The sequence below is a fragment of the Pleurodeles waltl genome, chromosome 5, assembly GCF_031143425.1.
Source record: "Pleurodeles waltl isolate 20211129_DDA chromosome 5, aPleWal1.hap1.20221129, whole genome shotgun sequence".
Taxonomy (NCBI): domain Eukaryota; kingdom Metazoa; phylum Chordata; class Amphibia; order Caudata; family Salamandridae; genus Pleurodeles; species Pleurodeles waltl.
In genome coordinates this window covers 13,619,999-13,692,087 of record NC_090444.1, presented here as the reverse complement: position 1 = coordinate 13,692,087, position 72,089 = coordinate 13,619,999, and the positions used below count along the sequence as shown (strand labels likewise).

At 46.9% G+C, this 72,089-nt stretch overlaps 1 protein-coding gene across 1 annotated transcript; it reads left to right on the top strand.

Moving 5' to 3' along the window:
* The first annotated feature begins 26,713 nt into the window (after nt 1-26,713).
* Nucleotides 26,714-69,969, top strand: LOC138295270 (zinc finger protein 850-like). The gene is made up of 2 exons (XM_069233460.1): nt 26,714-26,893; nt 64,607-69,969. The coding sequence occupies exon 2, from the start codon at nt 64,987-64,989 to the stop codon at nt 67,141-67,143; it is 2,157 nt and encodes a 718-aa protein (XP_069089561.1). The 5' UTR covers nt 26,714-26,893; nt 64,607-64,986; the 3' UTR covers nt 67,144-69,969.
* Nucleotides 69,970-72,089: the final 2,120 nt, after the last annotated feature.

Here is a 72,089-nt window from a genome sequence, read left to right as displayed (position 1 = left end):
GGGATCATGGAATTGTCCCCACAATACCAGAATGGTATTGGGGTGATGATTCCATGATCTTAGACATGTTACATGGCCATGTTCGGAGTTACCATTGTGACGCTATACATAGGTATTGACCTATGTATAGTGCATGCGTGTAATGGTGTCCCCGCACTCACAAAGTCCGGGGAATTTGCCCTGAACGATGTGGGGGCACCTTGGCTAGTGCCAGGGTGCCCACACACTAAGTAACTTGGCACAACCTTCACCAGGTGAAGGTTAGACATATAGGTGACTTATAAGTTACTTATGTGCATTGAAAAATGGCTGTGAAATAACGTAGACATTATTTCACTCATGCTGCAGTGGCAGGACTGTGTAAGAATTGGCAGAGCTCTCTATGGGTGGCAAAAGAAATGCTGCAGCCCATAGGGATCTCCTGGAACCCCAATACCCTGGGTACCTGAGAACCATATACAAGGGAATTATATGGGTGTACCAGTATGCCAATGTGAATTTTTAAATTCAGTCACTAGTCTGCAGTGACAAATTTGGAAAGCAGAGAGAGCATAACCACTGAGGTTCTGGTTAGCAGAGCCTCAGTGAGACAGTTAGGCACCACACAGGGAACACATACAGGGCACATACTATGAGCACTGGGGTCCTGCCTAGTAGGATCCCAGTGACACAAGGGCTAAAACATACATACATACATTGAAAATGGGGGTAACATGCCAGGCAAGATGGTTCTTTCCTACAACTACTTTTAAACGTGTGCTTCCAACCTACTAATCTCGTCTCTCAGGAACCTCGTGGTGAAGTAATAATAATAAATGTCTTCTTTAAATTAAGAAGTGCATTCCAGAGACGTTTTGTCAGCTCAGTCATAAGATAAGGAAAGCAAAACATTTTGGCGTGCGTCGTCAGTCTGGGAGTCGAATTAGAGATTGGAGGTGCACGATTTAAAAGTGTAATTGTTTTTGTTGTTTCGAGAATTAAAGAAGCACGGCAGGCCATGTTTGAAAATGCATGTGAAGTTAAACTGCCTTATGGTGCTGTGAGAAACATGTTTTCTTGTTTATCAGGACTTTGTGAGTCTTGGGATGAGTGCTTGGATAAAGCAAAAGTGTTTTCATATTTAGAAAATGTGCTTTTTTAAAGAAATGATGTCCTTTTTGTTCTTGACAGAAGGGTTTGGAGACTTTTGTCAGAAAAATGCATGAGAGATGTAAGCAGTTAGAACATGAAAATAAGAATTTACGTGAGCAAATTAGCCAGAACAAATTGTTGCAAGATAAAACTGAAATGTATAAAGCTGTTGCAGGAGAATCTGGCTGTTCCCATTCCAGTAATGAGGAGGTCAAAAAAGGTGGGGGCCTTTGTGAGTCTCATGAGCAGAGCGGAAATCTCAGTGCGCAGAGCAGCCCACAGTTTTTGGCAGGAATTCAAGTGCATTCCCTAAAAGATTACACTGAGCACGAAGTTCAGAATGTTATATTCAGACCACTTTTGCAAAGTACAATGTGTAAAATTAATTCAGACAAGGCAGAGGTACTGTAGCAAAATGTGCAGTTTCTGGGAATTCAGTGGAATCCAGAAAATAGACAGATGTTGTCACAGGTAAAACAAAAGATTTTAGAATTTCTTACTATTTGCACTAAGCAAGAGACACCGAGTTTCATGAGCTTGTTTGATTTTTGGAAACAGTATAGCCCTCATCTGAGTAAAATCTTAACATTTTGGTACAAGGTAACTAGGAAAAAACATGAGTTTGAAGGGAGTGAGAAGCAGCTGCGTGCTTTTGATTTGGCAAATGAAATAATTCAACAGACTTTAGATTTGTGCGCAGTGCAAGAGGGAAACACGGATTTACATGTAAATCAGGAACAGGGGAGGACAAGGGTGCCCCTGGAACTTTGGATTAGAAAACTATCTGACTTTGTGGAGCGCTGTACTCCATTTGAAAAACAGCTTTTGACTTGTTATTGGGCTCTAGTGAATACTGAGCAAATTACATTAAATGATAATGTAATTCTGAAACCTGAAATATCAATCATGCAGTGGGTGATGAGTTCACCTAAATCTCACAGTATAGGACAGGCACAAGAGGCTAGTATCATACACTGGATCTGGTACATGCAAGACAGGGCTCGAGTCAGTGCAGCCCTAAATGAACAGGCGTCACAAGCCCCTGTACAGGATGAGGAGAGGGTGCAGGAGGTACTGCAGGTAAAAGAGTCACCAGTAAAATTGAGTGCACCATTTGAATTCTTGTCCCGGAGGATAGAAAGCATGTTTGTTTGACTAATGATTCATTGAAATGTATGAGTACTAAAAGACAATGGAAAGCAGTGTTATACAATCCAGTTACTGAAAAGTTGTTGTCTACCACAGGAGAAGGAAAAAGTAACCAATATGCAGAGTTGTACAATGTGTGTCAGACTTTAAAGCAAGAGCTGCTCGAGATGTGTCATTTTTACACTGATTCTTGGTTCACTGCCAATGGATTAGCCGTTTGGTTTTCTACATAGCTTGTACATAACTGGTTCAATTCCCTTGCAGATGTTAAAGAGAAAAGTGCAGAGACAGAAGTGTCAACCCAGAATTCTGACTTGGTGGGGATGGCTAAGTAGGTGCACCAGAAATGTGGACATCTGGGAAAAAAAGCCACTTACAGGTGGGCAGAGATTAGAGAGGTGCACATTCCCCTAGATTTGATAAAAACTGTGATTTTGCAATGTCCTATTTGTCAGCACACACAACAGAGATCTGTCCCACAAACAGTCAAAAATCAGTTGGGGAGAGGAAAGTTACCAGGACAGATATGGCAAATTGATCGTGTTTTAGGGGGAGTGATTGCTGCAGATTACCAAGTCGAAATCAAAGTTATTCTGATAACTAGAAGAGAATCTGATTCATTCATACAGATTGGAGACAGAATTGCCCAACTTGTCATAAGTGCAGTGAATGGAGGTCTGGTAAGCAAGGTGTCTGCCCCAGCCCTTCTGACAGTGCAAGGAAAGGGAAGCTGTGGCGCAGCAGATAAAAACCTCAGTGCTGAGGTGTGGGTTGAATCCCCAAATGACCCTCCAGAACCTGCAGAAATCATAACAAAGGGCCCAAATAACATCCTGCTGATTATAAAACAAGGAAAAAAGGAAGAAGGAGGGCACATTTCAGGTGACAAATGTTATTTGCAAGAAAAGTCAGACTTTTTTCTTTTGCAGATCCTACTACGACTCGCCACTGACTGTGAGTGTGCTGTGTGGTCTCCCTTCGGGTGTTTGTGTGTGGGGTCGGGGGAGGGACCGCAACCCCAACCTGAACCTGACTGATTAAAGTAAAAACCCCATGGATCCATTTTGCGCAACTGGCGCCTTCAGTTCAAGTTCTACATGGGATCAATATAAAGTTTGTCAACTTGTTTGATTACATTCTTCCACTGGAACTAAGCAACATTGACAGTTAACTGTCTGTATTTGTTCGTGTGGAACTCTGACTTTCACTTACATTCCAGCAAACCTTTCTGGTGGACCATGTACCTTCACGTGAGTAGAACTCACGCTACATCAACTTTCTGTTTTAGAGACACTATTCAATCAGTTATTATCCCAGTCAGAGTATATAAGCTTCAGTCTTTTCATTGTAGGTATATCTGATTTGAAAGGTTATGAGATCAGTATGTTAATCCACTTCCATTGCTTTACAGTTATTGCTTTTATCATTCAAATCTGATTTGCTTATAATGTTTTTTTGTATTTTGTTTGTTTTTATGTTTTTGTTTGAAATAAGAGGAATGTAAACAAAAGTCATTGGTCATTGGGTGGATATGTTATGCAATTAATTGTGTTTGACCACTGACTTTGTGTTTCGCCACTGCGCATATTAGTTGTTCAATGTTCACCAGTAGCACATTACATGTTGTATTCAGTTTAGCTGCCTATTGGCTTTAACATGGTATTGGGCATTACATTTGGTATTTAGGTTAGCTGCCTATTGGCTTCAACGTGGCATTAGACATTACATTCTGTATTCAGTTTAGCTGCCTATTGGCTTTAACATGGCATTAGACATTACATTTGGTAATTTGGTTAGCTGCCTATTGGCTTTAACGTGGCATTAGACATTACATTTTGTATTTAGGTTAGCTGCCTATTGGCTTTATCGTGGAGTTAGACATTGCAGTTGAGACATTGCAGATGAGCTGTGTTTTTCCACATGTTAGACCAAGCTGTGTTTTTCGTATTGCATTCACACCGAACCCTAGCGTGATAAGAGAACGTATATTTTGTGTTTTCCTCTCTACTCAGCCCTGGGAACAAGCGAGGTTTGGAGACTTGGCCACTCTCCAACTCTTGTTCTGTTCCCACTCCAGCATGTTTTGACTAAGGGGCCTGTTAGCAGGCTTTTTCATTATAAGACGGTGTCACTGGGCAGCAGCAAGGGGGAATTTTCCAGGACTTCAGCCAGGAGCAAATGTCAGCTGCCTGACCTCCCGTTTGGGTGAAAAATCTCTTTCTCGCAATTGAACAGGAGTCATCAACTTGCATGCATGAGAAAGATGACGAGCAGTAATAGGCCCTACGGTGATTAATTTAGACTTTTATTCTTTGCTTTGAAGTTATGCTTTAATAGAATCACATGTATTTGCTGTGTACATTGCAATCGAGAAGTACTTTGATATATTTTGCTTTCATTGCTGTGACTACTTTTAAACGTGTGCTTCCAACCTACTAATCTCGTCTCTCAGGAACCTCGTGGTGAAGTAATAATAATAAATGTCTTCTTTATACTAAGAAGTGCATTCCAGATCAGTTTTTCCACTCGGTCATAAGATAAGGAAAGCAAAACAAAGATATTGGAGGATGTAATTTGATTCTGAATCTTCCATGTAATAATACTGTAACCACTACTACAGATATGTGGAGGTATTGGAGGATGTAATTTGATTATGAATCTTCCATGTAATAATACTGTAACCACTACTAGAGGTTTATGTTTTAAAACACATGGAGCAATATTGAGGCAGATAACAAATGTTATAAAGTAGTTTAAAAGAGTCAACGTAGACAAAGATGCCCCCATCTCACTGCCACATACGCACCATCATATGATTAAACCACCACCATATTACTGCACGACTGCTGTACAAAGTAACGTCTTCAATATTGTACTGAACACACCATACGGGATTTAGACAATCCCCCATTTAATAAACATCCAGATGTGTTGAACATTCACTGATAAATAAACGCAAAGAAAAGGGAGTTACACTATGTGAAAAATGCTTAGTGCCGGGATGCCCTGTTGAGTAGCTGTGAACTTTATAAATCTATCATTCATTCATTACCTGTCCTGGTACTATCTCAGGTTCTCTGATATTATCCAGGACTCTCTTGTAACAAATGCTCATGTTTCTCTCTTTCACTGTGATGCTCGGTATTGCATGGCCCATTCTCTAGAAAATGCTCCTTCCTCTGAGTATTTGTTAGGCCGTTTGGTAATAGGAAGGATTCACAGAATATGGCGTCCTTTATAAGGGATGGGTGATAAACTCCGCTCCTTCAGTGGAGTTTGCTGAGTTCTGCCCACTCAATGTTATCCTTGTAACGTGGAGTTCTGGCAAAAGTCCACCAAATGCTGAATAGCAGAGTTTTTTCTTGTGCACGGCTCCCCAACTGTATGAGGAGTGAGAATTTGCATCCCCTAGCATGATTTTTGGGGTCAGAATGCCAGCCAGTGAGATTTTTTCAATCTGGGGGTGGGAGTCGCAGTAGGCCACAACCATTTGCATTGACAAAGCTGCCACTCGAGTAGAAAATCTACTTGAGCGGCAGAAACAATCTGCGCACTTTGGCACAACATGTGATTTTACAGCACTGGACAAGCTCCAGGTGCTAAAAATATTCACAACATGCTGAATTCCACCCGCTCATGAAACTCCGTGGACTCTTTGAAGTTTTTATGTAATTCCGCGGAATGAAATTCTTTGAGTTCCATCCACCCCTAGTCTTTTGTCCTCTTCTGGTTTAATTGTTATAATTTGTAGCAGGAAGAACAGAGGCATCTTATCGCTTTGGATTTAACATCATAGTGTGTCTTGTTAAGAGGGTCTTGCTCACTGCACAAGGAACCTTTTCTGGTATCTTGGTTACTCATTCTCCTGGATAGAGGGAGATCGCAGAAGGGTTGTACCTCCTTACTATGCCTCTGTCCTCTTTATATTGCAGGTGTTATCCAGAATTTCTTTAGCTCCTGAGTAGGTGTGGAAAATTAAATGTCTTGTGATTCAATAGATTGTTTTTGGATTCTGTGTTTTTGCATATTCCAGGTTTATTTGTCTTAATCCTACAGGTGAAAAAAAGCAGTAGTAAAGGGAAAAATGTAAAGGGATTAAACATCACGTGTAGTAAGTGATGTAAAAACAGTATACCTCAGTCTCTACACTTGAGGGCTAATGCCTTCGCTAAAGTCTTCCATTGAGGTCCGTACTTGGCTCTTAGGCATCAGATGTTAGAAAAGAAAGACATAACACATTGACATACTGGAGCATACAGCGAAGGAACCATATAAGGTACTGAATTTGACAAAGCCTTGTTTGTAAAGACCACCCTAGTGAAATATCATATGGTATTCACACAAGCTACATGAAAAAACAAACTTAACAAGCAAAAAATCACCTTTGTGACTCTAGTCCATTCACAGCCCTTGTAAATGTGCTAATTGTGACACCACTTTTATTTGAGTGGACTCTCCATTGGCACAATGCCACCAATGAAAAGAGAGCATGGACGTTTATTTAATGTGGCCATGAATTTATCAGAAGGAGACTTATGTGAACAAAAAGTCCACATAAGCCCCCACACTGGGGAGACTATGAATGTACTAAGTATCTGATGATTTGTTCTTTACCAAGGAAGAGCTAACGGGGCATGAGGATGACCTTACAGGAGAAAAGCAATATCAATGTATAGAATGTGGCAGGGAATTTATTAGAGAGGGAGCACATGGGACATCATAAACTTTATACTGGAGAAAAAACATATCAATTGACTGACTCTGGCAAAGCATTATTTGCAAAGAAAGACCTAATGCAACATCAGAGGGTCCACATAGTGGAGAAACCCTATGAATGTACAGAATGTAATAAAACAGTCCTAAAGAAGAAGACCCTAAAGCTGCATCCATTCTTGTAAGAAACCCTATGAATGTGCAGAATGTGACAGAGCATTTATTACAAATGGGGAGCTAAAGTGACACCAGAAAGTCCACACTGTGGAGAAACCATTCACCTGCACTGAATGTGAAAAGACTATAATTGCAAAGAGCAATCTAGTGCAACATCAAAGAATCCATCCTGGGGAGAAACCATATAAATAAATTTACTGAATGTGAATATAGATTTATTACAAAGCAAAAATAAACTGACAGTTTAAAAAACAACTTTACCAACAGATGTATTTTTAAATTGTGAGTCCAAAGACCACAAGTTCCACATCTCAGTCTGCTCCCAAAGGGAAACTGCACTTAAAGGTTATTTAAAGGCAGCCCTCGTGTTAACCTATGAAAGAGATGGGCCTTGCAACAGTGACAAATGAATTTGGCAGTATTTCACTGTTAGGACATGTAAAAACACACCAGTGGATGTCCTACCTTTTACAAACACTGCATCCTGCCAATGGGGCTACCTAGGGCCTACCTTAAGGGTGCCTTACATGTATAAAAAGGGAAGGTTTGGGCCTGGCAAGTGGGTACATGTAGGAAGCTGGCCTGGTGTGTGGTGGGTACCTAAGGTACTTACACCTTATACCAGGTCCAGGTATCCCCTATTAGTGTACAGTAGGCAGTGTTTAGAAGCCAGGGTCTCTAGAGGTAGATGTGGATGAGCAGCCAAGGCTTATCTAGGAGACATGCAAAGCTCATGCAATACCACTGTAGTCACACAACACTTACACACATGAAAGAATAGACTCAGTGTTACAAAAATATAGGTACTTTATTATGGTAACACAACACCAAAATACTATAGCGGCAATACTCCCTTAGGAGGTAAGTAATACACAAGTTATATACACTAGTTGTCAGAAATAGGCATAAGAATAGTTAGAAAACAGTCCAAATAGTGTAAAACACAATAGAGAACAGTGGACCCAGAGGGAGCACAAACCATACACTAAAAAAATGGAATACAAGAGTGTGATCACCACCCAGATAAGTGGAGTGTGTAGAGGGTCACGGGGGGTACCAGGAAAGCACAAAGGTAAGTACCACAACACCCCCCAGCAACCAGGAAAGCAGGAGTAAATTGCTAGAATTTACCCAGAACACTGACTTAGAAGAAAAGAAGAGAATTGCAAAACCCGGAGAAGACTGCAAGAAACCAACTGTGGATTCCTGGAGAGGAAGACCTGTGGAGAGAGGGTACAAAGTCCAGAAGACACAGCAGAGTCCAGTAGGGGCAGGAGCCCCTACCCACCAAACTGAGGATTGCAGGAGTTGGTCGACGGTGAGGAAGAAGAGTCAGCACTGCAGTTCTGGAGTCGGAGTCGAGTTCCTGGAGGAGGATGCATGTGATGTCCAATGCCAGAAGGAAGATTGCAGTTGTGTTTGCGTGTCCGGATTCCACCAACAAGCCTCGGCACAGGCAAAACTCGCAGTTGGCGGAAAGTGGTGCTGCCGTGGACCAGCAAAGCCCAGGAGGACTCAACCCAGGTGGGGGAATCAGGGAGGCCCTCAGCGTTGCAGAAAGCCCATGGAAGCACAGGCAGCACTCACAGGAGTCCCACAGGATGGGGACACAGAAGTTGCAAAAGGAGCCCACGCAGCATTACAAAAATGGATCCCACACCGCAGGAGAGTCACTCAGGGAGATGTGCATCGCAGGAAGGAGTGCGGGGGATGGAGATACACAAAGACCGAAGACCCCTTGGAAGAAATGCCAACAAGCCTCAGCAGCTGCAAAGGACGCAGTGCACGGGGGTGCTGTCCTGCGTGGGCAGGTAAGGCCTTACCTCCACCCACATTGGACAGCTGGTAGAGAGGACCATCTGGATCACTTCCGACCACCACCTGTGTTGCAGGATCCGCACAGCTCAGCAGGAGAGGGGACCCACGCAGCTCGTTGTCGATGCTGTTCGTGCCTGCAGATGCAGGAGAGTAACTCCTTCACTCCAAGGGAGATTCCTTCTTCTTTCCTGTGCAGACTGAAGACGGGCTGTCCTCAGAGGATGCACGACTGGGGCAATGTTGCAGAAGCTGGAAGGAGTCGGAGAAACAATGTTGCAGGTGAAGTCTTCATCTTTGTTGCAGATTGTCGGGTCCTGGAGAGTCCAGATGCAGTTTCTGTGGTCAGAAGTCGAAGTAAGGGATGCAGAGAATCCTGCTGGAATCTTGCAAGCTGAATCTGAGGAACCACCCAAAGGAAAGACCCTAAATAGCCCTGAAAGGGGGATGGGTGACCTATCTGGGTGAGCACCTATCAGGAGGGGGGTCTGACGTCACCTGCCTGGCCTGGCCACTCAGATGCTTCCAGAGTACCCTGCCAACCTTGGATTCAAGATGGCAGAACCCAGAGACCCTAAGGAGGAGCTCTGGCTATCACCCCTGGGGTGGTGATGGACATGGGAGTGGGCAATCCCCTTTCCATTGTCCAGTTTCATGCCAGAGCAGGGACTGGAGGTTCCTGAACCGGTGTAGACTGATTTATGCATGAGGGCACCAAATGTGCCCTTTAAAGCATGCACCCGTTTTCACTATAGGTCACTGCGCCACGTAACCCCTTTGGTAGGCCCTCTCAGCCCAGAGGGCAGGGTGCAGGTACCTGTGTGTGAGCGTGCCCCTGAGCTAGCTTGGTGCCCCCACAAACTCCAGACCCACTTTACTGGACTTTGTGAGTGCAGGGACGCAATTTTAAGTGTGTATTGGACATAGGTCACTACCTATGTCCATCTACCTAATGGTAACTCCGAACCTAGGCATGTTTGGTATCAAACATGTTGGAATAATACCCCAATACCCCAATACTTTTCCAAGTATTGGTTGTATGATTCCATGCACTCTGGGGGCTCCTTTGAGGACCCTCAGCATTGCTCCTACAGCCGTCTGAGGTTTTCCAGGCAGCCCCAGCTGCTGCCACGCCACAGACAGGTTTCTGCCCTCCTGTTGCTCAAGCAGCTCGAGCCCAGGAAGGCAGAAAAAAAATTTTTCTCTGGGAGAGGGGTGTTACACCCTCTCTCTTTGGAAATAGGTGTTACATGCTTGGGAGGGGTTGCCTCCCAGAGCCTCTGGAAATGCTTTGAAGGGCACAGATGGTGCCTTCCTTGCATAATCCAGCCTACACCGGTTCAGGGACCCCCTCTACCGACGAAACTGCATCTGGACCCTCCAGGAACTTTACAAACTGCAACAAAGAAGCAAAGACGACTTCTGCAAAATTGTATCTTCAGCTCCTGCCAGCAACTGCAACTGTTTCAGGTTGTGCATCCTCTGAGGACTGCCTGTCTTCAGCCTGCACCAGAAGAATGACGTAATCTCCCTTGAAGTGAAGGAGTCACTTCCCTGCTTCAGCAGGCACCCCTTTGCAGTGAAGACTAGTGGTGTGGGTCCCCTCTCCTGAAGAAGTGCGTGGATCCAGCAACACGGGTGGTAGACTGAAGTGGTCCTGACGGTCCTGAGGTCCAGCTGTTCCATTTTGGTGGTGGTAAGGGCTTCCCTCCCCGCGCAAGACAGTACCCCCATGCACCACGTGTTCTACCATTGCCAAGGCTTGTTGCCATCCTTCCACAAAGTTCCTCGTGCACCATGCAGCTCCGGCCCCCAGCACTCCATCCTGCAATGCACAGCTTCCTGAGTGGTTCTCCGGCAGCATGGGATCCCTTTGTGCAGTGCTGCATGGGCCTCCTGTTGCACCTTCTTTGTCCCTGTGGTGTGGGATACCTGTGCATGCTACCAGTCTTCTGAGGGTTCTCTGAGATGCTGAGAGCCCCCTCTGCCTCCCCCTCCTGGGTATAGGCCACCAGGACCCTTCTGGTCCCAGGTAGTGCCATTTTCCGCTAACCGCGAGCTTTGCGTGTGCCAAGACTTGTTGGCGGAATCCAGCGACGCAAGCCAGACTGCAATCATCCATCTGGCGTGGAACATCATCTGCACCAACCAGGGACCTGCATCCTTCTTCTTGGGTGCAGTACTGACTGTTCTTCTTCACCAGTGGTTCTTCTTTTGCACCTTCATCCGGATTAGCAGGGGCTCCTGTTCTCCCTGGACTCTTCAGTGCTTCTTGGACTTGGTCCCCTTCTTCCACAGGTCTTCAGGTCCAGGAACCCATCTTGGTGTCTTGCAGTCTCTTCTGGTTGTTGCAGAATCTTCTATCACATGTTCTTGTGTGTTCTAGGAAACTTACTGTGATTTACTCCTGCTTTCCTGGGCTCTGGGGTGGGTTCTATTAATTACCTTTGGTGTTTTCTTACACTCCCAGCACCCCTCTACACATTACACTTGACAAGGTGAGAAACCAACTTTCACATTCCACTATTTTAGTATATGGTTTGTGTTCCCCCTAGACTAATTTCTAACTATTATGATTTTTCACTATTTGCACTGTTTTCTAACTGTTTTTACAGCTAATTCTGCATTCTAGTGTATATACTGTGTATATTACTTACCTCCTAAGGGAGTATAGTCTCTAAGGTATTTTTGGCATTTGTGTCACCAAAATAAATTACCTTTATTTTTGTAACACTGAGTATTTTCTTTCACGTGTGTGAGTATTGTGTGACTAGAGTGGTATTGCATGAGTTTTGCATGTCTCCTAGATAAGCCTTGGCTGCTCGCCCACACTGCCCCTAGAGAGCCTGGCTTCTAGGCACTGACTACATTTCACTAATAAGGTATAACTGGACCTGTTATAAAGTGTAAGTACCTTTGGTACCCACTACAAACCAGGCCTGCCTCCTACAAGGAGGGGCTATGGTGTGCATAGAGGAGCTATGCTGCATTTACAGGAGCTATACTATGCAGGGAGGCTCTATGCTGTGCATAGAGGAGCTATGCTGCACTTGTAGGACTTATACTATGAAGGCAGGAGCTATGCAGCGCAATAGAGGAGCTATGCTGCACTTGCAGGAGCTATACTATGCAAGGAGGAGCAATGCTGTTCATTGAGAAAATATGCTGCATTTACAGAAGCTATACTGTGCAAAGAGGAGCTATGCTGTGCATAGAGGAGCTATGGTGCTTTTACATGAGCTATACTATGCAGGGAGGTGCTATGCTGTCTATTGAGAAACTATGCTGCACTTGCAGGAGCTATTCTATGCTGTGCTTTCGAGGTGCAGTGCTATGTATAGTGGAGCTATGCTGTGTATGGAGAAGCTCTTTCTCTATAGACCATAAGTTACACAATATTTGAGGTAGGGAGATGGGAAGTCACCAGGCAGGTGCCATGAAGTGGAGAGACAGCTCTCAGTATTTTTCTCTATTGCTTACTTGTAATCTTATTTACTCTTTGCCCTACTCATCCTCACCAAAGTAATTACTTATGATCTGAAGCCTACATCAGACAAGAAATATTGAGGAATAAATGTTGGAAATAGAATCCTCATCCATCCCCAACAAGGTGCTATGAAAGGCCCTGACATTCCAGCATTCCCTGAAATACTTTTGGGGGAAGAATGTCCCCTGCATAGTAAATGGACGCATTCCCCTGCCCCGAAGGCCAGACTGCAAGTACCTGGTATTTTTTATTTTGGCCCTAGAAGCACACTAATCTATTATGTGTGCAGAAGCTCAGGCCTGTCCTTTGATGAGAGAACCTTCTCGATTCTGCCCTGTGAGCTGGTGGGGCACCACACGTGCCCTCAGTACACGGATAGTTGCCTTCTGTCCGTGCCGCGGGTTTAACACATAGAGCAGTGGAGCAGCGACCATGTTTTCGAGGAAGCCATAGTGTGTAAAGACCCTTTTTATCTTGACCACAGGGGTGGAGGTCTACGGGCCCACCCATGGAAAGTTCCTCTTCTGTGTGTAGTCCTTCACACTAACATATAGGTTGTGTGTTAAGCATGTTTGTGTGTGTACCCGTGTAGCACATACTTGGTCCCAGATTTAGGAGGGCCTGGCACCATTCCAATGCCACATTAGCTTTATATTTTTTTACGCTAATGTGGCGTTGGAAGGCCAAAAATGCTGCACCATATCTACAAAGTAGCACAAAGCTTGCATTGCACCACTTTGTAACCCCTTGTGCCACAGACAACACTGCAGGTGTCTGACGTAGATATGTACGCATATCAGAACCCTGTGGAAAGCACTGCAGGTGTCTGATGTAGATATTACGTATATCAGAACCCTGTGGAAAGCACTGCAGGTGTCTGACGTAGATATGTACGTATATCAGAACCCTATGGAAAGCACTGCAGGTGTCGGACGTAGATATGTAAGTATCTCAGAACCCTATGGAAAGCACTGCAGGTGTCTGACATAGACATGTACATATATCAGAACCCTATGGAAAGCACTGCAGATGCCTGATGTACATATGCCAGTATATCATAACCCAATGGAAAGCACTGCAGGTTTCTGACGTAGATAATTCAGTATATCACAACCCAATGGAAAGCACTGCAGATGCCTGACGTACATATGTCAATATATCAGAACCCTATGGAAAGCACTGCAAGTGTCTCACGTAGATATGTCAGTATATCAGGACACTATGGAAAGCACTGCAGGTGTCTGACGTAGATATGTAAGTATATCAGAACCCCATGGAAAGCACTGCAGGTGTCTGACAAGGATATCTAAGTATATCAGAACTCCGTGGAAACCACTGCGGGTGAATGACGTAGATATGCAAGTATCTCAGAACCCTGTGGAAACAGTGCTGGTGTCTGACATAGATATGTACGTATATCAGAACCCTATGGAAAGCACTGCAGGTGTCTGATGTAGATATGCCAGTATATCAGAACCCTCTCGAAAGCACTGCAGGTGTCTGATGTAGATATGTCAGTATATCAGAACCCTATGGAAAGCACTGCTGGTGTCTGACATATGTAGGAAAGTCCTCCTTTTTGCCCTGGTCACCCCCAAACTTTTTGGACAGGTACTGGTGGTTACTGACTCTTGGCTGTGCCCTGGATACTGCTTACCAGTCCCAGGGCCAGTGCTCTGTGTAAAGTGGATATGCAAATTAGGCTAATTATAATTGGAAAAGTTAACATACCTATATGTCCCTAGTATATGGTAGGGCATGGAGGTTTAGGGACCCCAGCATAGGTAGTGCCCCCATAGGTGCACTGCTGAGGTGCCCAGTGTCATTTTAAAGGCAGGCCTGCCTTGCTGGCTGCTTTTAGATTATAGTTACATGCTAATTCGACTTTGGAATTAAAAGTAGTTCCAAAGTCTTAAACTACCTTATTTTTACATATACGTCACCCCTAAGGTGTTCCCTATGTGCCCCTAGGGCTGGGTGCCATTTAACTATAAACATGGACCTTATAAACATAGTTTTATAAGCCCTGGTGAGGTAAAACAGCCAAATTTGTTTTTCCCTCATTGTAGTGAATGGCCTCCATAGGCTAGAAAGGGGAGACTTTATTTTAATTTTAAAAGTTTCCTTAAGTAACTAGATACCAGAGTTTTGGTATCAAATTAATTGTTATAATAAATCCCACAACTTCCAGTTGTGGGATTTAATATGACTTGTTCAGGTAAAGAGTTTTAAACTTTCCTGAAAAGTTGCTAACTTCAGCCCTGCAGTGGTTTTGCTGTTGTGCTCTGATTGGCCAGCCTCTGGCAGCCTGGCCAGGCTGCCTTGATGAGGTGTGAAGTGGCCTGGCTCCACACAAAGAGATGTGCCTGTGGGAGGAGATCTCCGCTCAGCAGATGGTGAAACAGAAAGGGGGAGGGCTGCCAAACTGGTCTTCAAAGGCAGAGAAGGACATTTGGAGCAACCCAGCAACACCCTCACATCCTGCAAACCCAGACAATTAGGTACCCCCTTGATTAGATTAGGAGAGGGCAGGAGAGGGGTGTGTTTGGGATTTTTAGCCACACCAGTGGGTGGACTCAGCCAGATGTAACCTCCAAAAATCACTTTCAGCCATGATGGATTTTTGAGAAATGTTGCTCCCTGGGATTGATTTTTGCCACGCTTCCCAGGAAGTGGTCATCACAGGGGGAAGGACCCTGCATCTGATTGGAGAACCAGGACCCCTCCCTGTTTTTCACCCAGGAGCAGGGATAAAACTGGCAGACCTGCACCCACACCTCAGATCCCCATCAGATTCCAAAAAGGAAGAACTACAGGAGAAGAAGGACTACCCTGCTGGACCACTGGCCTGCACCTGGATCCTGCACTCTGAAGGACTGCACCAGCTGCACACTTGGGCTTCACCACAAGAAGGACTTTGCCTGGCTTCGACTGGTTTAAGGAGGGACTCCCTGTTTGCTACAGGTGAAAACTTGCTAACCAGAGTCCCTTGCACCAACTCCTGAAGAAACCAACCAGCTGACCACTGTCCAGTGGCCAAAAAGGAGTTTGCGGCAGGTGCATTCTGGGAGTTGTAGTCCACACCCCAAAGCAGCATCTCAGAGTTTCTGGAACCTTGGGGTGAGCTGCGGACCCCAGAAGAACCTTAAAAGAACATCTGGAAGAAGATACAGAAGTCTGGAGAACTTTTGGAAAAAAGCTCCATAGAGAGACCAACCCGCCGCGGCAACTCTAGCCGGCTTGCCTCAACCGTGACCCGGCCTGACTTGCAGGTTCGTCCTGGTGAAGAAAATCTCCATAAAAGAGACTAAGGGGGTCATTACAACCCTGGCGGACGGGGTTAAAGCTGCGGTAATACCGCAAACAGGCCGGCGGAGAAAAAAAGGGAATTATGACCGTGGCGGAAACCGCCAACATAGACAGCCACTTTAACACTCCGACCGCCATGGCGGTACAGACAAGCAGCGCGGCGGTCACCGCCAACAGACAGGCAGAACACAATGTACCGCCCACAGTATCACAACCCACCAATCCGCCACCTTTTCCGGGGCGGATTCACCGTGGATAAAAACACGGCGGAAACAGCTTTTGCAATGGGAAAACACTCACCTTAACACACTCCACGAGGAAGGAGGACACCATGGAGCCGGAATTACAAATCCTACCTGCCCTTGTCTTCCTGCTCATTTATGAACACCATCAACGGAGGCGGCGAAGACAACAGTGAGTACTGCACCTACGACATAGGGGAGGGGGGAGGCAAAAGTCAGGAACACACACACGCAACACCTCCACCCCCACCCTCGCACATTATAACACACACAGCTATGCATGTCAAAACATCACAGTAACAACCCACAACCCCCCCGGAAGAATGCAAAGACCAATGGAAATCAGTCGAAAAATTGTAATGTATCAAAATACAGTTACCAAAAATATACAGATATATATATATATATATATATATACACATTCAAAAGTATATGCAGTACGAGAAGCAGTGCAGGTATGCACATATCAATGTCCGTGCACCACTGGTCCAAAAATGCATGGGCGAGGCCCACAATAGATACCTGTCCACAAACGGAGAGAACACTGCTGGGGCATCAGATAGAAATACAACAGCCACCTCAGGGGGAAGGGAAGGAGGGGCACCTCAGCCGGATTACAGCACCACGCCAGATCCACGACGGGGCTCCATGCCCATTGATGTATCCTGGGGAGTGCAAAGCCACAGTCTCTCAAGTCTTTACAGTGGGAGGGTTGCCCACTAAAACAATCCTGGGGAGTGCAAAGCCACAGTCTTTCAAGTCTCTACAGTGGGTGGGTTGCCCACTGAACAATCCTGGGGAGTGCAAAGCCATAGTTTTTCAAGTCTCTACAGTGGGTGGGTTGCCCTCTGAACAATCCTGGGGAGGGCAAAGCCACAGTCTTTCAAGTCTCTACAGTGGGTGGGTTGCCCACTGAACTATCCTGGGGAGTGCAAAGCCACAGTCTCTCAAGTCTCTACAGTGGGTGGGTTGCCCACTGAACAATCCTGGGGAGTGCAAAGCCACAGTCTTTCAAGTCTCTACAGTGGGTGGGTTGCCCACTGAACAATCCTGGGGAGTGCAATGCCACAGTCTCTCAAGTCTCTACAGTGGGTGGCTTGCCCACTGTTCAATCCTGGGGAGTGCAAAGCCACAGTCTCTCAAGTGGATAACAGTCTCCACTGGTTCTGGAGGGGGAATGGTGCCCACACTGCATTTAGCTCCCCGTGACGGTTCCTGTACCGTCACAGTCCCAGCTGTACATGGGATAACGATGCTTGATGTGGCGGTGTTTCCTTCTTCAGCGGTGCTTTGCCATGGCGGTCTCTGATCTGTTCAGCGGTTCTCTGCCCTGTTTAGCGGTGCTGTGCCCTGTTCAGCGGTCTTCACCATGGCGGTGATTCCCTTGTTCAGCGGTGCTTTGCCATGGCGGTCTCTGATCTGTTCAGCGGTTCTCTGCCCTGTTCAGCGGTTCTCTGCCCTGTTCATCGGTGCTGTGCCCTGTTCAGCGGTCTTCACCATGGCGGTGATTCCCTTGTTCAGCTGTTCTTTGCCATGGCGGTCTCTGGCCTGGGCACTGGTGTGTGGCATGATGGTCCCTCATTTTCCAGCGGGGCTGTGGCAGCCGGGGCCCTCCTGGGCACTGACTCCGGCGGTGGTCTCCTGACCAGTGACAATACTCGTGCCCTACTGGGCAATGACTCTGGCGGTGGTCTCCTGACCAGTGACGACGGTGCTGGCGGTGGCGTCCCGGCTGCCGGGGAGGATGGCGCCCTTCTCCGCCGTGCTGCTCTCACCAGACTGTGCAGACTTCCTCTGGCCCTTCACCACCTTTGGAGGAGTCACAGCTGACTCTGCAATCCCCCTGGGACCCTTGTGAGCAGTTTTGCTGCCCGGAGTCTTCACTCTGTCCCGTCGGCCACTTTCCAACTTTAGATGCTTTACAAGGGGTGGACTGGCAGTGCTTTGGCTCCGTGTCACACTGCCTGCCCTGGTGGCTGGTGCACTCCACACACCTTGAACACGCACCACTGGTACTGGAGTCTTTTTGGCTGAGGTGCTACTACGGGACTTATGAATTGGAGGGGTGGGGATGGGGCAAAGAGGTCAACGTTGCTGAGGGAGAGTTTCTGACGAACACTGGGATGGGTAGCTGGAGGGTGTCTGGGAGTGGAGGAAGAGGAGGTGGTTGTAGAAGGTGTCACTTTAGGTGTTTTGTGTGCAGGTACTGAAGGTCGTGAGGTGGACGGATGTTGGGTGTGTGGGTGCCCGCCTTTGTGTACTTTGGGAGGGGCGTCACAGACACACTGGGAGAGGACACAGGGGAGGTGTAAATGGGAGTGGGGGTGGTGAGTGCAGGTGAGCGGGGTGTGGTGCTGGGTGTTCTGGTGCGAGTCCTAGTGCCTGTAGATGAAGTGCATGCAGGTGAGAGTGTAGACGACACTGGGAGGGAGGAGGGAGGAGGGAGACGACAAGGAGGAGGACACAGTGGAGGCAGTGGATGTTGCTGTGTCTGTATGTGTCTGATGCTTGTGTGAGTGCCTGTGGGATGTGTGGTGCCTATGTTTGCCTGAGCTACTTTTGTGTGTTGAGGTGTGTGCATGCTTGTCTGTTGGTGTGCTTGGGATAGGCTGGGGTACAGGGGCTTGGGTCTGGGTGGAGGAAGTTGGAGGGGGGAGGCTAGACACAGCGGCAATGGCTGCCATCAGTGCTGAGGCCAAAGATTGCAGGGTTCGATGAAGGGCAGCCTGACCAGAATGAATGCCCTCCAGGAATGCATTACTGTGTTGCAACTGCCTTTCTACACCCTGGATGGCATTCACAATGGTAGACCGCCCAACAGTGAGTGACCTGAGTAGGTCAATGGCCTCCTCACTGAGGGCAGCAGGGGTGACTGGGGCAGGGGCTGAGGTGCCTGGGGCGAAGGTGATGCCCACCCTCCTGGGTGAGCGGGCACGGGGCAAACGCTTAGGGGCTGCTGGGAGGGCAGTGCTGGTAGGGGAGGTGGCGGCTGTACCTGTAGAAGTGTGGGGCACAGATGGTGCCGCCACCACAAGGGAACTCCCATCGGTGGACGAGTCCGTGTCGCTGTTTGGTGATCCGGTGCCCGACGTGAAGCTCCCCTCGCCCTCCATCCCACTGGTGCATTCTGAGTCCGTGGGGTGGCCCTCCATGGCCATGTGGGATGCAGCTCCCTCGTGCTCCGGTGCCACTGTACCTCCGCCTGATGATGCTGATGCACAAAAGAACAGGCAGAGCACAAAAAGGGGGGGGGGGAATGACAGAAGAAAGACAGGTTGAGTGCATGGCATACCGCTACCGCTGGCGGACAATACAGACACAGCAGCCCCCTGCACTACGCCGTGCACCTGGCCTCTACAGATGCAATTCCTGGGATATGGCCTACATCGCTATGGTGGACATCTTCACACATGGATGCCACAGGGGCATGTATACCTGTACATGGCACTCTGCTGCGGTGGGGTGGAGTGCCACATGGCCTGCATTAAGGAGGGGACTAGCCTATGGAAGTCGCCCTGGCCTAGGGAATCCCACAGCCCTCCTCCCATACCTAGACCCCTCAACTGCGCACAAGGTCCCCAGAATGATTGTGTACTCACCCGCTTGTGTCAGCTGTGATGCCCTCAAGCGCCCATCCAACTCAGGGTAGGCCACCGCCAGGATCCGGAACATCGGGGGGTCATGGGGCGACGGGCACCCCTCCCACGTTGGGAGGCCATCCCCAGCTGAGCCTCCGCCGTCTTCTTGGTCCAGCGGCGAATGTCCTCCCATCTTTTACGGCAGTGGGTGCCCCGTCTTTGGTGGACCCCCAGGATCTGGACGTCCTTGGCGATGGCACGCCAAATGTCCTTCTTCTGGTGGGCGATGACATGCACAGGGGAAGAAAAGAAGTCATTAGCAAGAGCACTGTCGAAGTGAGTGGCCCCCATCCCTGCCCTTGCCATGTGGCACATGCATTCACAGTCCTTCATTTTCACTGCACTCTGCCCCCTTCCCTCTTACAACCAGCCTTCTCCACCCAGGCATTGCCCATACAACGTACTCCCTGTGTACTTACCTGTTGGTCTGGAGGACCGTAGAGTAGCGTGTACTGGGGGAGGACCCCGTCCACGAGCTTCTCCAACTCCTGAGCAGTGAAGGCAGGGGCCCTCTCCCCAGACGCAGCAGCCATTGTCTCTTCCAGACCGAGGTCACAGCAGCACTTGCAGTGTAGGTCCTCTCCTGTCGAAGATCAGGTATCAAGTGATTAAACAGATAGAAAATGGCGGTGACGTCCGCGGCAGTGCGGCTCATCACCGCCGGCGCACTTCATCATTGGCTCCTGGGACCCATAGGGTCCAATGTTAACCAATGCAGTATTGCGCCGCGGTCTTCGACCGCCTACCGCAACGGTGTACAATGCCAGCGCAGTTACCTCACATCCCACTGTCCCAGTTTAGAGGTCAGCAGCCGCCATTTCAGGGGCCCACATGGCTTAATTTGCAACTGCGTCACACATACCTGGGCCTACACTCGACACACATACAGGAAGATTTTTGTCTTTGGTGTCGTGTTCTGTGTATCTGTGGGTACATACCTGTGATTTTGTTGACTCTGTGGTCGCTGTTGTCCTTCCTAGGCACCGTCAGCTTGGACATTTGAGAAGATGGCGGAATCCTCCGGTGTACCGACCGCTGGTGGACCTGTTGACAATGGAGGAGCGACATTTACTCATCACCTACAGGTTTGACCGTGCTACTATCCAGGAACTATGTACCCAGTTGGAGCCAGACCTGATGTCAGCAATCCGCCATCCCACAGGATTCCCCCCTCAAGTGCAGGTGCTGTCAGTGCTCCATTTCCCTGCAAGTGGATCGTTTCAGACAAGAGTGGCCATGGCATCGGAGATGTCTCAGCCTTTGTTTTCCAACGTGTTGTCCAGAGTGTTGTCTGCCCTGCTGAAACACCTAAGGAGCTACATTGTTTTCCCTCAGGTGGAGGATTTGCCAATAGTGAAAGGTGACTTCTATGCCCTTGGACGTATCCCCAACATCATAGGTGCTATTGATGGCACCCATGTAGCTCTGGTCCCCCCCCACAGGAGTGAACAGGTGTATAGGAACTGGAAGAGTTATCATTCTATGAATGTACAGATGGTATGTTTGGCAGACCAGTACATCTCGCAAGTAAATGCTATGTTCCCTGGATCAGTGCATGACGCCTACATCCTGCGCAATAGCAGCATCCCTTATATGATGGGTCAACTCCAGAGGCACCGGGTGTGGCTATTGGGGGACTCTGGTTACCCCAACCTGTCCTGGCTATTGACCCCAGTGAGGAATCCCAGGACCAGGGCAGAGGAACGCTACAATGAGGCCCATGGGCGGACTAGGAGGGTGATCGAACACACCTTCGGCCTCCTGAAGGCCAGGTTCAGGTGCCTCTATATGACAGGTGGTTCCCTATTCTACTCACCAAGGAAGGTGTGCCAGATCATCATCGCCTGTTCAATGCTTCACAATCTAGCTTTGCGACGCCAGGTGCCTTTTCTGCAGGAGGATGGTCCAGATGGCGGTGTTGTGGCAGCTGTGGAGCCTGTGGACAGTGATGAGGAGGACGCTGAGGAAGAAGACATAGACAACAGGGAGTCAGTCATACGGCAATATTTCCAGTGACACACAGGTGAGAACAGTTTTCTTTTTACCATTACATTCACTTTCACACTTCTACCTCTATCCTGTCTGTCAGTTCATAACAGTATTTGGTCACTGAGTTGTACCTTTGCATTACGGTTTCACAGGTGTGGTTAGCAACGTGTGTCATCTGCTTGCATCCTTCAAGGACTTGTGATGTGTGACATAGGTATATTGGCTATAAAATATGAAAGCATGTTGACACTGTCATTGATTATACATATTTACAAAATCACAGACTGACTCCAGATTGTTTTGTGGTTCAAGGGTGTTTATTTCAGTGCTCAAAAATGGAGGGGGGTAGTGATATGGTGATGGGGGACGGTGGAGGAATGTCCATGGCAGAGTCCAGTCCATTAGTCACACAGGTGCACTGCCCATATGGGCATAGGAAGTGGAGCTGGGGTAGTTCCAATCTGGACAGGGTAACAAAGTGAGACAGTGGGAGGACAATCAGGGTGGTCTCATTTCCTGGCGGGGGTCTTGCCATCTTGCTCTGTCCTGTTCCTGGATCTCAGGGACCGCTTGCGGGGTGGTTGTCCGTCTGCAGGGGGTGGGGTGCTGGTGTGGTGGTCCTGTGGCAGGGCATCCTGTCCACTAGCGCCGGCGGAGGTGGTGGGCAGTTCATCGTCCATGCTAGTGTCAGGGGCCCCTTGGGGTGCCCCGGTGTCCCTCATGGTCTTTTGTATGTCCTTCAGCACCCCTACGATGGTGCCCAGGGCAGAGCTGATGGTTCTGAGCTCCTCCCTGAACCCCAAATACAGTTCGTCCTGCAGGCGCTGGGTCTCCTGAAACTTGGCCAGTACCGTGGCCATCGTCTCCTGGGAGTGGTGGTATGCTCCCATGATGGAGGAGAGGGCCTCATGGAGAGTGGGTTCCCTAGGCCTGTCCGCCCCCTGTCGCACAGCAGCCCTCCCAGTTCCCCTGTGTTCCTGTGCCTCCGTCCTCTGGACCGTGTGCCCACTACCACTGCCCCCAGGTCCCTGTTGTTGTTGGGGTGGTGGGTTATCCTGAGTTCCCTGTAGTGGTGGACACACCGCTGATTGACGTGTCCTGGGTAGGGAGGTATGGGCCCGCTGGGTGGGTGCTGTGCTGGTGTTACCAGAGGGTGGAAGGTCAGTGTTGGGCTGTGCCTGTGCAAGGGGAACCAACTGTCCCGAGGCCCACGATGGTCCGGGCTGGTCATCAGGATCCAGTAGGGCAGAGCTGCTGTCGTCACTGTGGGCCTCTTCTGTGGGTGGAGTGGAGTTGTCTGGACCCTCCGGTGTGGTGACGTTCCGTAGTGGTCCTGCAGGGATATAAGAGCATGATTAGTGCATGTGTGTGAGTAATGGTGTGCAATGGGTGGGTGTTTGTGTACCCCAGTGCAAGCATTCCTGTGTGTGGGTTTGTGTGATGATGGTTAGGGGGTTGTTATGGGTATGTGCAGTGAGCATGCTTTGGTGAGGGGTGACCATGCTTTGTTTTTGCATGCGGGGCTTGGTGTTGGGATGGGTGGTTTGTGTTATGAGTACATTAGTGAGGAGTAGGAGCGATAGGGGAGGGGGTGAGGGTGGGGGTGTGTGATGGCATGCAGGTAGGGTGGGGGATATAATAGTTGAGATTTAACTTACCAGTGTCCATTCCTCCACCGACTCCTCCGAGGCCCTCTGGATGCATGATGGTCAAGACTTGCTCCTCCTATGTTGTTAGTTGTGGGGGAGGAGGTGGGGGTCCGCCGCCAGTCCGCTGTACCGCGATGTTGTGCCTGGATACCACTGAACGCACCTTCCCCCGTAGGTCGTTCCACCTCTTCCTGATGTCCTCCCGATTTCTTGGATGCTGTCCCACAGCGTTGACCCTTCCGACGATTCTTTGCCATAGCTCCATCTTCCTGGCAATGGATGTGTGCTGCACCTGTGAGCTAAATAGCTGTGGCTCTACCCGTAGGATTTCCTCCACCATGACCCTCAGCTCCTCCTCGGAAAACCTGGGGTGTCTTTGGGGTGACATGAGGTGGTGTGGGTGATGTGTGGGGTGGTGTAAGTGTTGATGTGTGTGTTGATGGGTAGTGGTGTGTGGTGTATTGTGCGTGTGATGTTGTATGGATGATGGTGTTGTGTGCCTCTGTGTGGTGGGGTTCTCAGTTGCTGTGCTCTCTGTCTATCTGGCCTTCGTCTCTGATTTTTTGTCGTAGGGGTTTGTGGGTGATGTGGGTGTGTGTTTTATATTGTGTTGGGTGTGTGGGAGTGGTGTGTGTATGTGTATCAGGTGTGTGTAATTCGAATTGTCCAATGTGGCGGTGTTTGGAGATGTGTGTTTATTTTGAGCGCGGCGGTGTGTACCGCCAATGGAATACCGCGATTGAAAGACCGCCGCGTGGATTCGTGTGTCGCGATAGCATGGGCGTGTTTCTGTTGCCGTGACGGTGGAGGTTTTGTTTTCGCCAGTTTATCACTGACCTTTGGTGTGGCGGTCTTGTGTGGGTGTCTGAATTTCAGCGGATTCCGAGATGTGGGTCATAATAGCTGTGGCGGAATTCTGCGGCGGTGTTTTAGCGGTCTTCTGCGCGGTGGTAAGCGCCTTTTACCGCCAATGTTGTAATGAGGGCCTAAGTCTGAACGTAGGAAGTTGACCGGGACCTCCCAGCCAGCGTATCTGAGGAGGGCCCCAAGGACGTCGGATCAAGATCCAGGTTTGCCCCGGTCGAAGGATTTTCACCTTGACAAAATGACTAAGTCTGAAGGTAAAAATCTCCACCGAGGGCTCCCGCAACGCGTATCCGAGGAAGAGTTCCAGGAGGTCGGATTGGACCAGCAGGTTTGTCCCGTTGAACAAAATCTTCAGAAAAACGACTAAGTCCAAAGGTAAACTTTTGACCGAGGCCTCCCGCGGGCTGTAGCCGAGCCGGGCTCCATCGTGGTCGGCCTTAAACTTTGACTTTGCCCCAGTCGAGGTGCGACCAGATGACCAGATTGGCGCTTTTTGTTTCTATGCGCTAGAAAGCAATAATTCTTTAAAAATTCATATCTCTGGTTCCATTTTATCCGATTTTATTTGTTTTGGTGTCATTTTAAAGCTAATAATATTTTCTATTTTTATAAATTGACTTTGGATTTTTAAACTGTTTCCTGTGTTTTATTTAATTATTGTTTTGTGATATTTGAATGCTTTACACTCTGTCTCCTAAGTTAAGCCTTGTCACTCGTTGCCAAGCTACCAAGGGTTGAGCTGGGTTTAATTTACTGAGACCTAACTGGACCTAAGTGGAGGTTAGTGGCCTATTGCTAAGTGTAGGTACGTACCTGCCCTTACCAATAACCCATTTTCCAACAACATAGATATGTACGTATATCAGAACCCTATGGAAAGCACTGCAGGTGTCGGACGTAGATATGTCAGTATATCAGAGCCCTATGGAAAGCACTGCAGGTGTCTGACGTAGACATGTACATATATCAGAACCCTATGGAAAGCACTGCAAGTGTCTGACATACATATGTCGGTACATCAGAACCCTAAAGAAAGCAGTGCAAGTGTCTGACGTAGATATGGAAGTATATCAGAACACTATGGAAAGCACTGCAGGTGTCTGACGTAGATATGTAAGTATATCAGAACCCTATGGAAAGTACTGCAGGTGTCCGACATAGATATGTAAGTATATCAGACTCCTATGGACAGCACTGTAGGTGTCGGACAAGGATATGTAAGTTTATCAGAACCCTGTGGAAAGCACTGCAGGAGTCTGACGTGGATGTGTCAGTATATCAGATCCCTACAGAAAGCACTGTAGGTGTCTGATGTAGATCTTTGAGTATATCGGAATGGTATGGAAAGCACTGCAGGTGTCTGACGTAGATATGTAAGTATATCAGAACCCTATGGAATGCACTGCAAGTGTCTGACATACATATGTCGGTACATCAGAACCCTAAAGAAAGCAGTGCAAGTGTCTGACGTAGATATGTAAGTATATCAGAACCCTATGGAATGCACTGCAAGTGTCTGACATACATATGTCGGTACATCAGAACCCTAAAGAAAGCAGTGCAAGTGTCTGACGTAGATATGTAAGTATATCAGAGCCCTATGGAAAGCACTGCAGGTGTCTGACGTAGACATGTACATATATCAGAACCCTATGGAAAGCACTGCAAGTGTCTGACATACATATGTCGGTACATCAGAACCCTAAAGAAAGCAGTGCAAGTGTCTGACGTAGATATGTAAGTATATCAGAACCCTATGGAATGCACTGCAGGTGCTTGACGTGGATATATCAGTATATCAGACTCCTATTTAAAGCACTACAGGTGTCTGATGTAGATATGTCAGTTACTGTAAACACAGAACCTCCTGCTTGTTCAGACTCTGCATTAATTGTGGGTGATCCACCCCTTCAGACTCCAGACACAGTTTATATTTGCGCAGGTCTTTAATGTGAAAGCTCCGTATTTGCAGATTGTAACTGATGTAACTTGATTCCTTCGGTCCCCCTTGGAGTGCTGGGCAGTCACTCATGTAACTGAGGTCACTATGTATTCCAACTCAGCAGGAGGTCCATGGAATAAACTGACTATAATCTCATGCAGATTTATTGTCTGGCACTGAATGAATGCACAGTCCTGCGGGGCTCAGTCCTGTTTGTACAGCGCCTTTTTAATCACAGCTCCAGGGCTTGAAAGACTCGTTTTTTATTCCTGTCTCACAGCCAGGAGTATTGCACCGCTGCAGCTCTGAGATGGTAAAATAACTGGCGACGAAAACCCGTCTTTATTGTCTATTTTCAGCTTTTCTTGTTTCTGTTCCCACCGAACCGCAGCCGAACACATCTGTGTTTTCTCTTTCAGAAATGAACGGCGCTCACTCCTGTCAGTCAGTCTTTGTGGAAGAGTCTGGGGTCAGCATGTTAAAAGATCTGCCTTAATGTAGAAAATGTGTCTATAATGACGCCGGAACGCTTATTCCTGGATTGTTTTTAATAAAAACAAGCATTTATTTTTGTAGGCTCCGCCCCTAGCCATCCCTCCTCATCCTTTCACCATCCCTCGGGTGGGCGTGATTGTGGGGTGCTGACCACCCCCACTGGATGAAGCACTTCCGAGGTCACTGGTAATGGTTGGGGCGACCACACAAGCCCTGGATGGACACAGACAGTGAATTATTATCACTCAGAAGTGCCGTGTGAAGTGAGCGCGCCGTGTGATCTGCTGCAGGTGAGTGAGTTGTCGCCGTGTGATGTGCTTCAGGTGAGTTGTCGCCTGTGACCTGCTGCAGGTGAGTGAGTTGTCGCCGTGTGATGTGCTTCAGGTGAGTTGTCGCCGTGTGTTCTGCTGCAGGTGAGGTGTCGGGGTGTGAGGGTTGGAGCCGGGAAGATACTAAGTGATGGGGTTTGTTCCCTTCTTCTGTTTGGATGTAGTTGTGTTGTAAGAGCTTCAGCTGCAGCCCTTGGTGCAGGGGACTCAGGCTCGAGTCTCGGCGTCTGGTCCACATCCTGTGATCCTGGGCAAATCATCCCCCCACTCCCGGAGGGTCTCAGGCCTGTGGCCAGTGAAACTGGGCTATATTGGTGTAAATTCCCACTGCCTCACTCACTTCCCCTCCGTCTCACTCTCTTCCGCTCTGCCCTCACTCTCTTTCCCACCTAAAAGGGTTCACTCGTGATCAGTCCCTCAGCCTTTGACCCCAGGAGGGCTGTCTCAGCCTCTCATCCATGTGAAGTGAATATTGGTAGCTGCCATGATGAGCTATTGGGTTTGATGTCATCTTGCAATGAATTTGATGGAATGTGATGTTTGTTTAACCCACGTTTAACAATTATCTGTATTAGCTTGTCTGCGGTCGTGGTTTCACCCACGTGACAGGGGTATTGTGGGTCGTGGTGCTGGTGGTGGGTCCATGCATGAGCTCTCGTCCGGTGAGTAAATCTGGGTGGGATCCAGGCATTGAGGTAGAAGGATGGGTATAGGGAGTTCAGTTGTCGGTGTTTATTTATCTTTTGATGGCTGTGATGTATTTCTGCTGATTTCATAATTCTTTAAAAAACTGTTTTTCTCATTGTTTAAAAAGCTGCGTCTGTAACAAGACATACAACACTGTATTTCATTGTTTACTTTGCATGTTTTTATTGCATGTGCAGCACCAAACACACAAGAATGGGAGAAACAAAAGGAGGTGGAGCTGAGGGTGAGTTGTGGGGGATCAGGCAAGTGTCAGGGTGGACTGTAGTGGAAAAGGTAAAATCATTCTTCAAACCTCTCCCAGTACTGAGGTCTGTGAGTTGTACACAAAGAGCCTGAGAACCTGTCAATGAACAGGTGAGTGGAGCCCTTGCCATAAACTGTCACCTGCAGGTTCCACAGTCCAGTCCCACTGAGAGGTCAGGAAGTCCAGTGCCTGCTGGGTGGTCTGTAGATAACAAGCAGGTCACTTACAGGCCAGTAATATAGCTTGGTTGGTTAATGCACCTGCTGAACATGTGTATGGCGGATTCTAGTTGAAAGCACAATATAGTCAACAACATGTTTCTGCCTCCCAAGCGGTGTTGTGGCATTCATCAGGACCTATATATTGATACTGCTTCTGCTCAAAGGTGTGTTCAGAACAATGTAGGAGGCTGGACTGGCTTGTAGTGAGTACCAAGGGGTACTTGCACCTTGCACCAGGCATCCCTTATTAGTGTATAGGGTGTCTAGCAGCTTAGGCTGATAGATAATGGTAGCTTAGCAGAGTAGCTTAGGCTGAACTAGGAGACGAGTGAAGCTCCTACAGTACCACTAGTGTCACTTGCACAATATCATAAGAAAACACAATACACAGATATACTAAAAATAAAGGTACTTTATTTTTATGACAATATGCCAAAAGTATCTCAGTGAGTACCCTCAGTATGAGGATAGCAAATATACACAAGATATATGTACACAATACCAAAATATGCAGTAATAGCAATAGAAAACAGTGCAAACAATGTATGGTCACAATAGAATGCAATGGGGGCCACATAGGGATAGGGGCAACACAAACCATATACTCTAGAAGTGGAATGCGAACCACAAATGGACCCCAAACCTATGTGACCTTGTAGAGGGTCGCTGGGACTGTAAGAAAACAGTGAGGGTTAGAAAAATACCCCACCCCAAGACCCTGAAAAGTGGGTGCAAAGTGCACCTAAGTTCCCCAAAGAGCACAGAAGTCGTGATAGGGGAATTCTGCAGGAAAGACCAACACCAGCAATGCAACAATGATGGATTTCCAGACGAGAGTACCTGTGGAACAAGGGGACCAAGTCCAAAAGTCACAATCAAGTCGGGAGTGGGCAGATGCCCAGGAAATGCCAGCTGTGGCTGCAAAGAAGCTGCCACCGGATGGTAGAAGCTGTGGACAAGGGCTAGAAACTTCCCCTTTGGAGGATGGATGTCCCATGTCGTGAAGAGTCGTGCAGAGGTGTTTCCGTGGAGAAAGACCGCAAACAAGCCTTGCTAGCTGCAAGGGTCGCGGTTAGGGTTTTTGGATGCTGCTGCGGCCCAGGAGGGACCAGGATGTTGCCAATTGTGTGAGGAGACAGAGGGATCGTCCAGCAAGACAAAGAGCCCACTCAGAAGCAAGCAGCACCCGCAGAAGTGCCGGAACAGGCACTACTAAGTGGAGTGAACCGGAGCTCATCCGAAGTTGCACAAGAGGGTCCCACGAAGCCGGAGGACAACTCAGGAGGTCGTGCAATGCAGGTTAGAGTGCCGGGGACCCAGGCTTGGCTGTGCACAAAGGAAATCCTGGAAGAGTGCACAGGAGCCGGAGTAGCTGCAAAACACGCGGTTCCCAGCAATGCAGTCTAGCGTGGGGAGGCAGGGACTTACCTCCACCAAACTTGGACTGAAGAGTCACTGGACTGTGGGAGTCACTTGGACAGAGTTGCTGAGTTCAAGGGACCTCGCTCGTCGTGCTGAGAGGAGACCCAGAGGACCGGTGATGCAGTTCTTTGGTGCCTGCGGTTGCAGGGGGAAGATTCCGTCGACCCACAGATGATTTCTTCGGAGCTTCTAGTGCAGAGAGGAGGCAAATTACCCCCACAGCATGCACCACCAGGAAAACAGTTGAGAAGGCGGCAGGATCAGCGTTTCAAGGTCGCAGTAGTCGTCTTTGCTACTTTGCTGCAGTTTTGCAGGCTTCCAGCACGGTCATCAGTCGATTTCCTTGGCAGAAGGTGAAGAGAGAGATGCAGAGAAACTCTGAAGAGCTCTTGCATTCGTTATCTAAGGAATTCCCCAAAGCAGAGACCCTAAATAGCCAGAAAAGGAGGTTTGGCTACTTAAGAGAGAGGATAGGCTAGCAACACCTGAAGGAGCCTATCAGAAGGAGTCTCTGACGTCACCTGCTGGCACTGGCCACTCAGAGCAGTCCAGTGTGCCAACAGCACCTCTGTTTCCAAGATGGCAGAGGTCTGGAGCACACTGGAGGAACTCTGGGCACCTCCCAGGGGAGGTGCAGGTCAGGGGAGTGGTCACTCCACTTTCCTTTGTCCAGTTTCGCGCCAGAGCAGGGCTGAGGGATCCCTGAACCGGTGCAGACTGGCTTATGCAGAGATGGGCACCATCTATGCCCATCAAAGTATTTCCAGAGGCTGGGGGAGGCTACTCCTCCCCAGCCCTAACACCTTTTTCCAAAGGGAGAGGGTGTAACACCCTCTCTCTGAGGAAGCCCTTTGTTCTGCCTTCCTGGGCCAAGCCTGGCTGGACCCCAGGAGGGCAGAAACCTGTCTGAGGGGTTGGCGGCAGCAGCTGCAGTGAAACCCCGGGAAAGGTAGTTTGGCAGTACCAGGGTCTGAGCTAGAGACTTGGGGGATCATGGAATGGTCTCCCCAATGCCAGAATGGCATTGGGGTGACCATTCCATGATCTTAGACATGTTACATGGCCATGTTCGGAGTTACCATTGTGACGCTATACATATGTCGTAACATATGTATAGTGCACGCGTGTAATGGTGTCCCCGCACTCACAAAGTCCGGGGAATTTGCCCTGAACAATGTGGGGGCACCTTGGCTAGTGCCAGGGTGCCCACACACTAAGTAACTTTGTACCTAACCTTTACTAGGTAAAGGTTAGACATATAGGTGACTTATAAGTTACTTAAGTGCAGTGGTAAATGGCTGTGAAATAACGTGGACGTTATTTCACTCAGGCTGCAGTGGCAGGCCTGTGTAAGAATTGTCAGAGCTCCCTATGGGTGGCAAAATAAATGCTGCAGCCCATAGGGATCTCCTGGAACCCCAATACCCTGGGTACCTCAGTACCATATACTAGGGAATTATAAGGGTTTTCCAGTATATCAATGTAAATTGGTGAAGTTGGTCACTAGCCTGTTAGTGACAATTTGGAAAGAAATGAGAGAGCATAACCACTGAGGTTCTGATTAGCAGAGCCTCAGTGAGACAGTTAGTCATCACAGAGGGAACACATACAGGGCACACTTATGAGCACTGGGGCCCTGGATGACAGGGTCCCAGTGACACATACAACTAAAACAACATATATACAGTGAAAAATGGGGGTAACATGCCAGGCAAGATGGTACTTTCCTACAAACAATAAGTAGGTTTTTAAAAAAGTCATACAAAACTGTCCAGTGGTCCTCTGGAAACTGAAGGGAGGGGTGCACTTGCAGACACCTGCAGTCATCATCATACCTGGCAGTGGAAGTGGCTGGATAAGGGCTACTAAAAAGAAAAGTACCCTGAGCTCCTCGCCAGTGCCTGAGTTAAGACGCCACACCCGATTACTTTAAAAAAAATGTATTTGTATTATATTTATTAAGAGTTTTGCAGAAAAGCACTGACGGAAACATAACAACATGAACAAAATGTACAGTGGCTGACATGTCATGGATTTGCCTTCACTAGAGGTACATGTAACAACCATCAATATACACGAGAGGGCAGGAAGAAAGGTGCACATCTTGCACGGGAAAAGATACGTTTTGAGTAACAGAAAAGGGGGGATAGAATGTTTACAGGAGGTAAAGGAGGAGGGTGACGTACTGGTTAAGTGAGGTCATGTGGCAGGGTCTCCTGCACTTACACGAGGGGAGGAGCCATGTGTGGTGGACGGGGGGGTGGAGGAGTGAGAGAGGAGAGGAGTGACTGCCATATGTCTTTGGGTCTGGAGGATGGGGGTGGTAGGGATGCGTAAAGCTCACTAGTGAGGTCCGGCATCAGGAAGCCGCCGTGGGACCAGCTCTGCTGTCCCAGTGCAGGACAATCGGCCCCTTGGTCATTACCAGTGGCAAAGCGGCGTCTGCCGGGGCCTAACTCTCCGTCACAGGACGTTGCACTGATGCCGAGAGGCGAACCCGGATCTCCAGCTCCTGAGGCGGTCGCTCTGACCTCTGCGCTACATCCTCTCCTCCCCCAGCAAAAATGTGAGCGACCATGCGGGATAGTATGGGAACAGTTGTCCAAAATGCAGATATGCCTGGGCCGGACAAGGACAGGTGTGCAAAGCGCACTTTGGGCAGTGATGCGATCTTGTTGGGAAAAGTTTATCAAGGGCAGGGGTGGGCGGGAGGGGGTATAGGCGCGGTGTAGATATTTATAATGGAGCCGTTTATGGCGGTAATTACCGCAGACCAGCTTTGTTTGTGCACAGCAGAAATACCAGGTCTCATCAGTGAGAGGAAACCCTCGGTCTATAAGTGTATTAAAAAAGTTTTTAGTTAGTGCGATAGGGATATTCAGAAATAAATACAGGGAACGTGAAAGGGCCACCATCTTGATGATGGGCACATGGCCGGCGATGGATAAAGGCAAAGAGATCCATTGTTATATTTGGGTTGATCATTTTTTAAATGCCGGTCTGTAATTGCGTTGTATTATTTCAAGGATGTCCCTATGTGAGTGTATTCCTAGCAGATTCTTTGCTTCAACGCACAGGATATTTGAGCATATAGGGTGTAGTGGCTACAGTGAGTGGGAAAATATCAGATTTATTCCAATTGATGGAAAGGCTGGAGAGTGAGCCAAAACGAGTGAGACAAGGTAGCTTCTTTCTAGCATGGTTACCCCCCACTTTTGGCCTGTTTGTGAGTGTGTGTCAGTGTGTTTTTACTGTCTCACTGGAATCCTGCTAGCCAGGGCCCAGTGCTCATAGTTTGTGGCCTATGTGTGTGTTGTCTGTAGTGCTTACTGTGTCACTGAGGCTCTGCTAACCAGAACCTCAGTGCATATGCTCTCTCTGCTTTTAAATTTGTCACTATAGGCTAGTGACTACATTTACCAATTCCAATTGGCACTTTGAAAGGCCCTTATAAGTTCCTAGTATATGGTATCCAGGGCATTGGAGTTCCAAGAGATCCTTATGGGCTGCAGCATTGCTTTTGCAACCCATAAGGAGCTCAGACAAACCCTTTCACATGACTGCCACTGCAGCCTGCGTGAATACTGCCCACACTATTTCACAGCCATTTTACACTGCAGTTAGGTAACTTATAAGTCACCTATATGTCCAACTCTGGCTAGGTGCGAAGTTACTAAGTGTGAGGGCACCCTTGCACTAGCAAAGGTGCCCCCATGTTGTTCAGGGCCAATTCCCTGGACTTCGTGAGTGCGGGGATGCCATTTTACGCGGGCACGACATATAGGTCAATACCTATATGTAGCTGCACAATGATAACTCCAAATATGGCCATGTAACATGTCTAAGATCATGGAATTGTCCCCACCCCCCATTCCAAATCTGGTATTGGGGAGCCAATTCCGTACATCCTGGGGGCTCCACTATGAACCCCCAGTACTGCCAAACCAGCTCTCTGGGGTTTGCACTGCAGCTACCGCTGCTGCCACCTCACAGACAGGGATCTGCACTCCTGGGGTCTGGGCAGCTCAGTCCCAGGAAGGCAGAACAATGTATTTCCTTTGGGAGGAGCGTGTTACACCCTATCCCTTTGGAAATAGGTGTTACAGGCTTGGGAGGGGTAGCCTCCGAGAGCCTCTGGAAATGCTTTGAAGGGCACAGATGATGCCCTCCTTGCATAAGCCAGTCTACACCAGTTTAGGGAACCACAGTCCCTGCTCTGGCATGAAACTGGACAAAGGAAAGGGGAGTGACCAGTCCCCTGTCCATCACCACCCCAGGGGTGGTGCCCAGAGCTCCTCCAGTATGTCCCAGACCGCTACCATCTTGTTTTCCAAGGTGTGGGGACACTCTGGAGGCCTCTGAGTGGCCAGTGTCAGCTGGTGACGTCCGAGACCCCTCCTGATAGGTGCATACCTGGGTAGGTAGCCAATCCTCCTCTGAGGGCTATTTAGGGTCGCTCCAGTGGGCTTCTCTTCAGATTCTGCTTGCAAGTTTTCATCAGAAAACCTCTGCATCGATTACTTCATCCTCTGACCTCGGATCGACCACAGACTGTTCCAGGAACCGCTGTAACAGCAACAAAGTATCCAGAAGAGGATACTTCCCTGCAACTTCAGCTCCAGCCAGCTACTGCGACAGTGTCCACGGTGTGCACGCTCTGAGGACTCCCGGTTTCCATCCTGCATCTGAAGGACTGAAGAAATCTCCAGTGGGATGACGGAGTCATCTCCCTGCATCTGCTGGCACCTTTTCAGACAACAACCAGTTCTCTTGGACTCCTCTCCCAGCGACAAGCGTGCTCCTTGGAACACAGGCGTGGAGCCCTTCGCCCCAGACTGACCTAAGGTCCAGTTGTCCAAATTTGGCGGAGGTAAGAGCTTACCTTCCCAGGTTGGGACAGTACCCCTGTGCACCACGTCTCTTCTGCCTCCTGAAGAACACAATAGAATGCAATAGAAAAAAATAGGCCTAGGGGCAACACAAACCATATACTCAAAAAGTGGAATGCGAATGACAAATGGACCTCAAGCCTAGTGTAGTGTGTAGAGGGTCAGTGGGAGTGTAAGAAAACACTAAGGGTGTCCAAGATACCCCACCCCAAGATCCTGAAAAGTAGGAGGTAAGTTACCCTACTACCCCAGAAAGACAGTAAAGTCGAGATAGGGCATTCTGCAAGGACAACAACTGACTGCAAAGCACTGAAGACGGATTCCTTGACCTGAGGACCTGCAAAGGAAGGGGACCAAGTCCAAGAGTCACGCAAGTGTCCAAGGGGGGCAGGAGCACACTAAAACCCGGATGAAGGTGCAAAAAGGCTGCCTCTGGGTGGAAGAAGCCAAAGATTCTGCAACAACTCAGAAGATCTGAGCACGTAGGTCAACTCAGCACAACAAAAGGGAGTCCCACCAAGTCGGAGTTCAACTCAGCGAGTTGGGCAATGCAAGACGTAGTGCTAGGGACCTAGGCTAGGCTGTGCACGAAGGAAGTCTTGCAAGAGTGCACAGAAGCCCTAGCAGCTGCAGTTCACTCAGTACACAGGATTACTGTCTGGCATGGGGAGGCAAGGACTTTCTCCAAATTTGGACAGAAGGGCCACTGGACTGTCGGGGACATTTGGACCCAGCTCCTGTGTTCCAGGGACCACCCTCATCAGGATCAGAGGGGACCCAGAGGACCGGTGATGCAGAAGTTTGGTGCCTGCGTTGGCAGGGGGAAGACTCCGTCGACCCACAGGAGATTTCTTCTTTGCTTCCAGTGCAGGGTGAAGGCAGACAGCCCTCCGAGCATGCACCACCAGAAAACCGTCGAGACAGCCTGCAGGATGAGGTGCTACAATGTTGCTGTTAGTCTTCTTACTACTTTGTTGCAGTTTTGCAGGCGTCCTGGAGCAGTCAGCGGTCGATCCTTGGCAGAAGTCGAAGAGGGAAGTGCAGAGGAACTCTGGTGAGCTCTTGCATTCATTATCTGGTGAGATGCCCACAGGAGAGACCCTAAATAGCCTTCAGAGGAGGATTGGCTACAGAGAAAGGTAAGCACCTATCAGGAGGGGTCTCTGACCTCACCTGCTGGCGCTGGCCACTCCGAGCTGTCCATTGTGCCCTCATACTTCTGCATCCAAGATGGCAGAGGTCTGGGACAAAGCAAAAACAACAAGTGATGGATGGAATGCTGAACATTGTCAAACACTCACCCCAGTCATAGATCTGGGTTTAATCTATCGTTCTTTTGCTCACCATGCCACCCCAGTTTGGACCCAGCCATATGCAAATCAGTCTTGACCCTGTTCCTCATGGGAACAGCCCAGACTGAACTGCCAAGCCAGGTCCTCACTGGACCAGAAACAAGCATCCTGGGACCGGTTTCGGGGTTTCACCCCTCATCAGCCAGGCTAGCTTGAATCCAGTGGCATGGGAAGCACAGGACCTACGTCTGGGCATACCCTTCCCACTTAGGGCGACAAACCAAAAACAACAAGGTCTGGGACACACTGGAGGCGCTCTGGGCACCTCCCCTGGGAGGTGCAGGTCAGGGGAGTGGTCACTCCCCTTTCCTTTGTCCAGTTTCACTCCAGAGCAGGGCTGGGGGGATCCCTGAACCGGTGTAGACTGGCTTATGCAAGGAGGGCACCATCTGTGCCCTTCAAAGCATTTCCAGAGGCCAGGAGAGGCTATTCCTCCCAGGCCCTTCACACCTATTTCCAAATGGAGAGGGTGTAACACCCTCTCTCAGAGGAAATCCTTTGTTCTGCCTTCCTGGGACTAGGCTGCCCAGGCCCAAGGGGGGCAGAAACCTGTCTGAGGGTTTGCAGCAGCGGTAGCTGCAGAGAAAACCCCGGAAAGTTAGTTTGGCAGTACCCGGGCTCTATGCTGGAGACCCGGGGATGCATGGAATTGTCCCCCCCAATACCAGAATGGTATTGGGGTAACAGTTCCATGATCCTAGACATGTTACATGGCCATGTTCGGAGTTACCATTGTGACGCTCCATATAGGTATTGTCCCCGCACTCGCAAAGTCCGGGGAATTTGCCCTGAACAATGTGGGGGCACCTTGGCTAGTGCCAGGGTGCCCCCACTCACACTAAGTAACTTTGCACCTAACCTTTACCAAATGAGGGTTAGACATATAGGTGACTTATAAGTTACTTAAGTGCAGTTTAAAATGGCTGTGAAATAACGTGAATGTTATTTCACTCAGGCTGCAGTGGCAGTCCTGTGTAAGAATTGTCTGAGCTCCCTATGGTTGGCAAAAGAAATGCTGCAGCCCATAGGGATCTCCTGGAACCCCAATACCCTGGGTACCTAAGTATCATGTTCAAGGGAATTATAAGGGTGTTCCAGTGTGCCAATGAGAATTGGTAAAAATGGTCACTAGCCTGCAGTGACAATTTTAAAAGCAGAGAGAGCATAACCACTGAGGTTCTGGTTAGCAGAGCCTCAGTGATACAGTTAGGCACCACACAGGGAACACATACAGGGCATACTTTATGAGCACTGGGGTCCTGACTAGCAGTAAAAACTGGGGGTAACATGCCAGGCAAGATGGTACTTTCCCACAGTCACTAAAATAAAGTACCTTTGTTTTTAGTAACTCTGAGTATTTTCTTTCTTATGAAATTGTACCTATATGATATAGTGGTATTGCAGGAGCTTTGCCTGTCTCCTAGTTCAGCCTAAGCTGCTCTGCTAGAGCTACCTCTATCAGCCTAAGCTGCTAGAACACTACTAATCTACTAATAAGGGATAACTGGACCTGGTATAAGGTGTAAGTACCATTGGTACCCACTACAAACCAGGCCAGCCTCCTACAATGAGTCACCTCCTCGATCAGTGGGGGGAGATTATCACCTGGGTCCTTAGCAAACAATAAAATGTCATCTGCATAAAGTGTAACCAAAAGCGGTCCTTGAGAAAAGCGGATAGCTCTGTACATATGGCGTTCCTGGAGATGACGTATGAGCAAGTCCATGCAAATAATGAATAATAAGGTTGAAAGCGGGCATCCCTGCCTGGTGCTGTGGGACAGGGTGAACGGCTCAGAGTCCCATTGACTCTCAATCGTCTAGGGGTCAATGTACAGTAACTTAAGTAAGTCCCTGAAACCCCAAAGGATACTGAGTTTTGTCAGAACAGCATGTAGGAAGGACCATTCCAAGGTATAGAACGCCTTCTCAGTGTCAAGGAACATCGCAGCAGCAGGGATTTCAGGGGCGATATTATGGAGTACTGCGAATATCGTGCGGAGATTAATGGATGTAGAGCGATGTGGAACAAGCCCAGTTTGCATAGGGGCGATTATGCTGTCAGCCAGTGAAGATAGCCTAGTGCAAGCACTTTTGCCAATATGCTATTATCATAGCTCAAGACAAAGGAGACCTATATGAGGTGCAAAGATGTGGTAGCCTACTGGGTTTAAGGAGCAGGGTGAGAGTAGCTTCACGCAGTGTTGCGGAGAAGGTACCGAGCTCTAGGGATTCAGCGTAGACCTCAGACAATTGAGGAACTAGGAGCTCCTTATAAGTTTTATAGAAATCCCTGGTAAAACCATCAGGCCCGGGAGCCTTGGACCCACTCAGGGCATCCGTGGCTTTGGAGCTTACATCACAGGTGATAGGAGTGGACAAAAACTGTATATGGCTGTTGTCTAGCCCTACCATTGCAGTCTCTGCCGGGTATTCTAAGAGGCCATCAGTAGCGCCTGTGGTATGTGAAGTGTAAAGGGACTTATAGTAGGCCACTAATGTTTCCAACACGGCGGGGGGTGTCCGTAACTGTCGCACCACCATCCTGCTGTGGTGCAGTAATATATGAAGCTATTATGGGGGTCAGAGCAGCCCGGCCACGGTGCAGCCGGGTCTCTCCCCTTCGACCGTAGCGCATGCATATTGACTGAGAAAGACTACTTCACGGTCAGCCGTTCCACGGAATTCTTGTAATAGGGCCGTGTGGGTGGGAAGTGGAAGGGAAGTAGCTAGTGACAGCTTTTTTTCTATACTTGTGAGCTCGTCTCTTATAGAGCGCAGGATGCCAGCATGCTTAGCAATACATATTCCCCTGATGTGGGCCTTAAAGGTGTCCCACAGTGTTGCGTGATGTTCCACTTTGCCCGAGTTCAGAGTGAAGTATTCTGTTATAGCTTCTCTGACTTCAGTATGGAAAACTGTGTTGTGTGGGGCTTTTGCAGGTCATTGCCATGTGCATAGAGGTGGTGCCTGGCATGGGATTAGAAGTGAGATCACTACTGGAGAGTGGTCAAATAGCATGCATGGGTGACATGTTACTTCTGTGAGCCACAGAAGAAGTGTAGGGGGTAGGTACCGGTGATCAATGCGGGACCAGACATTGTGCAGGCTTGAATAGGTGTAACCTGGAATAGAGGTGTGGTGATAGCACCATGCGTCCGAGAGTTGAAAAGCATCCAAAAGTATTGATAAGGTCCCAATGATTGTGGCTTAGTAATTCTAGTGGTGCCCGAAGTGTCTAGCTGCGTACAGCATGTAAGGTTGAGGTCACCTCCAAAAATTACGTGTTCCGTCTGGAACTTGTCTATGTGGGTTAAAGGATTGTGGAAAAACTGTGGTGTGCCTACATTTGGTAGTTAGACGTTGACCAACAGGAGAGTTACACATGCCAGGCATCCGTGCACTAGTAAATAGTGGCCCTCAGCGCCAGAAAGCGTGCTGTGGCAAACAAATAGAAGGCTTTTGTGTATGAGCGTACATACCCCCGTGAGAAAAAGCGACTGGAGTCACAGAAGTGCAGATGGTACAGGGTGCTAAGAACGTTTCTTGCAAAAAGGCTAACTTAATACCGTGCCTGTGCAGGTAAGAAAGGACTTGTTTCCCTCTCCTGGGATTAAGTCCCTATATGTTCCACGTGGCACAGGAAACCCTGATAGCGTGGGCGTTAGATGCTCGTGCAGTCAGGTGGGATGCTTGAGACGGTCAGTATCCAGATATATGGCAAACCACAGGGTATCAAGTAGGGGATATGTGCCGTCATCCAAAACAAAACAATTGAAACTTTTCTTGACCCTTCACCCACACCAGAGGACAACAACCTCAGTGAATTCCCATCAACCCAATATGAACAGAAGAAACGGAAACCATTAATATGGTATACACCTCGGGATGTAGCAACTCTCTCTTTAATTGGACCTCGCCAGTTGAAATGTTGGGAATGTAAGAAGTGTGGACCTATCAGTGTTTCTCGTCTAGAGGCGGCTGTTATGGTGTCTCATCTCCATCGCAGCATTTCAAGAGTCGATATCCAAGTCTGTGGGGAGAAATTATTTGCTGTCAGGTGGGAAGGGCCTCCTGATTGTCAATTTGCATAAGGTTTGCTGCGTTGCTGAAGGAGGAGTGGCCATACTTATGTCCCACGCCATTTGTTTAAAAAAACAAATGAGGAGCCTGTGTGGGAGAGTTGAAAATTGCCGTCTTGGCATTTATTTCAACCCTCAGACATGCCGGATACAACTTGCCATATCTAAGGCCAGCTTTCTGCAGTAGTTGTTTAAAGTCTATATACTTGCAGCGCACCTCTTGTACCATGGGGTTGAAATCCGGGAAGAGTGACAGTCATTCCCTGATGTTGTAGCCAGCCCCTGTTACGGGCCAGGCGGAGTGCAGAATCACAGTCTCGGAAATTGAGTAACCTGGCTATTATGCCGAATTTCCTTGCCAGAATACCAATGGCTATAATATAACTAACAGCTCTCTCCCAAAGTACACAAAAAGCTGTATGTACGGATCGTTCAAGATAACCAAATTCCTTTATCTTGCGTAAAGTGCTCCCCGATGAAGTAGTATGATTAGATATCTTGCATGAATACACTCGGGTATGCAGGCCCACGTGTGCAGTCTAAGTTTGCAGTGGTTTACTGTGCCACAAAAAAGTCTGCCACATTGAAGCATTTTATTTTATTTTTTGTTAGATGTCGATACTGACATAATAGAGATGCTATTTAAAGGTAGCTGGAATTTTCCAACCCAGCGAGATCAAATATATACAATATTATTGAATGACATTTATATGTGGTTATATTGTTTCCTAATGATGTCTCCATCTGTATCTTAACTTCACTGCAGGGTTCTCTCCAAGAGGAGGCACAGTAGGCGAGAGCCTTAGGCCTCATTTTCATGCATGGTATGAACAAGTTACAAGGCCTCAGACCCAAATGGACTTTAGAGGAAGGCCGAAACATGTTGGCAAGGGTGACTGAGCCATTATTCCTGTTACACACCCTATAAAATACATTTTAAATTATGTCACTGCTCCAAATCCAGTTGCGATTTATCTAAGAACTCCCACGCAAGGTTGAGTCCGCCGTGGTGGTATCTACCTACCATGGTGTGGATAGACACCCATGATGAAGAAAGCCAAGATAAGTTGTTGGTAAAGATTTTATTCCAAAATATTTTTTGTATTTGTTCAAGGGAATGTCCACCAGTGGAAACCTGGTTGCATGTGTGTGTTTAGAATGAAGAAACCACTTCATGTTTGGGAGTGAAAGGAGCACCACAGTGGTGAGAAGACCAAGAAACCTTCATGCTCAGTTTAGCCTCATGGAGACAGGAGAATAAGCTGGGCCTGGAGGAGAGAAGACTGGTCCTGTAGGAGAAGAGAGTCAAGCTTGGGATCAAACCCTGAGGACATGGTGGCAGCAGTAAAGAGGCAAAGGTAGCTGCAGAGGGTGCCTGTGATGCCCTGTTGCCCAAGGGAATTGTGCATAAATATGTAGAGGAGGGGTGACACTGATAAGTGGCAGGCATCCTATGAGAGAGCTCTAAGGATGAGAACGGTGGGTGCCCACAATTGGTGGTCCTTACTGTGGGAAGTCATTACAAATTAGAGAGAGATGCCGCTGACACTTGTGGATGAGGTGGCAGAGTATTATACTCACATGAAGGATGCAATCATTGAGCTCTTTGGTCTCACCCCAGAAGAGTACAGACAGACATGTAGGAACAGACAGACATTTAGGAACAGACAGAAGGGAACAACACAGACATGGGTGGGTAGATTCTGTAGATGTTTCTGTGAAGTCACTGAATGGCTTGTTTAAAGGTAACAAGGTGGATGCCTATTAAGGGCTTGTACAATTTAACGGTGAAAGAGCACATACGTACCAACTGTTCCTCAGAGAAGTTACACCAGCATTTGGTAGATTCCAAGTTAGTTCGTCCTAGAGAGCTGGGAAAGATAGCTGATGCGTGTATATACACTAGGGTACCCATAACGTCCTCAGGTGGTGAACACAAAAAGGGAGGGCAGGCCCGTCCCATGTCAGGGAAAAGATGATGGTAAGTTTGAAAAGTTAGAGATGCCCAAAGAGTTCCCAAACAAAGCCCACAGGCGGTGGGGGAGGGAGCCCAGAGCCACACCCCAAACAAATAGTAAGGGGTATCCGGAAAATAAATTTGACCCTTCAAAGGCTGGGGTGTTCTTTGACTGTAGGTTTCCAGGGCAAAAGAGGGGTGATTCTGCATGCATCAAAAAGTCACCCACTGGGGAAATGCTCAAGGGGATAGCCAGTGTAGGGATGGGGGCGGATGTTGTCCCTGTTGATTGCAAGAGGACACTGGAGCACAGTAGTGTTCCTGGGCGGTGAGGTAGTTGAACCTTTGGCCCACTAGCCTGCCAGTATGATAAAGTACAGGCAGTGGCCAAACATCAATGGCGGGGGAGGGTGAGTGCAGTCCTTTGACGCATTCAGGTGCCAGCATAATCATGGTGATGGCAAAGCTGGTTTCCCTAAGTCAGTTCTTCACCAGATGGGGTGCATGAGACAGTCAACTCTGACAATGTGACAACATTCCATAACATAGCTGTGTTAGACTTTGAGTGGAGAGGGGTTACTGGCCCTAAGAAAGTAGCTGTGTCCCCTGTCATCCCAGTGGTGTATTGGGCAACAAACTTGAAACGTGTGCCTGGACAGAGGTGTACAGAAGGACTCATGCAGCTACGCTGGGTCTCACGGAGTGGGTTTGTGTCTCCACTATAGCACAGAATGCCTTAAGGGAAAGGCAATGGATTGTGGACCCTGAATCCGTGGACCGTATCCCTAGTACCAAGAGGAAGGGCAGGAGGTCTGGTAAGGCTTCTGCAAAAAGTCCACAGAGCCAGAAGGAGCCTACCCCTCAGGGGAGGGCCTGGTCTCTGAAGAGGAGATTGCGGCCTTGAGAGACTTGTCTGAACTCCCAGGACCGGGTGGTCCCTCCAGAGAGGGCTTACGCTAGGGACAAAAGACCCATCCCACTCTTGAAGGGATGAGACAGTTGGCTGTCAAACAGGAGGAAGGATATGTCAGCAGTGCCCATAAGGTACACTGGGAGGAGGGAATCCTGTACAGTGAGGCAAGGGGGCCCAAACCAGGGGCAACCAGGAGAGTGGTGGTCCCCCAACAGTACAGAGAGTTCCTCCTTAACATGGCCCATGACATCCCCTTAGCTGGACATTTGGGACAGACCAAAACGTGGGACAGGTTGGTCAACGATTTTGTATTGACCCCCAAATGTCTTAGAAGGTGAAGGAGTTTTGTTGCTCCTGTGTCACCTGCCAAGCCAGTGGCAAGGCTGGTGACAAGCCAAAGGCTTTCCTGATATCACATCCTGTGTTGGGGATTCCATTTGAGAGGATAGGGATTTACATTGTTGGTCCCCTAGAACTATCTACTGCCTCTGGGAACAGGATTATTCTGTTAGTTGTGGACCATGCCACCAGATAGCCTAAATCAGTTCCCCTTAGGACAGTTACAGCCCCTGCAGTAGCTAGAGCCTTACTTGGTATTTTTATCAGAGTGGGTTTTCCCTAGGAGGTAATTTCAGATAGAGGCACAAACTTCATGCCTGCCTATCCGAAAGCAATGCATGTTGAGTGAGGTGTGACTTATAAATTCACCACACCTTACCATCCACAGGGAAATGGCCTTGATGAAAGATTTAACAAGACCATGAATGTCATGATTATGGGTTTACCTGAATAACTCCAGAGAAGATGGGATGTTCTTCTCCCATGCCTACTGTTTTCCTACAGAGAAGTTCTGCCGAAGTGAGTAGGTTTCAGTCCTTTTGAGCAACTCTTTGGACACCCTCTCAGGGGTCACCTAAGTTTAGTCAGAGAAGGTTGTGAGAGACCTCCCAAGGAGCCCAAAAAGGACATCTTGGATTATGTATTAGGCCTCCGCTCCATGATGGTAGAATCCATGAAGAAGGAAAACAAAAATGTGAAATCCAGCCAGGGGCTTGTCAAGCACTGGTATGATCAAAAGGCTGCTATGGTTGAGTATCAACCTAGATAATAGATGTGGGTAATAGAGGCTGTGGCACCCAGAGCCTCCAAAACAAATGGACTGGGCCTTTCTCCATCTTGGAGAAGAAGGGGGAAGTCACATACTTGGTGAACTTAGGTACCCCAAAGAACCCTCATAGGGTAATACTTGTAAATAGCCTCAAATTACATCATTACAGAGCAGATATCACAATGTTCATGGTGACAGATGGCGGCGAAGAGGAAGAAAGTGAACCTCTCCCGGACCTGATGTCAACCCATAACGAAGATGGTTCAGTAGAGGGAGTAGTTCTCTCTTCCATCCTGGCAAATCAGCAGCAGAAAAACTGTTTTAACTTGCTTGGACAGTTTGCTGGACTGTTCTCCATGACTTCAGGTCTAGCAACATGTTGCACCCATGAAGTGGATGCAGGTGACAGTTTACCTGTCAAAAGTAAGATTTACAGACTATTAGATCAAGTAAAGGCTAGCATTAAAGCTGAGGTTGCTAAGATACTAGAATTAGGGGTGATTGAGTATTCCATGGGCCAGCGCAGTGGCTGTGGTGCCCAAACCCAATCCAAAAGTGGGAAAGACAGAGATGAGGTTTTGTGTGGACTACAGAGGTTTAAATGCAGTCACTAAGACTGATGCAAACCCAACACCCAGATCAGATGAGCTCATCGACAAGCTGGGGCTGCAAAATATCTAAGTACCTTTGACCTGACTTCAGATTATTGGCAGATAGTCCTCACACCCGGAGTCAAAGAGAGGTTTGCCTTTTCAACCCCAGAGAGCCTTTTAGTTTCAGGTGATGCCCTTTGGGTTGAACAGTGTACCCGCCACCTTCCCGAGGCTGATGAATAGAGTACTTCCACATCTGGACAACTTCAGTGCAGCACATCTGGATGATATAGCTATCTTTAGTTCCACCTGGGAGGATCACTTGGTCCATCCCAAGAAGTGCTTCAGGCCTTTCAACAGACGGGGCTGACTATCTAGGCAAGTAAGTGCCAGATAGGGAAACGGTCCATGGTGTACTTGGGCCAGCAAGTAGGTGGAGGCCATGAACATCCTCTGCAGCACAAGAGCCAGACAATTCTGGCCTGGGAAGCGCCAAAGACTCTGACCCAAGTTAGAGCTTTCATAGGCCTGACTGGGGATTATAGGAGTTTTGTAAAAGGATATGGTACCATAGTGGCACCTTTCATAGAGTTAACCCCCAAAAAGCAGTTTGTCTGTAAATCTTACTTCTGACAGGTAAACTTTCACCTGTGTCTACATTATAGGTGCACCATGTTGTCAGAACTGGCGTCAAGGAGAACAATTAAACACAGTAGAACTCCTGGGTCTAAACCAAAAGCAAAAATGTTTTTGCATACAGAATAACCTGTGTGAGAAAAAAATATTCCTTTCCAAGGACGGTTACCCTCATCCACGAGAGGTGGTATGCATCGTCATGGGAAACGTCCTCGCACTGTGATGTCCAGACACTGTGCGGGCTACAACCCTCTCACTATGAGGGAGGAGCACAGCAGATCTTTTAGAAGTATGATAAGTACCCTTTGAAGAGCTGTGGGTTAAAGGATAAGCGGAGCATGTAGTGAAAGTGTAGTGGATGAAACTGGCTCCAGAGAATGCAAACAACTTTTTATTTGTGTGTCCCCAGATCAGGATTAAAAAACAGGGCACTTCAGGAAAGATTAAACCTGTTGAAGTGTGTCAACAAAGTAGGTCAACATGTTTCTGCCTATCAGAAGTGTCATCCAGGGCAGGGCGTTGCCTAGCTGCCAACCAAGATGGCTGTGCAGCTCTGAAGCTACAAGAGACCTCACTCACTGCCCGAAAGTGGCCTATCAGCCCCATCCTGCCTCTCCTGGCACCCCGGTGCTATGTCTGGCCCTATGGGGCAGCAGTGATCCGCAGCTGGTGTGCTGACTGCCACAGCCTGATGCGCCCCCCAGAGGCCCTGCGGCAATAGGGGCCACGGGTGAGCCTGAAGGTGGGGCTGTGGCGAGCACAGCCTGGATGGGCCTATGTGCACCGATGACGGCACTTGCCCTCATTTCATCCTCTCCACTACCGGGCATGGGATGTGCTCCAGCAGTGTCGGTTCTTTTCCCGAACGGGCCTGCTATTCACCTGTTCCGCTCCGCTCCCGATCAGCCTGCTGGCCTGGATGACTGCACCCACATAAGCATCAGGCACACTGCTTATCCTGCCTCCTCCACTTCCTGAACACAGAAACAGACTTGCGGTCCTCCTGCCCCACTCTCCCTCTACAGCAGATGAGTTTTTATTGAATCTCGGTATTTACATTTAACCAGTGCGCCTTCGCCGCAGGCAGGACCACCGCCTAGGGGGGTGTGACCGGCTGGGCGGTCGGCGGTGTTGCACATGGGGCACTGTACCCACGGACTACCACATTCGCGGGGTTCCTCTACAGACTGCTGTCTCTGCCTGATCGTTGTGCTGGCCCTGCTGCTTGCTGGTCTTAGGGAGGTGAGTGCACCCCACAGGCGGTAAAGCTTCACATACTCAAACCCAGGGGCAATGTCACCACACAGCCATTGCCTACGATGACTCCTCTGGGACCGCATCCGCAGCCCCAGGAGCGGCGGCACTCTCCTTTTATAACCACAAGGCAACTTGATCACAATGTGCTGCTTGTATCTACTTTATAGGCACTGGCTCCAGCTCTCCACTTCGCGTGCTGGTGATTTGCATCATATTTGTTGGCCCCCCTGACTCGGCACTCAACCACGAGGATGGCCTGCTGTAGCCTTTCCATGTAGCATCTGCATATTTTGGACCCCAAACCATACATATTGTTTCAATAGGATGTCATGGGGCGCAGAGACCCCCCCCCAAACAGAGACAGTTGTCTTTTGATGTCGCCAAGACTCCCAAACTGCAGGATCCGGATAACCCAATGGATCCCGAGACTGCTGGCAGATACACCTTGACGGAACCATGGCAATAATGCACAAGCTTAGGGCAGGATTTAAAGCTATACACTCCCGTTTCACTACATTGACTGCGTGCCATCAACAGGATGCACAAGCACCTGGATAGACTCTCCACCAGGCTAAAAGGCGCTGAACGACACATATCCAACACAGAGGATGCCAACATTGCCCTCACTAAACGAGTTAAGAAGATAGAGTGCCTATTAAAAACAGTTGCTGCGAAGATTTGGAGGCACGTTCTCGACGTAACAGTATTCGCCTCACTGGAGTACCCGAAGCCACCAATTCCCGGACGAATGGACACCTTTATGGAGGAACTCTTGATTGCCCTTTTTGGGAGACGCTTTCACAGATACCTTTGTTGTCGAGAGAACTCATCGGTCACTGGGCCTCCAGCCCGTACCTGGCTTCCCACCATTTGTGTTCGTGTGGTCTGGTTTTTTAAGGGGAGAATGTGGCAAGTGGAAGCTCATCGTAATGAAATGACGTATCGTGTAGTTACGTCACACGCTGATCGCTTGGCTCATGGGAGTTGTAGTCTTCTCAGTCGTTCAATGCGCTTCTGGTAGTCTCACAATCAGCCTATATTTGGAGACTTGTGTCATATGTTGTGTGTGCAATTCTAAAATAATACTTTGCCTTGGAATTTGGTTCATTTGTACTCATTGTTCAAACAGTCCACCTTAATGATACTCATTATTTTTCCCGCTATTCCCACATTCGTGTGCGGCTAATTCAATTTTTTTGGCAAGGCTTGTGGGGAATTGAGTTTTATTGCTAGACCGGTCGCACTAACGATGTAATGTCTAATTACTTTTTGATATTTCTGTGTAATTCTAAGAAGTGTGTCCCATAATGTGTTTGATAATATGTAAGGATCTACTCAGTTAGTGTACTCAGTAGTTAATAGTGGTGCCGTGCAGAGAGTGGGTATTGTGTGCAGGCTTGGTTATACATACAAACTTACTGGGTTCAATATGGGGTTTTATAGCGAAAAGGACAACATGTTTTTCTGAACGTGATTGAGACTGAAATCCCATGTTCTTTTTGTATATCATTCAGATGTGTGGACCACTATGTGTGTGATTATCTATGTCATCCTGGGATTTGGGACCACTGGATATCATCGTTCAGGCCCTTCTCAGAACTCCTCAGCTGATACATCCAGCATTGTTTAAAATTCAAGAGTGTTTTTTGTGGCCTGTGGGCTGATAATTTATCAATCGCAGTCATGTGAAATCATTTTCAGAGTGTCTCATTTCCACAAAGTGACGTGTTAGGTTTTTTTGCACCTAAAGATGCTTCTCTGCTCATTGATTTGGGTACGAATCTTCCTTATTGTCAATGCGACATACTTCAATACACAAGGGCAGACCCGCGTCTAGACTACATTAATCGAATAACGATTGGTATGTTGCTTCAGTGTCCAGGGTGTTTTTAATCCTAGATTTAAGTCTTTTACCTGCTTTTGCCTGATCAGTGAAGTGGCAGATGTTGCAGTGGCCACAAGAGTAATGTCCCAAAACTGGGAGCAGATTCCATATAGACTGTTTTTTTTTTTGTTTTTTTTTTTTGGTTTGGGAAGGTTTTGGTTTTGTGTATGTGAATGCCTTAATGATCTATAATGTCTAAAGGAAAATATCAGTTTCTGAAAATTAAGGGAACCAGATGTTAGAATCCCCCAGTAGAATTATTTTTTTCATTTTGGTGGAATGTGTGCCATTAGTGGTGATACAAATGAGGCGTTCATTTTTTGGTTTCTCAGGAGTGTAGGCGAGATTGTCTGGCAATAATACTACCTCCTTTTCTGCCCTTCTTGATAAGGTTCAAAGGATAGTTTTCTTGCCTCTAGTTTGCTGGTCAATAATTTTGCATGCTTTTCATAGCCATTCTTCTCTGTGCAGGTCCTCCTTAATCTTAGGAACTGGCCTTCTGGCAAACTACCCCCCAGTGATTTGGGGTGGAATCTCTCATATCTTAGACGGTTGTTACAGTTTGTCGGTTTATCATACACCGTGGTCTTTAGGCTGGTGTCTTGTGCTTCTATGCTCAAATCAAGGAGAAAAGACTTCTCTTCCAGTGTTAGATTGAATCTTAAAAATTTAAGAATTTATCTCTTGCGTTAATCCATCTTGTGAATTCTGAGGCTTCTGCTTCATTCCCCTTCCAGATGACCAAAATATAATCGTATATCATTCCAGATTTTTGTGTTTGTATTGAATGGGTTGCCCTATTAGGGATATGTATGGTTTCAAAATTGTGTAGATAGAGACATGCTATGGTTGGGGTGAAGGTGCTGCCCATTGATGTCCCAAGTGTCTGTAGGTAGAATTGTTCTGCAAACTGAAAGTAGTTTCGGGTAAGGGCCATATGTGCACAATCCAGTACAAAGTCTATGGGTGTGATGGAGTCCCATGCTACCTTGTTCAGTAAAGTGTCTAATACTTTTGGGGACGCTTGCTGAGAAATGCTTGTGCACAAGGCCTCCAATGTCCAATTTGACATGCAGTTTGTTTGTTTAGTGTCCAAACACTGGCAATAGTGGTCTGGTTAGCAGGCATTGGTGCACTCTCAGTAAAAAAAAAACACAGCATCAGTCCAAAAATGTGTGGGTGAACTAGCAAAAAGAGGCATTTCCTTACAGACACTTATTCCAAGTAATGGGCATAGCAATGTAGACACTGAACGTAAGTGACCGGCAGTGAACATACCCTCTGGGTGCAAGAGGTGGGGACACGAGAGGGGTGTGGGTGCAAAAGATGGGGACCCGAGAGAGGTGTTGTTGCAAAAGACAAGAGAAGAGCTAGACTGAATCCACGGGCACCTTTGAGGGCCTTTTTTACTCTGCTGTGACTCACCACTAACAGAAGTTCTGCTGTGAAGCCATGGCTATAAAGAGTCCAGTTCTCACACTTAATTGTGTCAAATTCTCAGTAGAAAAATAGTGTATCAAATTGTATTACATGGCACCTCACCCCTAGTGTCATTAAATAAAAGCACAACACAGACCCTGTGTCTGATATCATCCCTGAAATAACAAAATAAGGCCCGTAATTTGCAATTAGAGTAGTTAATTTTACTTGGTGACTCAGAATTTTGGATAAAGCGACTATCAGTGTAACAATGGTTAGATGACTCTGCGTTCTTGTCAGTCAAGGTCTTAATTAATCTAATTCCTGCTGACATTTAAAGTCGCTCAGTTCAAGAGAACACCTAGTCCACTCCCTTCAGGGACAATTCCAATCATGTACAGTGGAGAACAGCAAGTTCAGCACCTCCTTGTAAATGAGACACTGTGGTGTGACTCAAGTCATCACGCACCAAGCAGACAACACCAGTCACACAAACGAAGAGTTGCCAATTCTGTACCTCCCTGGAAATGAGGCACAAGTCTGGCACACAATGACTTGAGTCGCACCAGAAAATTCTGGTCACACATGCAGACGCAAGTTCAGTGGTGCCATGCTAGTTTGAATGTGGCAATGCTATGGGTACGTCCCCACATCTGAGGGTCATATCCTGTGAATCACACACCGCACGCAATGAGCATGCAGTCGCCGTGTCAAATGAGAAAAATATGGCACGATCAATGTTAGGGCCATGCAGGGTCTCACAACTGGTGAATCCGCTCACCACCAAGAAGATGCATATGTGTGCCGAGGCCCCACAATGTAGGGTCATACTCCTGGAATGTGTGCTGTTCCCTTAGGGACCTGCACCAGGCAATCTGGCCTCCAGTCACAATACTTAGCTCCACACTCACACCACTGCTACCTGGTGGGATCCAGCAGACGATGTGAGCACTTAAGTGGGCATCACTGTCCATGTACAGATAGAAGATGTAGGTCCCTTTCGGTAGGTATTTGATGCCCCTGATGCCTCCACCAGAGTACAGGGGATAAACCAAAAAGCCCTTGGAGAGCACACTTCAGGGTGCCACGTAGCAGCAGGAAGTCAGCCCGGGCCAGCCACTATTCAGGAAGAATGCGCTGTCCCTTCCAGAGGTAGTAATGACTCCTCATGCACAATAGATTCCTTTGGCAGTGTGCACCACATAGTCCAGTATCTCCGGTCCTGCGTTCCCACTAGTGTATCTATAGTTTGCTGCAGTGTGGCACCAGTAGATGTAGTGTGCTTTTGAAGTTGGCGGAGGTTTGTAAGGGTCCCCCTTTGAACCTCCTATGTCTCCCCTAAATTTCAATCCTGTCTGCCATGAGGCAGTGGAATGCAGATCATAATCTTTGGTGAGGCCAGGTGTCAAAACCTCTCCATCCAATATTTCCAGCCAGGCCCTTAAATGGCAGAGATCTGTTGTTCCAGTTGTTTGCCCAAGGTTCATAGCTGTTGCTGGGGAATGCACAGATATGCTCCTCCATCCTCCAGTGTGGATTACAGTCTAATTTAAAAGGCACATAAAAGCGTTTTAGAGCATAGCAATGCCCACTTTCTAAAAGAGGCATATCTAGGTTATTATTGACAAAACCACCTTTACCACAGAAACAAGGTTGAGCTTGAGGCAGCTGGCCTCCATGTAGGCAGCGACTGCTCTCATCCAATTGTGGCAATTCCTCTTGGCTTGCGCAGAGCCCTCTGTCAGGGAGAGGATCAGTTGGGTGTCGTCTGGGTAGGAGACTGTTTAGCTTGTGTTGTTTTGTGATCTTAGCAAGCGGGCCATGTAGATGTTGAAAAGCGTTGGGCTGAGTGGGGATCCTTGGGGCACTCCGCAGCAAGTGTCTTTAGGTTATGATGTGAATGGTGGTAGTCTGACCCTCTGTGTTCTTCCGGTGATGAAGGACCTGATCCAGTTCAGGGCTTTGTCTCGGATGCCGGCGTCATGCAGTCTTTCACAAAAGGTTGAGTGGGAGACGGTGTAAAATGCAGCGGAGAGGTCGAGGAGGATGAGTACTGCAGTGCCTCCGCAGTCCAGTATGAAGCGTGTGTCATCAGTGGCTGCTGGGAGTGCGGTTTCGGTACTGTGGTTGCATTTGAATCAGGACTGGGAAGGGTCTAGGATACGGTTTCTTGAGGAACTCAGTGGGTAGCTGATTGATAGCTTTCTCCGTTAGCTTGGCTGGGGAAGGTAGCAGAGAGATGGGTCTGTAGTTCTTCAGCTCCCTAGGGGCGAAGGTATGTTTCTTGAGTAGCAGGCTTATTTTGGCATGTTGCTAGTCTGAGGGGAAATGTGGTGGTCCTGAAGGATAGGGTAATGGTTAGGCAGAGCTACGGTGCTATGGAGGCGCTGGCCAAGGTGAGGATGTGATGAGGGCATGGATCCGAGGGTGCTTCTGAGTGGATGGAGTTCATCACTCTTTGTGTGTCCTCTATGGTGATGGGGGTCCAGGAGTTCAGTATCTGGTGGGGTGCTAGGTCTGTGGTGGTCAGCATTGCTGGAGGGCTTTGGTTCCTGAAGACTTCGTAGATGTCCTGGATCTTACGGTGAAAGCAGGTGGCGAGGTCATTGCAGAGATCTTGGGAGGGAGGGATGGATGAGGTGCCTGCCCTGGGGTTAGTGAACTCTTTGACGATGGCGAAGAGGTCTTTGCTGTTGTGAGTGCTGGTGTTGGGAAGTGCTTGAAAGGCCACTTTTTTGGTGGCTCTGATGTTCTGGTGGTGCGTGGTGACTGCATTTTTGTAGGCAGTGCGGTCTTGGGTGGATTTTCTGAGCCTCCATTTATGTTCCAGTTGTCTGAGGTGCGCTTGGATTCCTGTAAGTCTGGTGTAAACCTCTTGGGTGTTTTGCACTGATGATTCCCTGCTGATTTCCTTAGGAGGGCTACGTTGTCGGCGCAGTCAAGAGCCAGCGGTGTAGGTTGCTTGCGGTCTCATTAGCTTCTGGTGGGAAGGAGTGGTTGAGAGTGTTGGTGAGTTGTCCTTCTGTGACTTTGCCCCAGCGTCTGCCTGGGGGATGGGGGTGTGGTGGCGTGGTTGTGGTTGGTCCAATAGTGTTCAGAGGTGTGGGAGATGGTGATGTTATTCCATGCTAAGAAGACCGAGTCGAGAATGTGTCTGGCTCTGTGGGTGGGGATGTTGACAAGTTGTTTGAGGGTGAGAGTTATTAGGTTGTCCAGGAGGTTTGGGGTGTTTGGGTCATCGAGGGTATCAAGGTGGAAATTGAGGTCGCAGAGTCGGATGTAGTTGGGGGAGGTGAGTGCTTGGGGGAAGGTGACGAGGTCAACAATGTCTTCGCAGAACTGGGGTCGGGGTCCAGGTGGCCTGTACATGAGGGTACCATGCAGGGAGGTGTTTGGGTTGGTCTGGATCTGGAAGTGTGGGTGCTCGTGCGTTGACTGAGACTCGATTGTGGTAGTCTGGTGGAGGTTTTTCTTGTAGATTATGGCAACGCCTCGTCCAGGCCGGTTGGCAGCGGTGGGGGTGATCTATGTCTCTGTGTATAAGGCAACGTCCGGGGCTGTTGAGTCGAGTAGGTCCCAGACTTCTACCACATGTTTGACGAAAGAGCATGTGTTGAGGAGTATGTACTTGAGGTGGCTGTCCGTGCTTAGTGCTGGATCGTGGGGTGGTCCTTGGAGAGTGTTGGTGCGGGAAAGAAAAAGGTCCATGGGTGTTCCTGGGGTTGGCTTGGTGGCAGGCTGATGATCTTCCCGGGTTGAGGGCGCATAGAGTGCTGGTGTCAAACAGGCAGACTGGGTGAGAACCAGGCTCCGTGGTACTGGGTGCAGACCAGGCGCGGAAAGGCGCAGACGGGCTTGCCTTTGGCACACTTTTGGAAGTGCCAGCGGTGCGGCCACGCTGCGGCCGCCATTAAGAAGGGGAGGGAGGCCCGGTCAACTGGGAGGCAGGAGGGTGGGAAAAGCTCTTTGCGGGAGGTGGGAAGGGGGCGGGGCCGCAGGGGCAGTAGCGGTGTGGGGAGAACATGGGAGGGAGAAGAGGCAGGAGGGGAAAAAAGAAAGAGACAGAAAAATAAAAACAAAGTAAAAGCAGAAGAAAGGCAGAAGTAAAAGGCAAGAGAAGAGAGACAGAAGATACTTACTTACTTGCAGATGGCCATTAGGCCACCAGGGATGAGGCGCAGACAGGAGCCTGCGGGTGGAGGTGGGCCTGAACTGAGAGTCAGGCAGGCTCTCAGCTTGTCCAAAGCAGAGGCAGCAGCAGCAGGAGGAGCTGCACTGGGGAAGGCAACAGACGCTGACCAGGAGGTCAGAGGAGCCTCCTTCTCACAGCGCTTCTGCCACCATTAAGAAGGAATGGGAGGTGGGGGATCTGGTCAGGTGGGAGGGTGGGAAACCCACTTAGCAGGGGGAAGGGGGTGGGGCCACAGGGGCAGCAGCTGCGTGGGGAGAATGCAGGAGGGAGAAGAGGCAAGAGGGGAAAAAAGAAAGACAGGAAAAGAAAAATTAAGTAAAAACAGAAGAAAGGCAGACGTAAAAGGCAGGAGAAAAGAGAGACAGAAGATACTTACTTGCAGATGGCCACTAGGCCACCGGGTATGAGGCGCAGGCAGGAGCTTGTGGGTGGAGGAGGGCCTCGATCTGAGAGTCAGGCAGGCTGTCAGTTCGTCCAAAGCAGAGGCAGCAGCAGGATGAGCTGCATTGGGAGGGCAACAGATGCTGACCAGCAGGTCAAAGGAGTCTGACGGAAGGCTCAGTTTGAAATACTCCGATTCACATACATCTTCTATTGGATGCCAGTGTAGAGCTCCAAGTGCCGTGGTAGTTCCGTCAACAAATCTGCACAAAAAGTTCCTTTAAAAGTTCATCCAGTTGGGTTATGCATTGTGCAGACTCTCCAAGCGGGGACAAAGGTGGCCTTTCCCATTTTAACCCCTCAGGTGCCCTGGACGTAACGGTTACGCCCTAGGCACCACCGCTCAGGTGCCCAGGATGTAACCGTTATGTCCAGATAGGTGCCCTCGGGGAAAGCGCTAGCGCTCCTCCCGGGGACCTCGCACCCCCCTCCCCAGGGCAGGGATGGAAGGGGAATCGCTTCCCCCTCCCCCGTGGCATCTGATGACGTCTGCATGCTGACCTCATCAGAGGCCTGCCCCTCCGCGCTGGAAGCTCAGCTTCCAGCGCCGATCGGAGGAGAAATGCAAAATAATTTCTCCTCCGATCACGTGGAGGAGCCGAGAGAGGCATCAAAGGAAAGGAAAGGCCTTTCCTTTCCTTTGTCTTTCTCAGCATTTCTGTTGCGCGGTCGCGATGCGACCGGGCAGCAGAAATGCCCACTAGACACCAGGGACGTTTTCTTTTTCAGGTAATTGAATGAGGGGAGCGGCCCCTTGGACAAGGGATGCTCCCCAGGGCGGTAATTTATTAATTTATTTTTAGACCACTATTATATTTAGGCCAATCTGCCCCAAGAGGGGTAGAAACCACTAGACGCCAGGGATTTTGTTTTTGTCAGTTTCACGTTAGGGGTGCGACCCCATAGGCAAGGGTCACTCCCCTGGGGGGTGCAAATTTGTTTGGGGCAGATCGGCCTGTTGTAATTAGGCCCATCTGCCCCTAGGGGCGGCAGAAACCCCTAGACACAAGAGTCGTTCCCCTGGGGAACAAATTTATTTTAGGCCATTTCTGCCCCCTTTGGGGGCAGATCGGCCTATTTCTACAAGGCTGATCTGTCCTAACCACTTAGGCACCAGGGATTGGTGTGTGTGTGTGTGTGTGTATGTATGTGTAAGGGTGGCACCCCATGGGGGCACATTACTGTTGGCCATATCTGCCCCCCTTGGGGGCAGATCGGCCTATTTTTGGAAGGCCCATCTGCCGGCAAGGGGGCAGAAAGCCCACCAGGGAAGTTTTTTTTTAAATAAGAGTGTGGGGGTATGGCCATACACCCACCCCAAAGAAATGGGGCCAGAGTTGTTATGCAAGTGGGCAGATGGGACAATTACCCCCGATCCACACCCGGGGGGGGGTGGCAAAAAGTCTACTAGATGCCAGAAAAAATAAATAAAAATAGTGAGGTGATGCCCACCAACCAGTATGGGCATGGTTATGCCCCCACACCAACTGAAGGGGGGGGTAACAGTCTTTCAGCTCTCCCCCGCACACTAAACCATCTTATCCCACGGCAAGCAAGAGGACATTTGAATATTTTGGGTTTTGGTTTTACATTTGGGCCATGAGAGCTTGGCTAACTCTCACAGTCGTCCCACTTGGAATGATGAGGGCTGTACTTTTTGGACTTTAGGATGCTGCCATGTAGAAAAATCCACAAGACTTAGACACATCTGCAAACTAAACATCTGGGTGAGTCCAGGGTGGTGTGCTTCACATGCATCCTGCACCATTTTCTTTCCCACAATGCCTTGCAAACCTCCAACTTTGCTGGAAATCACAAATTTTTTTCCTCTTTTTTTGTGATGGAACTGCAGGAATCTTCAAAATTCCTACCACGCAGCATTGTTTAATCTATACCGATACAAATTCTGCCCCACTTGTCAGCCTAGAATTTTTTTTTCCAAACTGCCCTTTTCGACCTGCTTTGGTTCCCCCCTCAATTTTGCAACCTATTTTTGGTTTTGATTTTATTTAGTTAAATTTGAAGTTTGCTGAGGATTCTGGATAAGAAAGAACTGGGGGATCCACACAAGTCACACCGCCCTGGACTCCCTCGGGTGTCTAGTTTTCAGAATTGTCTGGGTTTGGTAGGTTTCCCTGTGTGGCTGCTGAGCCCAGGACCAAAAAGCGCAGGTGCTACCCCTCCCCCCCCCCAAAAAAAACAAAAACAGGTAGCTGTGTATTTGATAATTTTGATGTGTACGGATAGTGTTTTGTGGCATTTCCTTTCACGGACAGTAGACCTACCCACACAAGTGAGGTACCATTTTTATCGGGAGACTTGGTGGAATGCTGGGGGGAAGGCAATTTGTGGCTCCTCTCAGATTCCAGAACCTTCTGTCACCGAAATGTGAGGAAAAAGTTTTGTTTTTTTGGGGCACATTTTGAGGTTTGCAACGGATTCTGGGTAACAGAACCTGGCGAGAGCCCCACAAGTCACCTCATCCTGGATTCCCCTAGGTGTCTAGTTTTAAAAAATGCACATGTTTGGTAGGTTTCCCTAGGTGCCGGCTGAGCTAGAGTTCAAAATCCACAGCTAGGCACTTTCCCAAAAACACGTCAGTTTTCAATGTAAAAATGTGATGTGCCCATGTTGCGTTTCCCTTCGCGGGTGTTAGGCCTGCCCACGCAAGTGAGGTACCATTTTTATTGGGAGACTTGGGGGAACACAAAATAGCAGAACAAGTGTCCTTGCACCTTGTCTTTCTCTACATTTTGTCCTTCCAAATGTAAGACAGCGTGTAAAAAAAAGACGTCTATTTGAGAAATGCCCTGTAATTCACATGCTAGTATGGGGACCCGAGAATTCAGAGATGTGCAAATAACCACTGCTTCCCAACACCTTATCTTGTGCCCATTTTGGAAATACAAAGGTTTTCTTGATACCCGTTTTTTTCTCTCTTTATATTTCACCAAAGGAATTGCTGTATACCCGATATAGAATGAAAAGTCATTGCAAGGTGCAGCTCATTTATTGGCTCTGGGTACCTAGGGTTCTTGATAAACCTACAAGCCCTATATATCCCCGCAACCAGAAGAGTCTAGCAGACGTAACATTATATTGCTTTTTTTTTTCAGCTCAATTTCAATATTTTTTTATTTCAGCAGTTATTTTCTGTAGGAAAACCTTGTAGGATCTACACAAATGACCCTGTGCTGAAATCAGTATTTTGTCTAATTTTAGAAATGTTTAGCTCTCTGGGATCCAGTATTGGTTTCATACCCATTTCTGTCACTAACTGGAAGGAGGCTAAAAGCACAAAAAATAGTAAAAATGGGGTATGTCCAAGTAAAATGCCAAAATTGTGTTGACAAATGTGGTTTTCTGATTCAAGTCTACCTGTTACTGAAAGCTGGGAAGATGGTCATTTTAGCACTGCAAACCCTTTGTTGATGCCATTTTCAGGGGAAAAAATCAAAAGCCCTTGTTCTTCTGCAGCCCTTTTTTCCCATTTTTTTTTAAACAAAATTTTTGCTGTATTTTGGCTAATTTCTTGGTCTCCTTCAGGGGGACTCATAAACTCTGGGTACCTCTAGAATCCCTAAGACGATGGGGGAAAAAAAGGATTCAAATTTGGCGTGGGTAGCTTTATGTAGACAAAAAGTTATGAGGGCCTAAGCGCAAACTGCCCCAAATAGCCAAAAAAAGGCCTGGCACCTGAGGTGGAAAAGGCCTGGCAGCAAAGGGGTTAATGCCCGCAGGAGGCTTTGCTCTTTGTACAGAAACAGAACTCTGAAGGATTTGCTCAACATGCTGCATGAACGTAGAACTTTATGCAAGGAAATGTTTTTTCTTGCATTGGTTTAATTTGATTCAGTAGCTTTCGAGAAATTAGTGTTTAAGGACATTTTTGTTGGGTTTGAAATGGTTAACAAATTGAATTATTTTAACTGTTATTACACTGAGATTCGCAAATCTGTATTAGTAGACCTCAGTGGACCCACAGTTCAAAAGAGTAACTCAATCCTATTGGATGAGGGAGCTATTATTTGTGTCATCCATATCTGGTTTCGGAAATCCTCAGCGTGTGATTGACTGGCTGCAACATGAGAAAAATGTTGCAGCTGTCATTCTAGGAATCAGTCACTCACACATCCTGAAAAAAAATGACAACATAGCAGAGGTTAAGTAAACCCTTATCCTCAGTCCATGTTGGGGGATCCAATGGGTTCCCCTTAAAAGAACAAGCTTTTTAAAACTTATATTTTGTTGTGGTATTTGTAGACCCCACTGCCGGAACAATGCGCTTCAGCAGATCTCCCTAGGTATGCAAACATGCAGCAAGAGTTCATGGTCCTTTTTTGGACCTCCTGCAGTTTTTCAAACCTCATCAGAGGTTGGACAAGAGACCAGGACCCTGCAAGTGTTTGCAAGCGGTTGACTAGAGTCCACAAACCACAGAAACGTTTTTAATGAACCCTGGAAATGCACTGAAAAAGAAAAAAAGTTTAGAGTGAAGTTAAGATTTGCATTTGTGTTAGAAATGAGGTCTCTAGTTTACAAACGGTTTGTACCCTGTCTAAGTACTCTAGTCATCTAGTCAGGGTAAGGAAGATACCCAGCTCAGATAACCCCTGCTCACCCCCTTGGTAGCTTGGCATGAGCAGTCAGGCAGTAACACAAAGTAGTACAGTGAAAATAACTACAAAAGGGCACCACACCAATTTTAGGAAAATAGCTATTTATCTTTGTAAAACAAGACCAAAACAAGAAAATTCCAACATAAAGTGATAAATATATGAATTTTTCAAGAATTATGTAAAATACAGTTCCTTGAAGTCAGTAGCTCCATCTGGAGCTATCACAGTGTTATGAACAATAAATCCAACAGTTCGGGCCGACCGTGGGTCGCAGGCCAGCAACGGTGTCAGGAGGACCTCCAAACAGTACCTTGGAAATGTAATGCCTCTTGATCCTCACAATGAGATCTAGAGTGCGGAATCGCTGGGGTCTGTTCCGGAGGTCGGTGCAGGGGTTGGTGGGCTCTTGAAGTCACACGTGTTGCAGATCGAACTCCGGACTGATGACTGAGTCAGGAGAGCTGGCGGTGACGGTGGCGGGGCTACAGTGCGAAGTGGGATGATGTGACATGCGGTTCCCACAGTTGATGGTGCAGACAGTGGCTCGGTGACAGCGTCCTGCGGTGTTGGTGAGACCAGGGCTGCAGTGTGAAGCGGGGAGGTGTGACGTGTGGTGCAGACAGCTGTGTCGTCATTGCTGAAGTACTGTCGTCGGTAGGTCCAAGGCGGTAGTTCAACGCAGGGCGAGCTCTGTGCGGCACCCACCGGTCATGGTGTAGGCAGGAGCGTCTGTGGACAACGCTTGCTTTGATGACGCTGGTGTCGATGGACCGGGGCTGCAGTGCGGGATGGGACGGTGCTTAGTGTACCACACGATTGGTGTCTTCGGGACACAGTGCAGGCAGCGGCGTCGGTGTGAGCATAGACAGTGTTGTCAGGAATACTAAGGCTGCGTGTGAGGAAGGTGATGTGGAGTGCGAGTCCTACAGGTCACGGTGCAAGCAGAGGCTCATTGACAGCATCAGGTGGTGGCATCAGTGAGACCAGGGTTGCGGTGCGAAGCGGGGCACAGCTCTAAGCAGCGGTGGCAGGTCCCGGTGCAGGCAGTGGCATAGTTGACAGTGTTTTATGGTTTTTCTTCTGTCACAGTACAATCACACAGTTCCCAGTGTTGTAGGGAGATGAGTCTGAAGTCTTTGGTATTTCTGAGACTTCCAACAGGAGGCAAGCTCTACTTCAAGCCCTTGGAGAAGCTTCACAAGCAGGATGCACAACAAAGTCCAGTCTTTGTCCTCTTTAAGGCAGAAGCAGCAATTGTAGGCCAACCCAGCAAAGCACACACAGCAAAGGGGCAGTACTCCTCCTCCAGCTCTCTAGCTCTTCTCCTTGGCAGAGGTTCCTCTTGATCCAGAAGTGTTCTAAAAGTCTGTGGTTTTCGGTCCACTACTTATACTGATTTCTGCCTTTAAAGCAGACAAACTTCAAAGGAAAGTCTGTGTTGTTGACACGATCCCGCCTTGCCCAGGCCTGGCCCCAGACATACACCGGGGTTGGAGACTGTATTGTGTGAGGTCAGGCACATCCCTTTCGGTGCAGGTGTCATCTCCTTCCTCCCCACTCTAGCCCAGGACACTCGTCAGGATATGCAGGACACTGCCCAGCTCCCTTTGTGTAACTATCTAGAGGGAATTCACAAACAGCCCAGCTGTCAGACTGACCCAAACACGGATTCCACAAGCAGGCAGAGGCACATAATGGTTAAGCAAGAAAACACACACTTCATAAAAGAGGCATTTTAAAACTGACAATCTAAAAACCAACTTTACCAAAATATGTATTTTTAAATTGTGAGTTCAGAGCCCCAAGGCTCCATATCTCTATCTGCTCCCAATGGGAAACTGTACTTCAAATATATTTAAAAGCAGTCCCCATGTTACCCTATAGGAGAAGTAGGTCTTGCAATAGTGAAACCCGAATTTGGCAGTATTTCACTATCAGGACATGTAAAACACACCAGTACATGTCCTACCTTTTAAATACACTGCACCCTGCCCATGGGGCTACCTAGGGCCTACATTAGGGGTGACGTAAATTTAGTAAAAGGGAAGGTTTGGTCCTGGCAAGTGGGTATACTTGCCAGGTCGAATTAGCAGTTTAAAACTGCACACACACACACTGCAGTGGCAGGTTTGAGACATGTTTACAAGCTACTCATGTGGGTGGCACAACCAGTGCTGCAGGCCCACTAGTAACATTTGATTTACAGGCCCTGGGCAGACATAGTATACTTTACTAGGGATTTACTATTAAATCAGATGTGCCAATCCTGGATAAACCAATCACCAGTACAATTTAAACAGAGAGCATATGCACTTTAGCACTGATCAGCAGTGGTAAAGTGTGCATAGACAATAAAGCAAACACAGAGTCCAGCATACCATAATAACAGGAGATCAGCAACCCAACCAGGCTACTCAGGCCGGCCTGAGGCCATGTTTTGTTGTCAGTCTAGTGGATGGCACTATAAATGCCGCAGTCCAAGCCAACAGATGTGACGTTGGCTGCCATCCTTGTGACCCTAGCAATTCTTGATTCATTCTGTCATGGTTTTCGTAAAATGTTATTGTTGGGTAGGCTGCCAGGCCCTCATCAATCTGAAAAAAATTGAGTAAAGGAAAAATACTAAAATGTGAATGACACAACAGACTTATGGATGATGATTGACTGAAAGACACTAGATGTAACTATATTTTAAACATAAATTTGGTGAAATCAAAAGGTCAAACTGACACCTAAGCCAAAAAAAAGCATGTTGACCTGGTGTTGGCTGCCAGCCTCTTGCCTTTGCTAATGTTTTGTTTGTGAATCTTTATTACAAATATATAGAGAAGGTTGAAAAGATGGATAAATAGAGAGGCTTACATAATAGAGCAGCTCACAAAGACAGGCGGAGAGGTTGGATAGGCAGATTGATAGTGATAACTCTGCAGAAAGAGATAGATGCACTTGAAAAGATAGATACATTGATCGATAGAATAATAGATTTGCAAAAATAGATAGTTACAAAGATACAAGTTGCATAGTTAGAGGGACACACTGGTAGATGGAGGGAAAGTAAGTAAATAGATATGTTGATAGACAGGTACATACATACATAGACGAACAGGTAGATCAACATACGGGGTAGATAGGATTACAAAGAAAGATGGCACAGCACCGATTCAGTTAGTAATATAATAGTTGAATATCTATATGAGCACGACAAACAAGCACTGGAAGCAAACTAGAAAAGCATACATGCAGGACATACAGACTAAGTTGGTTTACAAGCATAGCTGTTGTCCCCAATTAAAATAATACAGGAGTGCAGGTATAATTGCATTTCATTACGTGCATTCTAAATAGTGGATTGCTTTATTAAGAATAGATTCAAATGGATGCCATCTGGTATAGTCTGATACAGCAGCAATCAGATAAACGAAGGCAGCTCCAAATGGAATTTACAACATCATTAGCAAGAGGCAGGAACTGATAAAGCTGGAATGTGTCCTGTGCTGTGAAGAGCTGGTAGAAAGCATCCTGCTATCACATGAGGCTCTAACAACATAGACAACACTTAGGGAATTAAGTGGAAGAAAAAAACACGCATTTGCAATGCAATAGCTCTTGCATTTTCTTGAGTTAGAGCTATTGACATTAAATCACAAACTGGACTTTACTTGCCACGTAAATTGGTCAACCCTGTCTCATAATTTTGTCTTTTCCTGCCATGTTTTGATGGTCACTGGTGGCAACTGACATCAGAATTCACAAGCCTTTGAGGAGAGACAAGAAGATGACTGCACTACCTCGAGTTGTGTAAATGTCTGAACAGAAATTTGAAAATAAGGCTGGAAAAGTATTTCTTTTTTATTTTAACAGAATGAAAAGTCTTGCAAGCGTTCTTGCCTCGCATTTCAACAATCCGAGCAGCCTGAGAAGATTTATTTCCCCAATAAAGGAGATAAGCAATGCCCTGTGTGTGATGTCATCATTGCTGGCAGGGAGTGCCCCTGGAGAGAGAGAGAGACTCGAGATGCGATGCAAGGCTAAGCAAGTTTCACATCATTGCTTCTAGGTTTAGCTACATTCTATCAGAAAGGGCATATTGTGGCTTTCCTGAGCAGTGAGCTAAACAACCGGGTGTTACTTTTGTAAAATGAGCTTATTTTAGGAGCCAGAGGTAAGAGGACAACACTGGAATAAAGCCAAAACAAATGTCAGCGACATGGGAGGAGGTGGGAGGAATGGAATGCTGCAATAAAACACAGGCACCTACCAGCCTAAAACACCCACAGTAAAAGGGGAGCACCGAAGAAATAACAAAAATAGTCAGTCACAGCAACAGATAAAGAAACCAAAGTTTAATAATACAGTAGTTGGTCACTGCTCTGAAACAGAATAAGGAGGGAGAAAAGGCAGAACTGACAACTAGCGAGCAAGAATTTTTAAAAGACACTGCAACCAACAAATTAAATCACTTTAATCCAGAAGAAGTATACTAAAAGTATACATGAGGTCGAACGCTTATGCTCGACCTAAAAACTGGCACTGAAGAGAACTACCTCCTTGTGAAAGAGTAAAATGCAGTCACTCAAAGTGAAGCTAGCCAGTTGCTGAAGTAGGCAGATCCACTCCCCCATGCTGTATTCTGTAGTGGGTAGAAGTAAAATGTGACTAGCACGGCAACTGACCAGTGGGTGCCACTTTAAGTACGTACGTATATTATACATGTAATTTTGGTAAAATAAAAGATCTTGGTTGGCACCAGACCAAAAACAGAAAATGGTGCATGTGCCATTCTGTAGGTGTGCACATTTATGAAGAAACATCTGAATGCCTGGAGAATGATGCAACAATAGTCACATCATTGCACTTTTTTCCTGATATTGTGCAGCTTTGGGAAAGCCTACACATCTAAAAGATGACTTATTGACTGCCAACGTGTGTTTAAAATGGTTGTTAACCTCCCTTCCTGTTCCTTGTGTAGATCTGTAGCTATCAGACCAAAAACGGAAAATGGCGCGGGTATCATTCTGTAGGTGTTCACATTTGTGGCGCATACCTGCAGAATGATGAAACATTATCCGGATCATTGCACCTTTTGTTCTCTTCCCTGATGTTGTGCAGCACTGGGAAAGCCTATACAAGGTGAGATTTATTGACTTTGCCAGTGTGTGTTTAAAATAGTTGTAAACCTGTTCCTTGTGTAGATCTTATCAGAGCCTCAGATCTCTGGAGTTACCCTCTGTGGAAGATGCTCAGATTACATCTCCGGGTCGTGTCCCAGGCTCTCTGATAGTATAAAGAACTCTCTTGCAGCAGTTGCTTAGGTTTCCCACTGTTGTTGTGATGCTCTGTGTCGCGTGATCCATTCAATGAAAAGGCTCCATCTTGTATTATTTGTTAGGCCGTGTGATAATAGGAAGCATTCCCTGGATAAGAAGGGAGGCACCTTGTCGCTGTGGATTTAACATTGTAGTGTGTTGTGGGGAGAGGGTCTCCCTCACTGAACAAGGAACCTTCTCTGATGTTTTGGTTTCTCCTGGAGTCCACACTCCTCGATAGAAGGGGATAATGGAAGGATTGTGTGCCCTTACTCTCTGCCTATTGCATCTTTACATTGAAAGTGTAATCTAGAATTTCTTCCACACACTTGTCTATATGGACAATCAAATGTCCCATTGAATGCCAATAGATTTTTGTGACGTACTCTGCATTTCAGCTTATTCAGTATTTCCTTTTCTTAATCTTACAGGTGAAATAAATGCAGTGATGAGAAAGGTAAAAATATAAAACATCACATATGTAGGAACTGGTGTAAGAACAGTACACCTCAATCCTTTCCATTGAAGGCTAATTCCCCGCCAAAGTATTTTTCTACAGCACAAAACCCAAACAGCCTAATGAGGTCTGTACTTGGCTCTTGGGCAACATATGATATACATAGAAGACATAACACACTGACATACTGAAGCAAGTCTGATAAGGTGCTTATCACGAAGGAAGACCTAACCTGGAATCAGAAAGAACACACAGGAAAGAAACCGTATGAATATCTAGAATGTGACATCAAAAACATCTTACTGGGGAACAAAAGCATATTGATGGACTGATTGCGAAAAAGTGTTCTTAGCAATGGAAGACCTAATGCAGCATAAGAGTGGCCACACAGAGGAGAAACCATATAAATGTACAGAATGTAATAAAGTGTTCCTAAAGAAGAGGAATCTAAAGCAACATCAACAAATCCACGCTGAAGAGAAACCCTATAAATGTACAGAATGTAATAAAGTGTTCGGATGGAAGATTACTCTAAAGCTTCATCAACGAATCCACACTGGTGAGAAACCATATAAATGTACAGAATGTGACAAGGCGTTTATAACAAATCGAGAGCTAAAACGACATCTTACAATCCACACTGGTGAGAAACCATATCAATGTACAGAATGTGACAAAGCATTTATAACAAATGGAGAGATGAAGCAACATCAGATGGTTCACACTGGGGAGAAACCATACAAATGTACTAAATGTAATAAAGCGTTCCTGAAGAAGAAGAATCTAAAGCAGCATCAACAAATTCACACTGAGGAGAAACTATATGAATGCACAGAATGTAAGAGAGTGTTTAGATGCAAGAGGAATTTAAGGCAGCATCAAAAAATCCACACTGGGGAGAAACTCTATAAATGTACTGAATGTGACAAGGCATTTCTTGCTAATGGACACCTAACACAACATCAGAAAGTCCACACTGGGGAGAAACCGTATAAATGTATAGAATGCAACAAGGCATTTAAAACAAATAGAGAGCTAAAAAGACATTGGAAAATCCACACTGGAGACAAACCATATCTATGTACAGCGTGTGACAAAGCATTTTTAACAAATGCAGAGCTGAAGCGACATCAGAAAGTCCATGCTGGGGAGAAACCATATCAATGTACAGATTGTAAATGTGACAAGAGATTTACTGCTCAGCAAACTTTGACAGACAACATGAAACTTCACACAGGCGAGAAACCGTATGCATGTACTGAATGTGACAAGGCATTTATTACAAGGCAACAGTTAATAGTACAGCAGAGAGTCCACACAGGGGAGAAAATGTATGAATATACTGAATGTGATAAAGTGTTCAGATGTAAGAAACTAAATCTACATGGGAAAGTCCACACTGGGGAGAACCCTTATGAATGTTCAGAATGTAATAAAGTGTTCCAAACCAAGACAACCCTAAAGCAGCATCAACAAATTCAGAGTTGGGAGAAACATTATAAATGCACAGAATGCAACAAGGTATTTATTAGAAAATCATATCTAATGCAACATCAGAAAGTCCACACCGGGGAGAAACCCTATGAATGTACAGAATGTAACAAGGCATTTATTACAAATGGAGAGCTGAAGCACCATCAAAAAGTCCACACTGGGGAGAGACCATTCATTTGTACTGAATGTGATAAGGCATTTATTACAAATGGAGAGCTGAAGCACCATCAAAAAGTCCACACTGGGGAGAGACCATTCATTTGTACTGAATGTGATAAGGCATTTATTAGAAAGTCATATCTAATGCAACATCAGAAAGTCCACAGCGGGGAGAAACCCTATGAATGTACAGAATGTAGTAATGTGTTCAGAACGAAGAATAATCTAAAGCACCATCAAAAAATACACACCGGTGAGAAACCTTATAAATGTACTGAATGTGACAAGGCATATATTACTAATGCACACCTAATGCAACATCAGAAAGTCCACACAGGAGAGAAACCACATCAATGTGCTGAATGTGACAAGGCATTTATAACAAATGGGGACCTGAAGCGACATCAAAAAGTCCACACTGGGGAGAAACTGTTTAAATGCACTGAATGTGACAAGGGTTTTACTGCAAAGCGAACATTAATACACCACCTGAAAGTTCACACAGGAGAGAAGCCATATGAATGTACTGAATGTGACAAAGCATTTATTATAAAACAAAGCTTAATAGTACATCAGAGAGTCCACACAGGGGAGAAACCATATAAATGTACAGAATGCAACAAGGCATTTATTACAAGGCAAAGGTTAATAGTGCATCATGTAGTCCACACTGGGAAAAAACCATATAAATGTACAGAATGTGACAAAACATTTAATGTAAAGCAAAATGTAACACAGCATCTGAAAGTTCACACTGGGGAGAAACCATATAGATGCACTGAATGTGGCAAGAGATTTACTGCAAAGCGAACATTAATACACCACCTGAAAGTTCACACAGGAGAGAAATCGTGTTAATGTACAGAATGCAAGAAGGCATAGGTTAATAGCACATCAGCTAGTCCACACAGGGAAAAAACATCAGAATGTACAAAATATGACTAAACATTTATTGCAAAGCAAAATTTAACACACCATCTGAAAGTTCACACTGAGGAAAGGCCATTAAACTGCACTGAATTTAAGAAGGCATTTATTAGAAAGTAATAATGCAACATCCGAGTATTTGCACCGGGGAGAATGTACAGAATGTAATAAGGGATCTATTACAAGGCAAAGGTTAATACTACATGACAAAAGCCAACTTGGGGAGAAACAGTATAAATGTAGAGAATGTGGCAAAGCATTTATTGAAAAGCAAAATGTATTACACCACCTGAAAGTTCACACTGAGGAGAAACCATATCAATGTACAGAATGTAAAAGTGTTCCAAAGGAAGACTAACCTAAAGCAGCATCAGCAACGCTGTGGGTGTAGCTGAATAAAGGTACTGAGTTTGGCAGTTCTTTTATTGGCAGGGCCCAGCTGGTACAATAACAGTAAGTTAACACAGAAGAGGAAGTAATGATGGTGAAGAAAGCATATCACTGCACTCAATGTGGCAAGGCATCCTTTACGAAGGCAAAGACAATACAACCTCAGAAAGTCATTTCAAGTGGGACACCTGTCCTCCCCAGAGGAGCCACACCACAGCAGGCTTCAAAATCTACTCGCTATGGCGAGTCAGACTTTATCAGGTCGGGCTCTGTCAGATTTTATCAGTTTGCGCTATTTTTAGGACCTACTGGTCCACTCTGGTGAGTGAACCTAAGCTGGAAAGGAGCAGGTGTTCTGTTCATTCAGAAAGTGAATGAGGTATAAAGATGCCTTTAAATCTTGTTTTTATCTTGACACATTTGCTGTCTGTTCAAGGACAGAGGTCAAATGTCAGGTTGCCTTTTTACTAATTGCTGCTTATCTTGGAAAATGGTGTTTACTTTTGTACAGTTAGTTTTTTGTTAAGTGAGCTGTCCAAGAATAATTGTGAAACAAAAACCTGTAGGATGTCAGGTTTTTTCTAACAACATTTAAATAGCTTACAAATGAATAGTACAACTATTCAAAATGTCAGGAATTTTGAAAGCACATTTTTTAAAACTCCAAAGAGTGATGCAAACAAATATTTAAATAGGAGCAAATTAAATCAGAACACTTTATTCGGAGATGTGCAAATGACAAGTATTTGCAGAAACCCAATTTCCGAACACTATTGTTTCTACACTCTATAGTTTTATCAGTAAAACCGCATGTCAGTGGGAAATGTTGTGGCCATTTTAGTAGAAAATCTGCTGAATGCAAATGACAGTGTGTTACCACTTCATGCTTAAGTTATGTATTTATTAAAAGGGATAGTTTTTTAATATGATTTGAGAAACATTCCTGCCCCGCCCTGATGACAATGCTGTTAATGAACAAAGAGGCACATCAGGGATCAGGTGTATCCTGTATGTGGCTAGATTTGTATTGTATATGGAGCATAAGTTTAGTGCATTAAATCAAACAAAATCGTTTTTTATACAGCAGGCATGCTGATTTCACGTATATGAAGGTGCTTTCTAATGTGACAATAAAGAAAATGGCAGCTCAGTGAATTAAAATATTTGCCCAGGATCACATAATTTGAAAGCAGTTCATGGGTCAAGAGCATCACAATTACATTGAGTAGATTATTTAAGTCAACAGACCTGCAGGTCTAGTAACATTTTTATGATTTTTTGAGGCCTCCATAGGAATATACAGAATGTGACAAAGCCATCATTACAAAGGGAAAATACATGCAACATCTGAAAATGCACGCTGTGACTCAGTAGAAGCAATAAATGTGACCAGGTGCTGATCACATAATCCATATTGGCAGAAACATATTTTTTTTTGGAACGTGTTTTTTCACAGAAGGAACCTAATGTGTCAACAAGCATTCCAGGGGGAAACTGAGCTAACTCTTGATCAGAAATGATAGACTGGGGAGAAGCCATTTGAATATTATAAACATGATAGAGCATTTCCCACCAAACCCTCTCTGAGACATCAAAAAGGTCACCCAGGTTTAAGATGTACTGATTGTGAAGTCTTTAATTTAAAAGAGTCGTCAGTTGGAACAGAAATAGTGTTAGTCATCGTAGGTGCTGAAGGATTAGTCAAGAAAGGGTCCTAACTTACCCTTTACCCACTGAGGTGACAATATGCAAATTCCAGAGAGCACCAAACTTCAGCAGAATGCAGATGTTACAGAAGGCAACAGCCAGATATATTTCCCTGTTCCTAGTCTACTGTGGTATAAGGACTATTTGGGCTTTCCTAGTGATAAGACTTTGCTCTGCCTAAATACTCAGTTATTTGAGATTTATTCAGAAAGGACTTCTATGTCTCGTATCGCCACTTTTGGGGACATTTGTGATAGTAAAATTTAGAATTTGTTATCCAGGATCTTAGAACTTGTTATCCAGGATCTTATGTGCGTGCTGTTTATCGCTGACAGTTTGTTTCTTTCATTAACATTACTGCCTGGGGGAGGACAAGTGAAGTTTTGGGGTTGGTTGGAAGTCAGATGCCACCTGCCTTATAATTTTGCAGCCCCCAAAGTATGTGTGCATCAGATTTATGCTTTCATGTGAGACAGGAGCTGCCACCATTTGTTCAGATATTGCAGGACAGTATGCTGGACAACCTGTGAATAAGAGGCCTTTGGTTAGAGCAGTGATTACAATCTCCTATATCATGTGTAGGCAACAATTTTATTCATCCTAGTTATTCACGGTGTATTTTTTTAACAGGATCTGTAATAAAGTGAACATCTGCTGAAAGTACTGACTGCAATCCTAGATGTTTGAACACTGTAAAATGTCTTATACCATATTGCGTATATAGTTTTTTACTTTTCTAAACCACTCTAATGTCCATTCAGGCTATGCCTGTGCAATAGAAAAAAACACATAAATAAATCTGTTTGCCTGAATTGGGAAAGACAAAGCAAAGAATGTATCTCTCCATGAGCCTTGTTTCAAAAAGGTAAACTCCTTGGCCTCCATTGGGGAAAAATGGGAGTGGGTTAATGAGGAGACTAAAATGGCGAATTTATGTTAAGAAGCCATGGAGAGGGGCTAGAAATGTCAGGAATGTGTACCCCACTGCTTAGTCTCCATAAATGCGAGCACCTGGTCGATGGACCCCCTCAGTTTATTCCAATGTGAGTGAATGGTCTACTAACCCCCTCTCCCCACCCCCCCATTGTCTTGCAATGATGTGGATGTGGCAGAAATTCATTCAATGGCAATCTTTCTTATAATTATTAATAGATTTTTATGTAGTGTGTTTTATAAAGTGTGAATGCGACCCAAACGAATCATGGGAAAATATTGTGTTGCTTACATATATAAGCGCAATACAACTTTTTAACCATCAACACCATTGTATCAATTATATCAACTCTATGCCCATGTACTTAGATTGAGGTGGTCTACGATGACACTGCTGGCTGTGGTGATGGGATAACACACCCAGTGATGTGTCCGGTTTACAAAGCCAACTCATGGTCACTAAGCAGCTTGACAAAGCCCTTTTCCTGTTTCCTATTCCAGAGCCTGCTGTAATAAACTGTCCTGACAAATGTGACAGCGCTGGACCACACTCGCGTCCGACCTGGTCTATGACTGCGATCCCTCCTATTAACAATGATAAAAACATGATATGACTGAACTGAATGGGCCGATCTGGTGACTGAAGAGCGCCAGTGGGAAGAATACGAAGATGAATCCTCAGTCCATGAATGGACAGAAGAGGCAATTGATACATCGTTGTTTCACCATCCTGAAGACATTGATACTTGAATAGAGATTACAAAAAAAAAATGGAAGCTTCTCGTCCCTTGTTTATGAAAGGAGAACTGTTTGAATTCCTCAGTGAACAAGGCTTCTTCTCTTGCTTTAACGCCTTAGCTGCTGGGTCATTCACCCCACCACCTAACCCCCCAAAGTGCTGAGCTCCTTTTTGGCTATTCGGGGTAGTTCGCTCTTGGAGCCATAACTTTTTTTCCAAGTAAGGTATCCACACCAACTTTGTGTCCTTCTTTAAAACATCCTGGGGATTGTAAAGATACACAGGGTTTATGAATTCCCCTGGGGGAACCAGAGAAAATAATCAAAATATAGCAACATTTTGAGTTTTTGGAGAAAAATAGGGAAAATGTGCTCCATATAAGTGTCTTCTTTCACCTAAGAATGGCATCCCTGAAAGATTTGCTGTACTAAAGTCACCATCTTCTCACCCTTCAGGGACATGCAGAGCTGAATCAAAAAACCTAATTTTGTACCACGGTTTCTGGCATTTTCCCAAGCGGTAGCCCATTTTCCCTGTTTTATGTGCTCTCAACATGCATTCGAAAATACTAGAAAGGTCAAATTTGATATACTTTCTAATGTTAATTGCAGCAGCAACAATGCGATATATATGATTGTATGTAAATGTGGTCGAATGTATGTAGGAAGCGCAATCGGGGTTTTGAGACAAAGAATTAGTGAACATTTTAGAGCCCTAGGACAGGATGTTGTGAGATCCCCTATTGTTGTATATATGAAACAATGTCCGGCACAAGGACTGTAGGAAAGTACCATCTTGCCTGGCATGTTACCCCCATATTTCACTGTATATATGTTGTTTTAGTTTATGTGTCACTGGGACACTGCCAGCCAGGGCCCCAGGGCTCATAAGTATGTGCCCTGTATGTGTTCTCTGTGTGATGACTGTCTCACTGAGGCTCTGCTAACCAGAATCTCAGTGGTTATGCTCTCTCTGCTTTCCAAATTTGTCACTAACAGGCTAGTGACCAATTTCACCAATTCACATTGGCATACTGGAACACCCTTATAATTCCCTAGTATATGGTACTGAGGTACCCAGGGTATTGGGGTTCCAGGAGATCCCTATG

Bases quoted from the DNA above. Each gene is read 5' to 3' on its own strand.
- LOC138295270 (XM_069233460.1), top strand. From the start codon at position 64,987: ATGGAAGACCTAATGCAGCATAAGAGTGGCCACACAGAGGAGAAACCA.